This window comes from Salmo salar, chromosome ssa05 (genome assembly GCF_905237065.1).
Source record: "Salmo salar chromosome ssa05, Ssal_v3.1, whole genome shotgun sequence".
NCBI classification, from domain to species: domain Eukaryota; kingdom Metazoa; phylum Chordata; class Actinopteri; order Salmoniformes; family Salmonidae; genus Salmo; species Salmo salar.
This window is the reverse complement of record NC_059446.1, coordinates 25,676,894-25,736,041: the sequence shown is the minus strand read 5'-3', so window position 1 is coordinate 25,736,041 and position 59,148 is coordinate 25,676,894. Positions and strand designations below refer to the sequence as shown.

Genomic DNA, 59,148 nt, shown 5'->3' with positions numbered 1-59,148 from the left:
GCTTAAATTAAGCAAAGAGAAATGACAGTCCATCATTACTTTAAGACATGAAGGTAAGTCAATGCGGAAACTTTAAAGAACTTTGAAAGTTTCTTCAAGTGCAGTTGCAAAAACCATCAAGCACTATGATGAAACTGGCTCTCACGAGGACCGCCAGGAAAAGTAGACCCAGAGTTACCTCTGCTGCAGAGTACAAATTAATTAGAGTTAACTGCACCTCCGATTGCAGCCCAAATAAATGCTTCACAGAGTTCAAGTAACAGACACATCTCAACAGCTGGTTTGCGCTTAGTGGGACTATCATTTGTTTTTCAACAGGACAATGACCCAACACACCTCCAGGCTGTGTAAGGGCTATTTGACCAAGAAAGAGAGTGATGGAGTCCTGCATCAGATGACCTGGCCTCTACATTCAGACAACCTCAACCCATTTGAGATGGTTTGGGATGAGTTGGACTGCAGAGTGAAGGAAAAGCAGCCAACAAGTGCTCAGCATATATGGGAACTCCTTCAAGACTGTTGGAAAAGCATTCCAGGTGAAGCTGGTTGAGAGAATGCCAAGAGTGTGCAAAGCTGTCATCAAGGCAAAGGGTGGCTACTTTGAAGAATCTCAAATATAAAATATTTTGGTTAATACATGATTCCATATGTGTTATTTCATAGTTTTGATGTCTTCACGGTTATTCTACAATGTAGAACATAGTCAAAATGAAGAAAAACCCTTGAATGAGCAGGTTTGTCCATACTTTTAACTGGTACTGTACGTAAAAATATATATATTGAGTTTTTAAAAAAAAAAAATTTAAAACCTGTTTTTACTTTGTCATTATGTGGTATTGTTTGTAGATTGATAAGAGGTTTTGTCTGAAACGATTTCAGCAATTGTCTGAAACGTTTTCAGCAGTTTTAGAATAAGGCTGTAACGTAAGAAATGTGGAAAGAGTCAAAGGTGTCTGAATACTTTCCAAATGTACTGTAGATCATTGGTTATCCCCCTGTACAGTTTACTCTATTCTGATGTACACTCTCCAGGACCACGGCTGGACACAACTTTAAAACACGCAATGTAAGAACCCCGAAATAGCCACAACACTAGAGCAACAAGAACAGTGTTTACATAGAAAATAAAAGGTGCTTTGCAACTAGGTGGTTTTCAGTAACAAACATAATAATGACATTAATCAATGACTGATTATCTTATGAGAGAATTTATGTGGAAATATTGTCAAATCATCCTGTTTGGTTATAAATCTATAACGAGAGAAAGAAACAGATAAAACCAGTACTAAACAACCATTGTCTAAAGTATGTCTTATGAAAGAGATTATGCCACAATTTGTTTACTTAAAAGATGTTAATAAGTAATGATATATAAATATATATAACAGTAACACCATTTTTGTCTTAAGGTAAAATAGTGGCTCTGGGGTAAAGTTTCATTTGGGTACAGATCTAGGATCAGCTTCCCCTCATGCAATCCTAATCTTAACCATTAGTGGGGAAACGCTTAACTAAATGCTTAACTGACCCAAGATCAGTCTAAAGGCAACTTCTCCCTACACCAAAATAGTGAGGCAACAATCCGTCTTGCTGTTGCCTTTCCTTGTGCTTTTCTTGTCTGTTTAAACTAACTTCATGCAAACCTGTTGGTTAAGGACTTGTAAGTAAGCATTTCACTGTAAGGTTGTATTCAGTGCATGTGACAAATACACTTTGATTTGATTTGCAAAGAGAATACTTTTACAAAACAACCTGGCCAGGGGGTGCTGTGGAGTACATGGAGAAATGCTGGGATGTTGGCTGCTTGGTTGTACTGTGGGGTGGCGGTGGGGTCACTCGTAGAAGCGTGTTGTAGGGCCTAGCTTCAGTTTCTCACTCAGTTTCTGGATAAGAAAGGACAGCTCCTCTGTAGCCCGAGACTTGTCTTCCAGGAGTTCGTACCGTAGACTGGAGATGTCCTGCTTGATTTCTTTCAGCTCACCTGCAAAGTAACATGTAGAGAAATAATGTAATTTCTGTTCAAGTGGTTTGTATTGAAGAATTCAGTTTAAGTGTTCTCAAATGCAATATTCACTGCATGACAATGTTGAACTGATCTACTCTCCATAATCTTTTTAAGTGCACAATGCAGTTAGCATGGTTTATTTTGCTTCAAACGCCAATGAGAACCCTGTGGAATTTGACCAGTTTGCAGACCTCTTCCTACCCCTGAGAATTGTTTATTATTAGCATTGTGTAACAACACTGCAACAGATTCTCAAAGACAATTTCAAACAAGGTACGTCAGAGTAAAAGTTAAGATGCAAGATTACCTTCATTGACCTCATCGTTTTCTTTGTCCACTTGTGCTTTCAACACGTAGCGTTTTATGAGTCTTTTCATGATTTGCTGAATCAAGAAAGGAAAATGTCAAAAATGTAGGCCTATATGCTATATGTTAATGTGACATTTTGGCTAAACATGATATTTTAGACTGACGGAGAGGTCACCTTACCTGATAGCGAGTGGGTTGGTTCAGGATGCTGTTAAAACTGTGGGACTCTGCAATGCGCAGGTTGGACTGGGTGAAGAGATTGAGCTGCAAACACAGACATGCACAAACACACACACATTTGGATATTTTATTTGGATACTCAATCAACCGTTATGAAAATAATGACCAATGATTAACGTGTCTTTTTTTGTGTGATCAACTTTATATTTAGTTTTGTCAATTACATTTTTCAGATGGGGGGTTACAGGTACAAAAACAATAAAATAAATGCTTATAAAGATAACCCTGACCCATTCAAACCATTCCCCACTCAAACCCCATCCACCCCCATCCACCTGCCTGCAACCTCACTAGCTTTCTAGCCACCCACCCAGATAGCTAAGTCCGGCAGGCCAGATACCTAGGTGCGGGCAGCCAGATAGCTAGATCCAATATATTTGTCCAGGCCTCAATTGTTCCTTGACTAGCACCATTCAATCTCGCTGTTGATAAATCTACTGTTATAACTTATAATAGTAACTGTATCCACTGATTAAATGGGAGAGAGTGAGGTGATTGCCATCTTAGATTTTTTTTTGCAGCAGTACCCGCAAAACACCAGTCTCAACGTCAACAGTGAAGAGGCGACTCTGGGATGCTGGACATCTAGGCAGAGTTCCTCTGTCCAGTGTCTGTGTTCTGTTGCTCATCTTAATCTTTTTATTGGCCAGTCTGAGATATGGCTTTTTCTTTGCAACTCTGCCTAGATGGCCAACATCCCGGAGTTGCCTCTTCACTGTTGACGTTGAGACTGGTGTTTTGTGGGTGCTATTTAATGAAGCTGCCAGTTGAGGACTTGTGAGGCATCTGTTTCTCAAACTAGACACTCTCATGTACTTGTCCTTTTGCTCAGTTGTGCACCGGGGCTTCCCACTCCTCTTTCTATTCTGGTTAGAGCCAGTTTGCGCTGTTTTGTGAAGGGAGTAGTACACAGCTTTGTATGAGATCTTCAGTTTCTTGGCAATTTCTCACATGGAATAGCCTTCATTTCTCAGAACAGAATAGACTGACGAGTTTGAGAAGAAAGTTCTTTGTTTCTGGCCATTTTGAGCCTGTAATCGAACCCACAAATGCTGATGCTCCAGATACTCAACTAGTCTAAAGAAGGCCAGTTGTATTGCTTCTTTAATCAGAACAACAGTTTTCAGCGATGGTATCATTGCAAAATGGTTTTCTAATGATCAATTAGCCTTTTCAATGATAAACTTGGATTAGCTAACACAACGTGCCATTGGAACACAGGAGTGATGGTTGCTGAAAATGGGCCTCTGTACGCCTATGTAGATATTCAATTAAAAATCAGCCGTTTCCAGCTACAATAGTCAGTTATAACATTAACAATGTCTACACTGTATTTCGGATACATTTTATGTTATTTTAATGGTTAAACAATTTGCTTTTCTTTCAAAAACAAGGACACTAAGTGACCCCAAACTTTTGAACGGTAGTGTATATACAGTCGAAGTCGGAAGGTTACATTTCACTTAGGTTGGAGTCATTAAAACCCGTTTTTCAACCACTCCACAAATTTCTTGTTAACAAACTATAGTTTTGGCAAGTCGGTTAGGACATCTACTTTGTGCATGACACAATTCATTTTTCCAACAATTGTTTACAGACAGATTATTTCACTTATAATTCACTGTATCACAATTCCAGTGGGTGAGAAGTTTACATACACTAAATTGACTGTGCCTTTAAACAGCTTGGAAAATTCCAGAAAATGATGTCATGGCTTTAGAAGCTTCTGATAGGCTAATTGACATCATTTGAGTCAATTGGTGGAGTATATGTGGATGTATTTCAAGGCCTACCTTCAATCTCAGTGCCTCTTTGCTTGACATCATGGGAAAATCAAAAGAAATCAGCAAAGACCTCAGAAAAAAAAATGGTAGACCTCCACAAGTCTGGTTCATTCTTGGGAACAATTTCCAAATGCCTGAAGGTACCACATTCATCTGTATAAACACCATGGGACCACGCAGCCGTCATACCGCTCAGGAAGGAGAAGGTTCTGTCTCCTAGAGATGAACGTACTTTTGTGCGAAAAGTGCAAATCAGTCCCAGAGCAACAGCAAAGGACCTTGTGAAGATGCTGGAGGAAACAGGTACAAAAGTATCTATATCCACAGTAAAACAAGTCCTATATCGACATAACCTGAAAGGCCGCTCAGCAAGGAAGAAGTCACTGCTCCAAAACCGCCATAACAAAGCTAGACTACGGTTTGCAACTGCGTATGGGGACAAAGATCGGCTTGCAAGCCGAAGAACACCATCCCAACCGTGAAGCACGGGGGTGGCAGCACCATGTTGTGGGGGTGCTTTGCTGCAGGAGGGACTGGTGCACTTCACAAAATTGATGGCATCATGAGGGAGGAAAATTATGTGGATATATTGAAGCAACAACTAAAGACATCAGTCAGGAAGTTAAAGCTTGGTCACAAATGGGTCTTCCAAATGGACAATGACCCCAAGTATACTTCCAAAGTTGTGGCAAAATGGCTTAAGGACAACAAAGTCAAGGTATTGGAGTGGCCATCACAAAGCCCTGACCATAATCCTGTAGAAAATTTGTGGGCAGAACTGAAAAAGCTTGTGCGAGCAAGGAGGCCTACAAACCTGACTCAGTTACACCAGCTCTGTCAGGAGGAATGGGCCAAAATTCCCCCAACTTATTGTGGGAAGCTTGTGGAAGGCGACCTGAAACGTTTCACCCAAGTTAAACAATTTAAAGGCAATGCTACCAAAATACTAATTGAGTGTATGTAAACTTCTGACCCACTGGGAATGTGATGAAAGAAATAAAAGCTGAAATAAATCATTCTCTCTACTATTATTCTGACATTTCACATTCTTAAAATAAAGTGGTGATCCTAACTGACCTAAGACAGGGATTTTTTACTAGGAGTAAATGCCAGGAATTGTGAAAAACTGAGTTTAAATGTATTTGGCTAAGGTGTATGTAAACTTCCGACTTCAACTGTATCAATGGATTGGCGACTGCACTAGAGCAGTCTGCAGGACCCGGCCTCACCCTACTAGAATCTGGAGTCAAATGTCTACTGTTTGCTGATGATCTGGTGCTTCTGTCCCCAACCAAGCAGGGCCTACAGCAGCACCTAGATCTTCTGCACAGATTCTGTCAGAACTGGGCCCTGACAGTAAATCTCAGTAAAACAAAAATAATGGTGTTCCAAAAAAGGTCCAGTTGCCAGGACCACAAATACAAATTCCATATAGACACTGTTGCCCTAGAGCACACAAAAAAACGATACGTATCTCGGCCTAAACATCAGCGCCACAGGTAACTTCAACAAAGCTTGGAACGATCTGAGATACACAGAAAGAAGGGCCTTCTACACCATCAAAAGGAACAAACTTTGACATACCAATTAGGATCTGGCTAAAAATACTTGAATCAGTTATAGAACCCATTGCCCTTTATGGTTGTGAGGTCTGGGGTCCGCTCACCAACCAAGAATTCACAAAATGCGATAAACACCAAATTGAGACTCTGCATGCAGAATTCTGCCAAAAAATAACCTCCTTGTACAATGTAAAACAGCAAATAATGCATGCTGAGCAGAATTAGGCAAATACCCGCTAATTTCAAAATCCAGAAAAGAGACATTAAATTCTACAACCACCCAAAAGGAAGCGATTCCATAACAACCTTCCATAACAAAGCCATCACCTACAGAGGGATAAACCAGGCGAAGAGTCCCCTAAGCAAGCTGCTCCTGGGGCTCTGTTCAAAAACACAAACAGAGCCCCAGGACAACAACACAATTAGACCCAACCAAATCATGAGAAAACAAAAAGTTAATTACTTGACACAAAATTAAGGAAAGCTTTGACTAAGTACAGACTCAGTGAGCATAGCCCTGCTATTGAGAGAGGCCGCCGTAGGCAGACCTGGCTCTCAACAGAAGACAGGCTATGTGCACACTGCCCACAAAATGAGGCGGAAACTGAGATGCACTTCCTAACCTCCTGCCAAATGTATGACCATATTAGAGACACATATTTCCCTCAGATTATAACCACAAAGAATTTGAAAACAAATCCAATTTTGATAAACTCCCATATCTATTGGGTGAAATACCACAGTGTGACATCACAGCAGCAACATTTGTGACCTGTTGTCACACGATAAGGGCAACCAGTGAAGAACAAGCACCATTGTAAATACAACCCATATTTATGTTTATCTATTTTCCCTTTTGTACTTTAATTATTTGCACGCCCTTACAACACAGTTTACAGTATAGCCATAATACGACATTTGAAATGTCTCTATTCCTTTTTTACCTTTGTGAGTGTAATGTTTACTGTTCATTTTTTTATTGTTTATTTCACTTTCATTTATGATCTATTTCACTTGCTTTGGCAATGTAAATATGTTTCCAGGCCAATAGAGCCCATTGAATTGAATTGAATTAATTGAGAGAGAGAGAGAGAGAGAGAGAGAGAGAGAGAGAGAGAGAGAGAGAGAGACAGAGAGAGAGAGAGAGAGAGCTTGAGACAGAGAGAGAGAGAGAGAGAGAGAGAGAGCTTGAGACAGAGAGAAAGAGAGAGACCCCAGCCACATATGAATCATTTTGATACTATTATTGTGTGCCATGGGGGGGCCTGCTGATTGAACAGATGATATACTCCAATGATTATATTAGAGACAGGCATCAAACCTGTCTTAAAGGGGATTTCAACACTCCATACATATACATTGGATGTTATTATCTTTTAAGTAGGGCTTGGATAATATTCCATGTTCTCTTACTAGACTAGTACTCCAGACTCCAATGCATACAAGAGCCTTCTCTTTAGGTGGATAGCATTCATATTTATTTGCAATTTAAATATGGCGAGCCACAGACATAATGCAAAAGCCATTGATCCTCTCCAGGGTCATTAGAGGTGAGTGCAAATTATGACCATCCAGAGTCAGTACTGAGAAATCATGCAAGAATATACATTACATAATGTACAAATCATAACCCCCATGAACAGAGATCTCCGCATAAAATACTGTCTCTAGCTGGAGCGAACTTATGTGTATTTTTATAATCAAAACAATGCAGAGAGAGAAAGAGAGAGAAAGAGAGATTAATGCATGAATGAATTGACAAATGAATCAATAGATGATTTTATGAATGAATGAATCCATCCATCCATAAATACACCTATCTATCCATACCCTGGACTTCGAACTGTCCATTCCCAGCTCTACGTCCTTCTTCAGGCTTCGTCGTCGGCAATGCAGCATGCCAACTATCCACCTGATGAGGTGGTAGAAGGACTTGGGAGTTGGAACGATGCTGAAGGGAGGAGGCAGCGTCTTGCCGTTGTCAAAGTAGGACAGCCACAGTTTGGAGCGCGCAAACTTCCACTCCACGTCCGCGTCATCCTGAGAGATAAGTAGAGTTATTTCATTCTCTGAGTAAACACCCCCTGGAAGTCGAGAGATTGACTTAGTGAGACTAGCTCAGTAACTGTTACAAACACCATTATCCGAAACCTGTTTGAACTAATGATAACCTGTTCACTTCTGTCTTCTTCATGGGATGTTATGAATTTATTGTAATGTTTTTAAAATTGTATAACTGCCTTAATTTTGCCAGACCCCAGAAAGAGTAGCTGCTGGCTGGTGATCCATAATAAATACAAATACTTAATTTGCTGTTGGCCTAATCTATGAGAGACAACACTATTACCCTAATACTGCCATCAAAAGGTCACAAGCTATTGTTCTCTCTGATAGTGACATGAGGCGTCTGCTGTAATTTCCTTCTTGTATCTTGTGTTGCGGATTAACAAAGGAAATTCCCACAGTACATAACATGGATCATCTCCAAATAATTGATTAAAGCAATAATACATGAGGGGGTGTGATTCATTGTGGCTTTAGCACGGCTGTACTGTGTCATATGAGGCAAGTAGGAAATAGCAAAAAATATTCCCATAACACATAACAAGGATAATCTTGAAATGATTGATTTCAGAGCTATTCATAGCAGAGCCCCTGATGTTTCACAATTAGAGACAACAGAGCATAGTTGCTTAGGGCATACTGTGCTACATACAGCATTATATAAAAACCATAGCCACAACAAACAGATTACCCCAAAATACACTATGCCTATAATTATAACCAAATGAAATGGTGGGGTGTACAGATGCCACTGATTCATCCCCAGGGTGAAGTTTTCCCCTAGGTATAGATCTAGGATCTGCTTCCCGTCCCCCAATCCTAACCATTATTGGGGAAACTGACCCAAGATCAGCGTCTAGGCTGGGGTAACTTCACCCTACACGATTAACTCACCTCGATCTCTTGATAGGAGCTGTTGATCATGGCGATCAGCATGTTGAGCAACACCACCACCATGGTCACGTTGTAGATTCCGTAGAGGACGTAGCCGATGTTCTCAATGAACTTGTGGTTGTACTTGAGCACTACGGAGGACACCTCTGACAGCCCAAATATAGACCAGAACAGAGTCTTGAAGCTCTCCTCCACCCTGTGGTGACAAGGAAGGAAGGGGATTGTCACAGGACAAGCTGATTAGTTCTAGGTGTTTCTAGTTTGTGGCTGTGCCCTAGTGAGACCACAAACTACATTTGGCTTAGGCCCAAAGTGACAGGCGATAACAAAGTGCTACTTTTAAAAAAGTGATGTGATTAAGAAGTCACTTCCTGTGTAGCCTAACTTCTAAGGGCAGACATGTAGCTATATGATGTATGGGGAATGAACCAAATATCTTAGCATGTCTTGCTTAATACTATCCTGGGATATAGTCTTCTGGTTGTCAAAGTGACTTTGAGGAAAATTAACAACAAGATTGAAGGATAGCTTCATGGGAATTGTTGCATTGAAATTAATATTTTTCTTTTCAGGTGATGTCACTGTATTTGATATTTTGTGTTATATGAATTCCACAGATGTCCTTGGTAAGGGCAGAAATGACCATTGGGACTCTTGGCAATGTTACATGAGTGTGTGTGTGTTCCATTTGTAAGTGTGTGATCCATTTATGCCATGCCAGCTTGGCTAATAAAATACAATATGGACACCGAGACAATTGAGGAAAACAATAAACCATAACAATGGAAAGGATTTCATTTTCTCACTTTGGAAAGAGTAACCTTGGAGGGAATCCAGTCCAGTGTGAAATGAGTTATTTTTTCTGAGCTGCCACAATACCGTTTTGAGGCACTCTTAGAAAGGGAGACCAAGGTGGGCCATTTTCTACTTCATACTGCACTACACTGACTGAGTCGATAGACTGAATGAGCTAGCGCTTCTTGATTGGACTCAAAAGAGGAAGAAAAGAGCTCTCTACATGAATGGAGAGCGCATTTGTCGATGTTTAAATGTTTTATGAAGGTTCAGGGCAGTAGATAGGTTCTTACTTGATAAATGTGTATCTTATTCTCTAGTCTCATATTTTAGGAGTATATTCATTTCAGGGCCTTTGGGGACAAAACAGTAAGGTTGAATGTATACAAAGCCTCCCTACTGACTGTGTACAAAGCAGTTCCTGTCACTGACTCCAGACCTCATCAATTAACGTTCTCTTACACAAGTTGACCGAGACTGTCCCCATAAGTGTTTCCCCATACGTCTGTTCAATTAAGTGTCCTCATAAAGTGGTCAAAGTGTCTGCTATAATCACTCACGTGGTGAATGCCGGGTTGACCTTGGCACCCAAGTAGTAAGAATAGAGGATAAACATGCCGATCATGAACGCCAGGAAGACCATGATGAACAGGACCATGAACTTGAAGATGTCTTTGACCGTGCGGCCCAGGGAGATCTGGAGCGGTCCGAAGCTCTCGTTAGCCGGCAGGATGTAAGCGATGCGTGTGAAGCTCAGCACCACGGCGATGGCGTATAGTCCTTCTGAGATCAGCTGGGGGTCTGACGGCAGCCATTTGTCCCTCGCTACATGGAGGAAGGGGTAACAGTCAGTTGTTTTCTTATCACTCATAGCAACATGTACAATGTGTTTAATGCATGGCGCAATAGGATTGTTCTACACAATGGTTGGGTTAGACTTTTACAGACTCACTAGGTCTTTGCAGGCATTGAAATAACACAGCAAATGGTAATTACATAATAGTGCATCTACACAAGCACCAATAAACCTCCTAATTTCTCAGTAAATATCAGGTCAAACTAAATGAAACAGGACTATAAATTAAAGTGCTTGTCACACCCTGATCTGTTTCACCTGTCTTGTGCTTGTCTCCACCCCCCCACCAGGTGTCTCCCAATCCTCTGTGTATTTATACCTGCGTTTTCTGTTTGTCTGTTGCCAGTTCATCTTGTCCCGTCAAGTTGTGCCAGCGTCTTTCTCCAGTTACGACCTGTTTTGCCTGTCTTGACCCTGAGCCTGCCTGCCGTGTACTTCTGCCAACTGCTACCAGGATTACGAACCCCTGCCTGTCCTCGACCTGCCTTTGCCTGCCCCTGAGACTTGAACCATCTGCCTCACATATCTGCATCTGGGTCTCATCCTGAGTCATGATAGTACAAACTGGCCATGACTGACCCACCAGACTCGGACCAGCTCTGCAACACTGTTTCCTCACAAGGAGCCACCATTGGAAGACACAAGGAGTTACTACATAACCTTATGGAAGGATTCCACACCTTGGCGGAAAACCATGACCATGCCATCAGTGCATTGTTGGAACAATTCAGCGGACAATCTATTAGGCAGCAAGCCACAACGAAAACCTCCCAGACTCTCAGTAACCCCGCTCACCGGGGTGCATCTCCCCTGCCTACCCTGGCTTCCCGAGAACCCCACTTACCTCCTCCAGAGAGCTACGCTGGGGATCCCGAAACCTGCTGGGCGTTTCTCTCCCAGTGCTCCCTCATTTTCGAGCTGCAGCCCTCTTTGTTTCCGTCGGACCATTCAAAGATAGCATTTGCTTTAGTCTGGAGGATTTCATGGCAGAAGTAAGGAAGGTGTTTGATTCTCTGTTGTCAGTTAGAGAGGCGGTGTAAAGACTCCCGTAGTGTGGCAGACTATGCAGTAGACTTTCGCACTTTAGCCGCCGAGAGTGCCTGGAACCCGGAATCCCTGTTCGACACGTTCCTTCATGGATTATCAGAGGCAATTAAGGATGAGCTCGCAGCCCGGGAGCTGCCCTTGGACCTCGACAATCTCATAGCCTTGACCATAAGGACATTACATATCCACCTGTCCAGTAAAAGGCCCAGGCTCATCAGTAGGTATGAGTACGCCGGTGGGCCATACAGGGAGTCTCCCATCTCCCATTACTCATACTCCTCTCCATGTTATCCTGTTGTGGGGTGACCGGTCTAAATCTCTCCGGGTGCTCGTGGACTCTGGGGCTGACAAAAGCTTTATGGACACTACCCTGGTGTCGGAGCTGGGTATCTCCACACAACTTCTCTCCGTTCCCATGGACGCCAGAGCATTGGCCGGACGCTCTATTAGCAGTGTCACTCACAGTACATTCCTATCAACCTGTGTCAGGGAATCACAGTGAGTCCATGCAGTTCCTGCTCATTGAATCTCCTCATGCGCCCATGGTATTGGGATTGTCATGGCTCCAGAGGCACAACCCCCTGATCGACTGGGCTACAGGTTCAACCCTGGGTTGGAGCCCATTATGCCACGCTCATTGCCTCAAGGCTGCTGACCGGGTGTTTTTGGATTTCAAGTATCAGTTCACTACAGCCCCCATCTTAATCCATCCAGACCCGTCCCACCAGTTCGTGGTGGAGGTCAACGGCCCCACTTGGACGTTGGAGTGGGGCCGTCCTGTCCCAGTGTTCTGCCCAAGACCAAAAGCTGAATCCCTGCGCTTTCCTTTCCCATCGTCTTAAGGAAGAGAGAGAGGAACTATGACGTTGATCACCGGTCAAGATGGCGCTGGAGGAATGGAACGGAGACACTCACTAGAAGGGGCAGAACATCCATTTCTAGTTTGGACTGACCATAAGAATCTGGAATTTCTCCACACCGCCAAGCGCCTCACCTCAAGGCAGGTTCGTTGGGCTCTGTTCACTCGTTTCAATTTCACCATCTCCTACCACCCTGGGTCCAAGAATGTGAAGCCTGACGACCTCTCCTGCTTGCATAGCTCCACAGCTACACTGTCTGATCAAGAGACAATCCTCCCTACCTCCTGTCTAGCAGCAACACTCTTCTGGGGGGGGCGGTTAACCAGTTGTTAGTCCCGGATTCTGCCCGGTCCCGGTCCTGGAATGGGTTTCTTTCTCTAATCTAACCTGCTATCCTGGCTCCAGACGGACCCTGGCCTTCCTCCAACAACGTTTTTTGGTGGTCCACTATGGTTTCTGATGTCTCCGCACTCGTCGTTGTATGCATGTTGTGTGCTCAGAATAAGACTGTGGCAAGCTCCGGCCGGCCTCCTTCAACCACTCCCTGTTCGTCATCGCCCCTGGTCCCATATATCCCTGGACTTCATCACTGGTCTCCTATCCTTATGGTGGTGGATAGGTTTTCCAAAGCCACCCATTTCATCCCCCTTTCCCAAGTTACCCTCAGCCAAGGAGACGGCCCAACTCATAGTACAGTACATCTTCCGAATTCATGGACTTCCAGTCAACATAGTCTCTGATCGTGGTCCTCGGTTCTCATCCTGATTCTGGAAAGCGATCAGCACCCTCATTGGGTCATCGGCCAGCCTGTCCTCCGGGTTTCATCCTCAGTCTAACGGCCATTTGGATTGTGTCAATCAGGACCTGGAGATGACTCTTTGGTGCCTAGTCTCGGCCAAACCCACCACCTGGAGCCAACAACTAATGTGGGTGGAGTACGCCCGGAACACCCTTCCCTGCTCGGCCACTGGTCTCTTGCCCTTCGAGTGCTCCATGGGTTATCAGCCCCCTCTCTTTCCTGAGCAAGAGTAAGAGGTCAACATACCCTCGGCCCAGATGTTCTTCTACCGCTGTCGGCTTGCCTGGAAGAGAGCACAGTTCCCCGTACCCCGGCTCCCCGCTATCGTCTCTGGCAGAGGATATTGCTGTCTACACGGGATCTGCCCCTCCGGATCGAGTCCCGCAAACTTTCCCCCTGTTTCATCGGCCCTTTCCCAATCTCTAAAATCCTTGGCCCCTCTGTTGTTCATCTTCTGTTGCCCTGCACCCCCGTATCCATCCTACATTTCATAAAAACCTGTGTCTCACTGTCCTTTGTCTTCCGTGTTTTTTCCTCATTCTGGTTTTTGTTCTAGTCTTCCCGGTTACAACCTGAGCCTGCCTGCCATCTACGTCTGCAGACTATTAACAGGATTACGAACCCCTGCCTGTCCTCAACCTGCCTTTTTCCTGCTCCTGTCTATTCAATAAATCTTTCAGACTTGCCTCACGTGTCTGCATATGGGTCTCATCTTGAGTCATGATAATGCTACTACTATTTGCATAGGCCGCTTATGCTCTCAATGTCATATTAAAAACAGGCTTTTATGTGATTTTAAATGCCGGCCTTTTGTTGACCTTTTGCATGTTCTAACGAAATGTTAGAGTTTGTACAGTGTACCAGGTGGATAATGTTGCACTTAAAGTAATTCTGTACTGTACGTGTGTGTCACCATGCACCATTAGACAATTACAGCTTACTATGAATGGTGATAGTCCTGCGTTAATTCTCAAATGATTATTGAGATTAGTGTGCCTGCAGTGTTGCCTTAAGTGTAATCATCTATAACACCTAACATTATAACATCACCGTTTACATGTCTTGCAGGGCATGTGGTAAGGTATTTTGAGTGTGTGGTGGTATTTGTAGATGTGTGAAAGATGTCTACTTGTCTTAACTGTATCATGGGTGTATTCATTCTGCATCCTGACATGAGGAACAAAATTGATACAGAGGCTCTTCTCTCACCGTAGGTGAAGTATTTGACCTCTGGGGGTAGGGTCACTAGGGAGAGATCGGTAGCGTGGATCTTTTCGTTGACGTACTGCTGGGCTCTGGTGGCCTGGAGGAAGGCGAAGAACCGGGCAGTGAAAGCGGCGATGAAGATTGAGAGCATGCCGAAGTCCAGAACGTTCCACAGCTGCTGGATGTACTCCCTTGGTCCCTCAGTCCACAGTTCCTTACACTCAGACCACATCATCCCTGTGGAAGGCAACAAAGATGTGGATTGTGTTCATTAGGCACCAAACAGATTAAAATGTTCTGAAACTGAGCGAAACATCCCTGCAGAGGAAACAGCAACAAGAGGACATGGTTTGTGTTTTTTAGTTACGAAACTAAAGGCAAAGAGGGACTTGTCCAATAAGAAACACACATTTTTGTTTGCTGTTGCAAAACATTTTGCTATGTCGTGCCCTAATGAACATGACCATAGTGTCATTGAATCGGCTGGCAATAGTGAAACTGAAGTGTGTTGATTCAGTAACCATCTAATGTCTAACTAATGAAACCACCTTCAGGGCCTGAAAATTGGTTAGTTTGTTTATTAAATCAACTGTCTGAATCTAGCTGTACCTTTGAAGCCATTTATTGAATCACTACAGATTAAAACCTCTAACATAGCTTTTAATTTATTCAGAAGATGGAACATAGTTATAGTCTCTGCATCGATTCGTTAACTCAATCTGTCAAAGAGGGAGAGAAAAAGGATGAAATGTTCCCTCCTGAGAGACCATTGACAGTGCATTTAGATGATTGGTGAATGAAGGTCAGAGGACCTCTTGGGTCATCGCTTCCTGGTTTCTGCCCTTTACGACCAAATGGGATGCATCTGCAATGGCGTCAAACTCGACCAGGCTCGATATGACGGTCATGTTCATTAGGGCACGCAACGGAAACCAATTTTAAAACATTTTGTAGCAGAAAACGTTGCTCTCTGTTTCAGTTTACTTTGTTCCATTTGATTCCAAGGTTGGGTTCATTTGATGCCAAATGATGCCAAATGAATGCCAAATGCCAAATGAACTCAACCCTGGAAACCTCCCCATCCTGAGAACAGAATGGAGACTGCTGTGTAGAGCAGGGGAAGGAGAGGGTCCATTTGCAGATGTGTCAATGTAATTGGTATTTCAATCTTGCGGGAGCCGCAGCGGGACTGAAGGCTGCTCCTCACCAAAATCTCATCTGATTTTCCCCTCCCCAGAGAGTTACCCTATTCTCTTTCTCGCAAGTACGCACTGTCAACTGCTTGTTCAAGTTTAGGTCAATATGGCTGCTAAACATTAAGTAAAACTGACCAGGGAAGCTATGGAAAGTGAACTTAAACCTTTCATTTTTAATAAAAAAAAACAACAAAATACTGTCTGTAACTATACAATATACTGCACATCAGTGTTTAAATGTGAAAAGCCCAAAATAGTTTCCCTGACTATTGTGCCATACAGCTGCTGTGTTTTAAATGCTAGGTTCTTCAGAGCACATTGAAAATAGATTACTGTTCTAAATAGAGCACAATACACAAAACAATATATGTTTCTTTTCATGTGAATCTAACCAGGAAAGTCCACTCAGTGACACTTAAATCTAACCAGGATAGTCCACTCAGTGACACTTGAATTTAAGCAGGATAGTCCTCTCAGTGCCACTTAAATCTAACCAGGATAGTCCACTCAGTGACACTTAAATCTAACCAGGATAGTCCACTCAGTGACACTTGAATTTAAGCAGGATAGTCCACTCAGTGACACTTAAATCTAACCAGGATAGTCCACTCAGTGACATTTAAATCTAACCAGGATAGTCCACTCAGTGACACTTGAATTTAAGCAGGATAGTCCACTCAGTGACACTTAAATCTAACCAGGATAGTCCACTCAGTGACACTTGAATCTAACCAGGACAGTCCACTCAGTGACACTTGAATCTAACCAGGACAGTCCACTCAGTGACACTTGAATCTAACCAGGACAGTCCACTCAGTGACACTTGAATCTGACCAGGATAGTCCACTCAGTGACACTTAAATCTAACCAGGATAGTCCACTCAGTGACACTTGAATTTAAGCAGGATAGTCCACTCAGTGACACTTAAATCTAACCAGGATAGTCCACTCAGTGACACTTGAATTTAAGCAGGATAGTCCACTCAGTGACACTTGAATCTAACCAGGATAGTCCACTCAGTGACACTTGAATCTAAGCAGGACATGAAACATGACTCTGATGTATGTCCTTGCCTCTGATGCATGTCCACACCTTTCCAAGCCCTTCTGGTGCCGTCAATCCTCCACAGTACCATAACATGTTAAACAAATAAATCCTCTCTCACCTGTGACCCAGACCATGATGAGGATCTCAGTCCAGCTGAATTCAGTGGTCTTGACCCGGTAGATCTGCATGGGGTGGTCAGTGACTGTCACGTTTGGCATGGTGCTGATGCCCTCGAAGCGGTCCGATGCGTTGAACAACAGCAGGCACAGGAAGATGATGAAGGAGGCAGCATGGGCCACAAACTTCATAAAGGGGCTGCGCAAAGCATTGCCCAGCTACAGAAAATAAGAAGGATCACATTTGCACCTCAGTCATTTAGCAGATGCTCTCATCCATAGTGACTTACAATCAGTGCATTCAACTTAGGTAGGTAAAACAACCACATCATAGCAAGTAAAACCTTCAGGTGAGATCGGTGGGATGCACAGGGGCATTCAGTCAATAAGAAGTCTCTGGAGTAACTATGCTGCAACCACCTCAACCTATACTACAAAGCAGGATAGTTAGCCAGCTAACTTGAAAGATAAGCTTGAAATGGGCTTGGTTTAATTTTCTCAACTACAAAAAACACATATGTACGTTTAGCTTTCTTAATGAACCAGACAATCAACAGTTATTTCTGTTTGTTTATCAAAGTTATCTGGCTAACTCCTTGAACCTGCTTTGTAATATACCTGTCAGATGAAATTAGTTGGTTGTGAAGTATGGAGAAAACTATGCTACGGTCACCTCAACCTGCTTGAAATTAGTTTATTGTGAAGTCTGGAGTAACTTCACAACAAACACAAATCAATTCAGTTTAGGTGGTCCTATCAATTGACTTAAACTTTCTTTGGTTTCGTTCATGATCTATACAACTGAAAAGCTACTACTAGTCCTAATCCTAACCAATCAATTGGCCAAAGCATTTCTGAAAAACAAATCCAAGTGTTCTCAAGGTGCCACCTCTAAATAAACATGATGCCAGCAATAGTAATGATGCCAACAACCCAAACTGGCATTGTGCCCGCACCACTAACCCATTACCATGCCCAGCTGTTGCTCTGCTTCTCTCCATTCCTCTTATAGCCCTCAATGATTAAAACACACATTGTTAGTCTTTATGAGATGGTAAACAACATCCCTAAAGATAGAAAATGTAACACTTACATTTAATTGGAGCGTTGCGAGAGACTCTCTTTATACTACTGAAACTTAAGACTTTTCAATAAACCACCTGGGTAGGGCAGGGTAAAAGAATATAAACAAACAAGCATACTACACCCTATTTATTTACCCTCACACTCCTAGACTATTTATTTACCCTCACACTCCTAGACTATTTATTTACCCTCACACTCCTAGACTATTTATTTACCCTCACACTCCTAGACTATTTATTTACCCTCACACTCCTAGACTTTTTATTTACCCTCACACTCCTAGACTATTTATTTACCCTCATACTCCTAGACTTTTTATTTACCATCACACCCCTAGACTACTTACCCTCGCACCCCTAGATGTATTTACCTTCACACGCCTAGACTTATTTACCCTCACACACCTAGACTTATTTACTTTAATCACAGGTGGCTGTAAACGTCTGTTTTACTTTTCAATGGGAGGTTTGGGTAATGGGACCATATATATGTAATTCTATGGGCTAGAAGCAATACTCTTCATATACTCTGGTTTGATTTGAGATAAATGAAGGGAACACAATTGGTGAATTTTGTCCCAACACAGCCTCTGTATTTCACTTTGAACTCTACAGCCTGGTTATGCTCCAGTTGATCTACCTGAGAGGTTCTGAGTGGCAGGAATGATGGCGGTGGGTGGCCTTGCATGCCAGACTTCTATCTATACTCTTTTGGCAGACATTACATGTCACATTGCAAAACAATCATCAATCAATGAAATTAAATCGATCACATTTATTTTCTAAAGCCCTTTTATATCAGTAGTTGTCACAAAGTGCAATACAGATTCCCAGCCTAAAACCCCAAAGAGCACTGTGCAGAGTGGAACCAGGCTCCGAGGGGTGGCCAGTCCTCTTTTGGCTGTGTTGGGTGGAGATTATAGTGGGGAAACTGCCAGGTCCGTTTGCGATATTTCAACAAAGACGTTACGTCAAACAACGAACACCTCTGACATCATTGTACATAATTTCCCGCAAGATAGAACAGCAGAGTATGTACTGTGAGTTTTTTCTCCACGATGCTGGAGGCGCATTTTCTCAAAATAAAAACAATAACAAATGTGCCAGCTACAAGGCCAGATCGTTCTTCAAGACGTCCAAACGTTCATAGATGACCAGCAGGGTCAAATAATAACCAGAGTGGTTAAAGAGGGTGCAACAGTTCAACATCTCAGCGTGCACGTGCATAGTCAGCGGGTATGTCAGTGGACGTGGTACTCTTACCCGACTGCAAGGGGCGAACCAGTAACCCACAGCTAGCAAGGGCAGACCCAGGGCCACAGCCACCACCACCAGGCACTTCACAGCAATGGTCTGCTCCCTCAGGCCCGACAGGTTCTCATACCAGATCGTCAGCAGCTGCTGCTGGCAGTTGGGGTGGGCCACAAACTGTGGGGGAGGAGAGAGAAAACAGGAAATGAGATGTAATGTTTAAGTTAATGCAATCGGGAAGCAGCCTGGGGAAGCAAGGATGAGCTATATACTGTCTTTATAATAGAGCTAATAAAATGGGAAAGCAGTCTAGGGAAGCAAAGAGGCTGAGTGGCAGACCTGGTTCATCCTCTACACTGCCACTCCGTTTAGTCTGGACAATGAGGATGAAAACCCAGTTCTGAATCTATTCTGTAGGCACCAGGTGGACACCAGATAAAAGGGGACTGCTGAGTGGAGGCACCAGTCATTGGTTGGTCATTTGCATTTTAAGTGGGCCTATAGTGTGTGTCTATGTGTGTGTGTGTGTGTGTGTGTGTGTGTGTGTGTGTGTGTGTGTGTGTGTGAGAGAGAGAGAGAGAGAGTGAGAGACTCTCATTTAATCACATTAACAGGCTTGATCAAATCTGGGGAAATACATTACACTCTCATCAGCGGTGGCTGCTGTGGGAAGATTTGGGTAGGTGGTGTTCCCCGTCTGAGTAATGGAAGTTTTCAATCAAACGCTACTGAGCCATTAATGAACTGAACAGTTCTCTCTGTGGGTTTTCTTGACACCGTCTGCCAGCCCAGTCAATCCATAAAGACCAAATACTACAAGATATGAACATTAACCAGTATCAAGGGGATGTAAAACGTTTGAGTTCCCATGTTCATTCTAATATGGGAACAAACAGACATGCAATTCCAATTGAAGAAAAAAAATAATGGACAGGAGTGGTGGCCATTTCCTGGGATTTAAATGGGATTGACCCTCAAACTGTTGCTCCCAGGTACTTCGAGAATAACTTTGAGATACAGACAAAATTAATTCTGGGCCAGAGAGAGGTGCATTGCCACCTGTAGCAAGAAACAAGCTCCATCCTCAAGTGTGCAATGCGTTCTGAATGGAACCCACTAGGTTAATGAATAACAAACCTCTGTGCCTTTGGGTTTTTAATGTCATGGTTGTGCTACATCGGCTCCCCCTTTTTGCTACAAGGCTAGCAATGACTGAATTGGAAAATATGGCCAATTAATTATTCTGTTGAATGAGGAATCGAGGCGAAGCCAGAACGGCTATGAATAAGGAGCAGTGAGTTTATTATTATCGATTCTTTGGAGAGGGAGAGCCGTGTGGCATTGGGATGATTTGTCAGTGTACAACAAATCCTGGGACAAGAACGAGATGCAAAAGAGTTGAGGGGAACATTAACCTGCCAGTAACAGGCTAAGGACATTTTAAAACACTTCATGTGAGAAAACCTGGGCAAAATTCAATAGGTAGAAACTCAATGTCTGTCAGGGGTAGCAAGCTGCAGTAGGTGTTCAAAAGCTCTAATGGTGGTTTGGGTCATCCTGAAAGATGTCACTCTGCCTTACAGTTTTTCAAAAGCTTTTAAAAGCTATTTATCATGATGGAACGGTATTTTCTACTATTTTATATGGTGCCAACAAAAGATTCAACTTGCTATGCAACTTCCTTATGATTTAATTCATTTTATGCATTATCTAACCTTTCGAATCCCATTTTACAAGCTAACTGTAATGGCATGTTTTTTGTTTCAGTTGTCTGAAGTACCAACTAAAGATTCAACTTGCTGTACAACTCCATTTTCAGTTAATCCTTTTATTTTTTTATGATTCATTTAACCTTGTGAGTCACACTGACACGCAAATCTGTTTTTCAAGGGTGCCCTGGGCAACAGGCAGCAACATAATCATACATACAAATAAACTATAATGACAATATAACAACCAGGGTTGGGGAGTAACGGATTACATGTAATCAGTTACATGTAAGGGATTACAAAAAAAAAAGGTAAATGTAATCCGTTACGTTACCAGCAAAAATATTGTAATCAGATTACAGATACTTTTGAAAAACTAGATGATTACTTAGAGGATTACTTTTAAATACAGAAAGGATGTTAAACACTTCTCTGTTTTCTCAATGACATTCAAATCAGCATTGAAAAAAGGTGCACGTTTAAGTTTGTTCCACCTGAGCGAGTCTGGCCACAAGTCAGAGACCAGTATGATGACACACCAAATGTGTTTGATGGATCGTGTGAAAAGAGCCGGAATAGGCTTTTGTAGGCTACAGTCCAAGCTATGTCTTCCAATGGTGCACCTGCTGTCGCCATTCAAAGATTATCCAATTTGAATAAACGCTAAGGTTTAGGATGACAGCAGTGTCTACGGCGATACGGATATCACTTATTATTGATATCTACCAAAGCGCATTGATGTGAATCACACTGCTGCTCTCTCACTTAGCCATTTGCGCCTTACGGATTGTGGTTGTTGTGGATGGCTGTTCACAGATCTTAATGTGTATTTGAACCTAATAATGGTTGAATTCAAAAAGTTTAAGCTTCCTATCATACATTGTTTCTGAAAACAGTGGACAGCGAGTGAAAAATGCGCTCCTGCAACATCTAACTGACACATGCTCAAACTCGCACACTTCTGATAGACTTACAAGGGGCCATCTGTAGTTGCTACATCCATTTCTGGATTCATAAATGATATATATTTATGTAAAGACATAATTTAACCGTATTATTATGTGTAGTAGAAAGCGATGGGTTAGAAGAAGCCTACATAACCAACCCATAAAGTAAAATGGAACATCCATATATGGCCAGCTATGTAAACTTTAACATTGATTTAGCCTGCAATAGATGTCGTTCAATTGGTAACATACAATTTGTCTTCTTCTAATGCCTCTTAAGGGGAAAGTAATCTAAAAGTAACTGAATGTAATCAGATTATGTTACTGAGTTTGGGTAATCCAAAAGTTACGTTATAGATTACAGTTTTGGACAGGTAACTAGTAACTGTAATGGATTACATTTAGAAAGTAACCTACCCAAGCCTGACAACAACAAACATAAAACCGCAAGTCACAGTGATGACACCAAACACTCAGCATCATTAACATAGCAAGTGCACACAGAGCCGGATGATATATTGACTTTAGTTAGCCATTTATATTCAACTATCTGAACTATTTGGAAAAGTTGCAATTAAAAAAAATTGGCACTGGTCTTTCCACTTTAACCAATTATATGCATTAACTCTAGATAACTATTTGTTTTGAAGCCACCGCGCAGCCATCTTGGTACTCCTACTCCAGTGTAATTTTTTTTATTTTGGACGATATAGAAATGCATTTATTAATGTCTACATTTGTTTTCCTTATATTCCTTAAAATATATATATTTTTAGAGAGTAATAATGTTACTGTGATACATACAATTTTGTCCTTGAAAGATTATATTGAAAGACTGTAGAATTCCATTAATTCCTATGGAGGACTGCTCCTACTGGGGAGTACCAACATGCCTGCCTGTTGGCTTCAAAGCCTTTCACTGGCCATTACATAGCATAAGCAATCCAGGGTTTATACACATTGTTTGATTTTAAATGCGCCCACTAGAGGGCAATGCCGCCCCTATTTCGATGTAATTTTTGTTAAGGTTCCACCTCCGAAGAATGATGCAGGCTACATATACATATTCACGAATTGGGGGAGGGAAATAATGTTGTAATGACTTCCACCTCTAGTGATCGAGAAACATCAACAAACAGGCAATTGAGAGCTGTCAGTGTTGCTAGGTAGCATGCTAACCTTAGCTAGCCATCTTATTAACCTTATCTAGCTAGCTAACGTTATCTGTTGTTGCTGTCTTTTTTCAAACTACACTGTATTCAAAAGATTAGCCAGCTGGCTAAGCTGGTTCTACTGGAGTTGTCATTAGCATAATAGGGAAAACTTCACCACAGACGGAAAACAGTATCTTTGACTTCACCATCTATTGTTATCTCCAAAGTTTTGGCATCTTCCATAAGAGACATGTGTTTTTCTACATTATAATGGATATGGTGAAACTGGCAGGCTTCAGCTGCGGTACAGCAAAGCCAAGTCAGCCATGCTCATGGTTCTCACAGGGGAAGTGAAATGATAGGCTACAATTACTTTGCTCATGATGCATGTCGCAAATGACATGTAACAACACCCTGAGTGCATCAGACACAAAACACCAATACAAATGTTACAACAGAACAGCAAAATAGATAAACAAGTTCCTTGAACGTTATTTTGCAGGTGCCTGTTCATTTAAGCAATAAGGCACGAGGGGGTGTGTTATATGGCCAATATACCACAGCTAAGAGGTGTTCGTATGCACAATGCAACGCGGAGTGCCTGGATACAGCCCTTAGCCGTGGTATATCGGTTGTATATTGGTCATATACCACAAACCCCCGAGGTGCCTTATTGCTATTTTGGTTATCAATGTAATTAGAGCAGTAAAAATAAATGTTTTGTCAAACCAGTGGTACATGGTCGGATATACCACGGCTGTCAGCCAATCAGCATTCAGGGCTCAAACTATCCAGTTTATAATATAGGATAGACGCTGGCTGCACCAATCAAAGCAATGAAGCATGTAGTGAAGCATTCATGTTGGGGCGACGGGGGAGCATGATGCAAAGTGCAATCATGTCACGCAATTATACCATTTATGAAATATATATATATATATATATATATATATATATATATATATATATATTATTATTAATAATTTATTTATTTTAATACAGACTAGCTAAAAAAAGTAGGTTGAAATGTATAAATGATCCATGTTAAATTTCTGTAAAAAAAAGTAGAGGTGAAAAAACATAGGTTTGCACCCCCTATTTTAATTTGCTCCACGTGTTGGTTACGGCGAAAAGCTGTTTGGTTCATTTGAGACTCGCAAAGGGGAAGGACTTTGCAGGTGTTTCTGATGAATAAACAATGCCATACTGGTGAATGGTAACGTTAAAATAAAACCCAGCCCTGGAAAGAAATGTAGACTGAAAAGTATTAGCCGTCATATCATAAGGGAAACATACGGCATTGTCCCCACTTCGGATTTCCCACTTCAAGCCCAAATATATCATACTCAGTGGTGGAAAAAGTACCCAATTGTCATACTTCAGTAAAAGTAAAGATACCTTAATTGAAAATGACTGAAGTAAAAGTGAAAGTCACCAGTAAAATTCTACTTGAGTAAATGTAAAAAAAGATTAGGTTTTAAATATACTTAAGTATCAAAAGTGAATGTAATTGCTAAAATATACTTAAGTATCAAAAGTAAAAGTATAAATAATTTCACATTCCTGTCACGCCTACTCCCACTCCCTCTCTCCGGCTCTCGACGTCGCCGGTCTACTGCACCCTATTCAGTAGATGACTGCGTGAGGAGGTCCAGATGCAATTGGTGTGCTGGGACAACAACCTTTCCTTAGACGTGTTCATCGCGATGGCCATCCATCTGGACAACCTTCTTCGGAAGCGTCGGCACCTCACTCTCTCCTCGCCCTCCTCCTTTGTCCGTTCTGAGGCAGATCCTGAACCCATGGAGGTAGGGGCCACACACCTCTCCATGGCAGAGCAGCGTCGCCGGAGACAGCTGGGGCTGTGTCCAGATTGCGGCCAGGAGGGGCACCAGCTTCAGCCATGTCTGGTGCCTTCCAACACAGGGTGCGGAGAGGCGGCCCCGTGATCACCCATCTCCCAAGGTAGGCGAGTTGAGTATTGCATCATCGTCGTTTTCTGCCAAACCCTTCCTAGGTTCCACGTCAGTTGAGAGTCTTGTAAGTGCCCTCCAACCTATCATTCCGTCCCCCAATATCATTGGCCCCGTGTTTTGGGACGTATATGTGGACATCCGCCAGGCTCTGGAGAGGGAACCCTCGCCTGCTACCTGCCCTCTTGAGCACATCTACGCCCCCACAGGGTAAGAGACTGACTGTTGACCTGGGCGCACAACTCCCTCACCGCTGGACACCCAGGTAACACCTGCACCATTAAATCCATCTCTGAAAAGTACTGATGGTCCACCTTCGCGCAGGACGTCGCCCTCTTTGTCAACTCATGCTTCGTATGTGCCCAAACCAAATATCCTCGGCACGCTCCAGCAGGGAAACTCCTTCCCATGCCTCAGCGGCTTTGGTCCCATCTGTCCATAGATTTTTTGACTGATCTCCCTCCGTCTGATGGTTTCACCACTATTATGGTTGCTGTGGACAGATTCTCTAAATCCTACCATTTTATCCCTCTCTCTGGTCTCCCTACCACCCTCCAGGTTGCTTAGGCACTCTTCCAGCAGGTCTTCAGGCACTATGGCCTTCCAGTCTCCGACCGTGGCCCCCAATTCACGTCGCGATTATGAAGAGCTTTCTTGGAGAAGATGGGGGCCACGGCCAGCCTCACATCCGAGTACCGGCCTCAGTCCAACAGGCAGGTGGAGAGGACCAACCAGAGGAAGGGGAGGTTCCTTAGGAGTCACTGCCAGGACCGGCAAGGGGTGTGGGGCTGGTTCCTTCCCTGGGCTGGGTACGCCCAGAACTCAATTTGTCACTCCTCCACTGGGCAGACTCCCTTCTAGTGCGTCCTGGGATATCAGCCGGCCCTGGCCCCATGGACCCTGAGCCAGACCGAAGCCCCTGTGGTGGACGAGTGGTTCTGGCGCGCAGAGGAAGTTTGGAACGCTGCCCACGTGAGGCTAAAGCATGCCGTCCGCCGCCAGAAGGAGCATGCGGACCACCACCGAAGTGAGGCTCCAGTGTTCCATCATGGTGATCGCGTCTGGCTCTGGAAAAATGAATGGAGTAAAAATAACATTATTTTCTTTAGGAATGTAGTGGAGTAAAAGTAAGAGTTGTCAAAAATATAAATAGTAAAGTAAAGTACAGATACCCCCACCTCCCTGACCAAGACCCTTCTCCCCCGATTGTCCGGGCGGACAGTTCTAGGCAGAGTCTTGGTGTTTCCAAACTTTTTCCATTTAAGAATGATGGAGGCCACTGTGTTCTTGGGGACCTTCAATGCTGCAGAAATGTTTTGGTAACCTTCCCCAGATCTGTGCCTCGATGCAATCCTGTCTCGGAGCTCTTTGGACAATTCCTTCAACATCATGGCTTGGTTTTTGCTCTGACATGCACTATCAATTGTGGGACCTTATTTAGACAGGTTTGTGCTTTTCCAAATCTTGTCCAATCAATTGAATTTACCACAGGTGGACTCCAATTAAGTTGTTGAAACATCAAGGATGATCAATGGAAACAGGGTGCACCTGAGCTCAATTTCATGTCTCATAGCAAAAGGTCTGAATACTTATATAAATGTAAGTTTTTTATTTTCAATAAATCTGCAAAAATGTCTAAAAATGTGTTTTTGCTTTGTCATGATGGGGTCTTGTGTGTAGACTGCTCAGGATTTTGATTTTTTTTAATCAATTTTAGAATAAGGCTGTAACAAAATGTGGAAAAAGTCAACATTATTAATACTTCCCGAAGGCACTGTAAATACTATACACCACTGATCATACTTTGACTAAAACAATGACTTATTGACTTCAATTGTTGTGCACCATCATGGGTAAGCTCTGTGCATCGTCTATAAATTGCAAAACAGTGAATTTCCGCTTATGGGCTTTTAACATATGGAGCAAATGGTCATTTGGTAAATAAATATACTGACTAGTCAAAAAACAGCTTCACCTTAACATCAGTAAGGAGCTGATTGTGGACTATAGGAGAAAGAGAGGAGAGCAAGCCCCCATCCACATTGACGGGGAAGTTGTGGAGCGGGTCGAGAGCTTCAAGTTAATTTGCGTCTACATCACTAAGGACTTAACATGGTTCACACACACCCGCACAGTCGTGAAGAAAGCAGTGTCCCTTCCCTCTCAAGAGGCTGAAAAATTTGTCATGGCCCCTTGGACCCTCAAAAAGTTCTACAGCAGCACCATCGAGAGCATCTCGACTGGCTGCATCACTGCTTGCTATGGCAATTGCACCGCCCTCAACCGCAAAGCGCTACAGAGGGTGGTGCGGACGGCCCAGAACATCACTAGGACCGAGCTCCCTGTCATCCAGGACCTCTATATCAGGCGTCAGAGGAAGGCCCAATAAATTGGCAAAGACTTCAACCATCCAAGCAATAGACTGTTCACTTTGCTACTGTCCAGCAAACGGTACGGCATCGGCTCTCGGACCAACAGGCTCAGAGATAGCTTCTACCTCCAAGCAATAAGACAGCTAAATAGTTAAATAAATGGTTACCCGGACTATCTGCATTGACACTATGTTACACTGACTATGCACACTCACAAGACTGTATATACAGTGAGGGAAAAAAGTATTTCATCCCCTGTTGATTTTGTACGTTTGCCCACTGACAAAGAAATGATCAGTCTATAATTTTAATGGTAGGTTTATTTGAACAGTGAGAGACAGAATAACAACAACAACATCCAGAAAAACACATGTCAAAAATGTTATAAATTGATGTGCATTTTAATGAGGGAAATAAGTATTTGACCCCTCTGCAAAACATGACTTAGTACTTGGTGGCAAAACCCTTGTTGGCAATCACAAAGGTCAGACGTTTATTGTAGTTGGCCACCAGGTTTGCACACATCTCAGGAGGGATTTTGTCCCACTCCTCTTTGCAGATCTTCTCCAAGTCATTAAGGTTTCGAGGCTGACGTTTGGCAACTCGAACCTTCAGCTCCCTCCACAGATTTTCAATGGGATTAAGGTCTGGAGACTGGCTAGGCCACTCCAGGACCTTAATGTGCTTCTTCTTGAGCCACTCATTTGTTGCCTTGGCCGTGTGTTTTGGGTCATTGTCATGCTGGAATACCCATCCACGACCCATTTTCAATGCCTTGGCTGAGGGAAGGAGGTTCTCACCCAAGATTTGACGGTACATGGCCCCGTCCATCGTCCCTTTGATGCGGTGAAGTTGTCCTGTCCCCTTAGCAGAAAAACACCCACAAAACAATGTTTCCACCTCCATGTTTGACGGTGGGGATGGTGTTCATGGGGTCATAGGCAGCATTCCTCCTCCTCCAAACACAGCGAGTTGAGTTGATGCCAAAAAAAGCTAAATTTTGGTCTCATCTGACCACAACACTTTCACCCAGTTGTCCTCTGAATCATTCAGATGTTCATTGGCAAACTTCAGACGGGCATGTATATGTGCTTTCTTGAGCAGAGGGACCTTGCGGGCGCTGCAGGATTTCAGTCCTTCACGGCGTAGTGTGTTACCAATTGTTTTCTTGGTGACTATGGTCCCAGATGCCTTGAGATCATTGACAATATCCTCCTGTGTAGTTCTGGGCTGATTCCCCACCGTTCTCATGATCATTGCAACTCTACGAGGTGAGATCTTGCATGGAGTCCCAGGCCGAGGGAGATTGACAGTTCTTTTGTGTTTTTCCACTTGCGAATAATCGCACCAACTGTTGTCACCTTCTCACCAAGCTGCTTGACGATGGTCTTGTAGCCCATTCCAGCCTTGTGTAGGTCTACAATCTTGTCCCTGACATCCTTGGGGAGCTCTTTGGTCTTGGCCATGGTGGAGAGTTTGGAATCTGATTGATTGATTGCTTCTGTGGACAGGTGTCTTTTATACAGGTAACAAACTGAGATTAGGAGCATTCCCTTTAAGAGTTTGCTCCTAATCTCAGCTCGCTACCTGTATAAAAGACACCTGGGGGCCAGAAATCTTTTTGATTGAGAGGGGGTCAAATACTTATTTCCCTCATTAAAATGCAAATAGATTTATACAATTTTTGACATGTGTTTTTCTGGATTTTTGTTGTTATTCTATCTCTCGCTGTTCAAATAAACCTACCATTAAAATGATAGACTGATAATTTCTTTGTCAGTGGGCAAACGTACTTTTTTCCCCTCACTGTACACTCACTCACACACACTACACTGACACAAAAGATTGTTGTAGAACTGTTGTATTCGGTGTGACAAATATGTGACAAATACAAATAAAATGTCATTTGATTAAGCCCAAAATCACAGTGGCGGTGCAAAGGCATCTGTCACAGAGATTAGTAATACATCATCTGTTGTCTGCAACAACATTTTGCTGGATAAAATAGATCTTTATGTGTTCAGTCAATCAGGGCATTCTACCTATGGTCATGGCACAGCTAGGTCACATCCCGGGGAGGTCAATCATGGTATTCTACCTATGGTCATGGCACAGCTAGGTCACATCCCGGGGAGGTCAATCATGGTATTCTACCTATGGTCATGGCACAGCTAGGTCACATCCTGGGGAGGTCAATCATGGTATTCTACCTATGGTCATGGCACAGCTAGGTCACATCCTGGGGAGGTCAATCATGGCATTCTATCTGTGGTCATGGCACAGCTAGGTCACATCCTGGGGAGGTCAATCATGGTATTCTACCTATGGTCATGGCACAGCTAGGTCACATCCCGGGGAGGTCAATCATGGCATTCTATCTGTGGTCATGGCACAGCTAGGTCACATCCTGGGGAGGTCAATCATGGTATTCTACCTATGGTCATGGCACAGCTAGGTCACATCCTGGGGAGGTCAATCATGGCATTCTATCTGTGGTCATGGCACAGCTAGGTCACATCCTGGGGAGGTCAATCATGGTATTCTATCTCTGGTCATGGCACAGCTAGGTCACATCCTGGGGAGATGGATCCAGATGACTCAATGTTCCTGAGGGGAAACGTGGCACACACAATCAGGATTCCCCTCCATGTGTTACCCCTTAGAGTGTGAAGAGCGCCAGCTCCAGTTTGCATCTCTGCTGCAGATTAGGAAAATGTCATTTGGGGGCTTGCGAAATAGTAAAGCGCTCCCTCAGGCTGGATCCATTGACAATAGGGAGAGAGGATGTTGCTTGCAAATGTATTTCTCAAGTGGCAGCCTGAGGCTGAGATATACTGTAAATGCACTACACTGCTTATGGGATTTGGCACTACCTCAAATGCCTCCTTATCATTCTGATGTGGTGTTAAGAATTCCACCTGGTTGCTTAAAGAGATTCTCTGGTACTTTTGTATGCTTTTTAGCCAGTAGTTCTTAAAGTAGCATATTATGTCACATACACTATATACACAAAAGTATGTAGACACCCCTTCAAATTAGTGGATTCGGCCATTTCAGCCACACCCGTTGCTGTCATGTGTATAAAATCGAGCACACAGCCATCCAATCTCCACAGACAAACATTGGCAGTAGAATGGCCTAACTGAAGAGCTCAATAACTTTCAATGTGGCACCGTCATAGGTTGCGACCATTCCAACAAGTCAGTTATTCAAATTCATGCACTGCTAGAGCTGTAAATGCTGTTATTGTGAAGTGGAAACATCTAGGAGCAACAACGGCTCAGTCGCGAAGTTGTAGGCCACACAAACTCACAGAATGGGACCCATCGAGTGCTGATGTGTGTGCCCCATAAAAATCCTCTGTCCTCAGTTGAAACACTAACTACCAAGTTCCAAACTGCCTCTGGAAGCAACGTCAACACAAAAAGTGTGCGTCGGGAGCTTCATGAAATGGGTTTCCATTGCCGAGCAGCTGCACACAAGTCTAGGACCAACATGCGCAATGCCAAGGATCGGCTGGAGTGGTGTAAAGCTCACCACCATTGGACTCTAGAGCAGTGGAAACGCATTCTCTAGAGTGATGCTTCACCAACAAGCAGTCCAACGGACAAATCTGGGTTTGGCGGATCCCGGGAGAACCCTACCTGCCCCAATGCATAGTGCCTGTAAAGTTAATGTTAAAGTTAACTGTAAAGTTAATGGTCTGGGGCTGTTTTTCATGGTTCGGGATAGGCCCATTAGTCCCAGTAAAGACAAATATTAACGCTCCAGCATAGAATGACATTTTAGACGATTCTGTGCTTCCAACTTTGTGGCAACAGTTGGGAAAGGCCCTTTCCTGTTTCAGCATGACAATGACCCTTGCACAAAGCGAGGTCCATACAGAAATGGTTTGTTGAGATCGGTGTGGAAGAACTTGACTGGCCTGCAGAGAGCCCTGACCTCAACCCCATCTCAACCCCCATGGGATGAATTGGAACGCCGACTGCAAGCCAGGCCTAATCACTCAACATCAGTGCTCGACCTCGCTAATGCTGGTGGCTGAATAGATGCAAGTTCCCACAGCAATGTTCCAACATCTAGTGGAAAGCCTTCCCAGAAGAGTGGAGGCTGTTCTAGCAGCAAAGGGGGGGACCACCTCCATAGTAATGTCCATGATTTTGGAATTAGATGTTCAACGAGCAGGTGTCTACATTCTTTTGGTCATGTAGAGTATGTGCAGATATGTGCACCACGTGATTGTGCTCACTCGCTCAGCTGTGTGTGCATCTTGCTAGCTGTCACTCAAATGGCAAGGAGCTGAAGCTCATTGGCTAGAACTCGAATTGCTACGGGGCTGGCCCACGTGGGGGAAAATGTAGGGAAAATGGCTTAGCACAGCTTCCAGAAAAAGAGTCACTTTTAAACTAGGGATTTTGTGGCTAATTTAGGGAAGACATTAATTCTGCTCATATATTATGCATGTATGAACTACACACTGACACATCCAGCTCAAAGTGTGAGGTTTAAAAATACTTAGTAGTTGCCAAAGTTCTGGAGCAAGTCTTTAATAAATGGTGCTTTCTTGGCCAGGGCCCTTATGTACCAAGCCTTTCAGAGTAGGAGTGCTGATTCACGGTCAGTTTTGAATAAGATTACATGATACGATGATGCTGTGAGTCGAGAAGCAGGTGCAACGTTTAATAAATCAACAAACATGAAACGAGACAGCGTAACAGTGGCAATATAGCATAAGCACAGGTACGATACCGACTGAGGAATGAACGTAAGGGAGGGACAGATAAAGGGGAGGTAATGATGAAGGTAATGGAGTACAGGTGTGAATCATAATGATCTGCAGGTAATGATGGATGCCAGGTGTGCGTAATGATGAATCCCAGGACCGGTGGTTAGTACTCCGGCAACGTCTATGCCGGAGGGGAGGAGCAGGAGTAGACGTGACACATGGACAGGGGGGCCTGATCCTAGATCAGCACTCTTACTGTGAGACACTTGAACCATATGGCACTAGGCTTACTTGAATAGTAAATGTCAATCTCAATGGGACTTCCCCGGTTTAATAAAGGATACAAAACAATAATATAAAAAATCCCTCAACCGTATTAATGTGTTATTATCCTTTTCTTCTTCTTAAAACAACAGTACAGGGCCAAATCAGATTGAGGCCTCCTCTGAGTTTCATACCATGACATCTGAACCATCACCTGGTGGCAAGGAGACAACATCCTTTACCATGGTGGAGGAGGAGACAACGTCCTTTACCATGGTGGAGGAGGACACAACATCCTTTACCATGGTGGAGGAGGAGACAACGCCCTTTACCATGGGAGGAAGAGACAACGTCCTTTACCATGGTGGAGGAGGAGACAACGCCCTTTACCATGGTGGAGGAGGAGACAACGCCCTTTACCAAGGTGGAGGAGGAGACAACGCCCTTTACCAAGGTGGAGGAGGAGACAACGCCCTTTACCAAGGTGGAGGAGGAGACAACGCCCTTTAACAAGGTGGAGGAGGAGACAACGTCCTTTACCATGGCGGAAGAGGAAACAACACCCTTTACCATGGCGGAGGAGGAAACATCACCCTTTACCATGGTGGAGGAGGAGACAACACCCTTTACCAAGGTGGAGGAGGAGACCGTCCTTTACCATGGTGGAGGAGGAGACAACGTCCTTTACCATGGTGGAGGAGGAGACAACGTCCTTTACCATGGTGGAGGAGGAGACAACGTCCTTACCATGGTGGAGGAGGAGACAACGTCCTTACCATGGTGGAGGAGGAGACAACGTCCTTACCATGGTGGAGGAGGAGACAACGTCCTTACCATGGTGGAGGAAGAGACAACGTCCTTACCATGGTGGAGGAGGAGACAACATCTTTACCATGGTGGAGGAGGAGACAACATCTTTACCATGGTGGAGGAGGAGACAACATCCTTTACCATGGTGGAGGAGGAGACAACATCCTTTACCATGGTGGAGGAGGAGACAACATCCTTTACCATGGTGGAGGAGGAGACAACATCCTTTACCATGGTGGAGGAGGAGACAACATCCTTTACCATGGTGGAGGAGGAGACAACATCCTTTACCATGGTGGAGGAGGAGACAACGTCCTTTGCCATGGTGGAGGAGGAGACAACGCCCTTTACCATGGTGGAGGAGACAACATCTTTACCATGGTGGAGGAGACAACGTCCTTTATCATGGTCGAGGAGACAACGTCCTTTACCATGGTGGAGGAGGAGACAACATCCTTTACCATGGAGGAGGAGACAACATCTTTACCATGGTGGAGAAGACAATGTCCTTTACCATGGTGGAGGAGACAACGTCCTTTACCATGGTGGAGGAGACAACGTCCTTTACCATGGTGGAGGAGACAACGTCCTTTACCATGGTGGAGAAGACAACGTCCTTTACCATGGTGGAGAAGACAACGTCCTTTACCATGGTGGAGAAGACAACGTCTCCTTTACCATGGTGGAGAAGACAACGTCTCCTTTACCATGGTGGAGGAGAAGACAACGTCTCCTTTACCATGGTGGAGGAGAAGACAACATCTCCTTTACCATGGTGGAGGAGAAGACAACATCTCCTTTACCATGGTGGAGGAGAAGACAACATCTCCTTTACCATGGTGGAGGAGAAGACAACGTCCTTTACCATGGTGGAGGAGGAGACAACGTCCTTTACCATGGTGGAGGAGGAGACAACGTCCTTTACCATGGTGGAGGAGGAGACAACGTCCTTTACCATGGTGGAGGAGGAGACAACGTCCTTTACCATGGTGGAGGAGGAGACAACGTCCTTTACCATGGTGGAGGAGGAGACAACGTCCTTACCATGGTGGAGGAGGAGACAACGTCCTTACCATGGTGGAGGAGGAGACAACGTCCTTACCATGGTGGAGGAGGAGACAACGTCCTTACCATGGTGGAGGAAGAGACAACGTCCTTACCATGGTGGAGGAGGAGACAACATCTTTACCATGGTGGAGGAGGAGACAACATCTTTACCATGGTGGAGGAGGAGACAACATCTTTACCATGGTGGAGGAGGAGACAACATCCTTTACCATGGTGGAGGAGGAGACAACATCCTTTACCATGGTGGAGGAGGAGACAACATCCTTTACCATGGTGGAGGAGGAGACAACATCCTTTACCATGGTGGAGGAGGAGACAACATCCTTTACCATGGTGGAGGAGGAGACAACATCCTTTACCATGGTGGAGGAGGAGACAACATCCTTTACCATGGTGGAGGAGGAGACAACATCCTTTACCATGGTGGAGGAGGAGACAACACCCTTTACCATGGTGGAGGAGGAGACAACATCCTTTACCATGGTGGAGGAGGAGACAACATCCTTTACCATGGTGGAGGAGACAACGTCCTTTACCATGGTGGAGGAAGAGACAACGTCCTTACCATGGTGGAGGAGGAGACAACGTCCTTACCATGGTGGAGGAGGAGACAACGTCTTTACCATGGTGGAGGAGGAGACAACATCTTTACCATGGTGGAGGAGGAGACAACATCCTTTCCCATGGTGGAGGAGGAGACAACATCCTTTACCATGGTGGAGGAGGAGACAACATCCTTTACCATGGTGGAGGAGGAGACAACATCCTTTACCATGGTGGAGGAGGAGACAACATCCTTTACCATGGTGGAGGAGGAGACAACATCCTTTACCATGGTGGAGGAGGAGACAACATCCTTTACCATGGTGGAGGAGGAGACAACGTCCTTTACCATGGTGGAGGAGGAGACAACATCCTTTACCATGGTGGAGGAGGAGACAACACCCTTTACCATGGTGGAGGAAACAACGTCCTTTACCATGGTGGAGGAGGAGACAACATCCTTTACCATGGTGGAGGAGACAATGTCCTTTACCATGGTGGAGGAGGAGACAACACCCTTTACCATGGTGGAGGAGGAGACAACACCCTTTACCAAGGTGGAGGAGGAGACCGTCCTTTACCATGGTGGAGGAGGAGAGAACACCCTTTACCATGGTGGAGGAGGAGACAACGTCCTTTACCATGGTGGAGGAGGAGACAACGTCCTTTACCATGGTGGAGGAGGAGACAACGTCCTTTACCATGGTGGAGGAGGAGACAACGTTCTTTACCATGGTGGAGGAGGAGACAACGTCCTTTACCATGGTGGAGGAGGAGACAACGTCCTTTGCCATGGTGGAGGAGGAGACATCGTCCTTTACCATGGTGGAGGAGGAGACAACATCCTTTACCATGGTGGAGGAGACAACGTCCTTTACCATGGTGGAGGAGGAGACAACATCCTTTACCATGGTGGAGGAGGAGACAACATCCTTTACCATGGTGGAGGAGGAGACCATGTCCTTTACCATGGTGGAGGAGGAGACCATGTCCTTTACCATGGTGGAGGAGACAACGTCCTTTACCATGGTGGAGGAGGAGACAACGTCCTTTACCATGGTCGAGGAGGAGACAACGTCCTTTACCATGGTCGAGGAGGAGACAACACCCTTTACCATGGTGGAGGAGGATGCCAATTAATCAATCACGTTAATGTCGGTTTCAATTCCATCATGCATTTATATGTCAATGAACCTCACACATTATGGCAAGAAGAAGGCCTTAGTGAGGTATTAGTTATTGTCAAAATCTAATCTTTTAAAATTGCAGTGTATGAGGGCCCCTTTATGCAGGGAGTGCAGCACTTTTATCCATGCCATTTAACTGTTAGCTTGATTAACATCACATCACCGGACGACCTTGAGCGCAGGAAATCCCACAGAGTAGGCAAAGCTCACCCAGTCCTAGGATTAATAATACTGTACTAAGAAGTTTGCTGGCTGGCTGGCAGCATACATGGCTGCCTCCATTTCAGGGTAATTTTGCTGCACTAAAAAGCTGACTGACTGACTGGCTGGCTGGCACATAACATACATGTGACTGGCTCAGTTGGCTGGCACATAATCTACACGTGATTGGCTGGCTGGCTGACTGGCACGTAACATACATGTGACTGGCTTGGCTGGCTGGCTGGTTGGTTGGCACATAATATACATGTGATTGGCTGGCTGGCTGGCTGGCTTACTGGCACATACCATACATGTGACTGGCTGACTGGCATATAACATACATGTGACTGGCTGGCTGACTGACTGGCACATAACACACATGTGATTGGCAGCACAATGGTTTCCACTACAACATAAAGTCGTTCTGGCAAAAAAAAACTAAAGCAAGCAGCATTGAAGCAACGAAAATGTCTGACTGTTGCAAAAAGTGTAGTGCCAAAATGTTGATGCTAAATGGATGGATACTGTAGATAGTGTCACAAAAGAAGCCCTGTTGAGTTGGAAGGGGTGATCACAGGTGAATATTGTAGGCAGGGCCAGTGAAGAGGGGTAGAAGAGGTATGGATGCAGGTCTGGTTTTTGTTTGCTTCACTTCTACAGGACACCCTGGACATGTTCAGCATTCAACCAATAAGAGATCACCAGTCAGAGAGAGTTTACATGGGAACAGTTAATGCCTGTTGAAGTATTGAGAAGTCAACTACAGGTCTAGGCCTCAGGATAGATAAAGGAAACTGTTAGCTACTTACCTTTTTCACCTCGTACTTGATGGCCAGTTTGACCCTGCTCAGGAGAGAGCGAAGGCCCTGCCCCGACTCCTTCTCAGCAGTAATATCTCCATTCAAAATGGCTTCCACTTCCTCCGTGTCCCGACAGAGGTCCAGCACTCCCACTACAAAGTCCTTACACTGCATAGACAGCTTGCGATAGTCATTCTGGACAGAGAGAAAAACAGGTTAGAGTCAAGTCAGCTACTGGAGACAGGGAAAGGCAAACTCGTTGGCGTAAATCTCAATTACAAAGGTAACGTGACACGAACAGAATATAAACTTAGTGATATTTTTTCAGCAAACATTATGTTATAGAAGATATACAGTAATAGTGAGAAAAAAATACTTATGTTTCTCTGAAAACACTTTTAGCATTTCTGAATAAGTAATGGCTCCAATAGTAGTGACCCAATGGGGATATCTGTGTGTAATGATCTCGACATTAGTGGTGACCCAATGGGGATATCTGTGTGTAATGATCTCGACATTAGTGGTGACCCTATGGGGATATCTGTGTGTAACGATCTCGACATTAGTGGTGACCCAATGGGGATATCTGTGTGTAACGATCTCGACATTAGTGGTGACCCAATGGGGATATCTGTGTGTAACGATCTCGACATTAGTGGTGACCCAATGGGGATATCTGTGTGTAATGATCTCGACATTAGCTGAACTCAAGAAAGGGTTGTATATCCACATGACATACAATTGTATTATTAAGTAGGGAAATCTGAAATAAATTTACATCTTAATACTGTGCAGGATAATAAAATGAATAATAAGGATTACAATAGCTCGGAAATGAATCTCCAAAAAATAAAACGTTCATAGAAATGTGGTGTTAATGCTACAATGTGAAATGCATTTCAACCCAAGCCCTATTTTCACAGGATTACTGTCACTATAGGAGGAGGTAAGGTAATGGAATTGTTATCTGAGTGCATCCGTAATTTTATTCTCATGGAAGCAATTACATTGGTAATTTCAGGATTCCTTAAATAGGCCTACATAATACTAGTCTAGTCCTTTGCGAAAAGACATCTCAGTGTTTTGATAAAATGACCGTGCTTGCCAGGTCACAAGATTGACTGTATTCAGCACAGTATTATAAAAGTATTTAATGTCATTTTCTCCCTATTTATAGAAAGTATACATTTGATATTTACGATACTGGCCTCAGTATTATTTAAGCTGTTAATTGAACTTATGGTCAACCATCCCTAGCTCAGATCACTCTACTTGTTGGAAAGCAATCCAACATGAATGTAATATATACTTTGTCTACAAGGGATGAGGAGGCCATGCATGTTTCATTGGTATAATTCAAATATCAAGATGAAGCAGTTTTGCAAATTAGGGGACCCAAATGATATGTTTACACAAATGATACATAAACAGTTATACATACTGACAATGCATTTGAAATGCATGCAGTCACATGATGAAACAGTAGTCTGAAATTCTTTTGGTACAGCTGACTTTGTCCTTATAGCACACTGCCAAGCTGTAGCCTGTCCCTTTTACCTATGGTCATACTTACATATTGAATAACTTCAGAGTCACCACGTTTACTCACATTGTTGTTTAAACCTTGCTCTAAGAACACAATTAAAGACGCATTAAGCGAAAAGGCTTATCTTTTGCTTTTAAATGTGTTGTTTATCCTTATACTGAGAGTATTTAGTCTGGATTCAATTTCCAAGGAACACCTAGACTTTGCTCAGCATGCATCTGTCACTCTGTTCATGTCTAGTGCTTTATTCTTTCTAATTGTGATGGATTGTCATAAACCATCTGTTCAAAGATGCTTTTAAATACTGTGTTTGACAAGCCCAAACCCTACATTTTCAGTCACTCATAACTGAACATTGTGATCCAACTCTCAAGTGAAGCATTGCACCGTGTGAGCAATTTACTGCCTTTCATTCACTAGAACATGTTCCGATATACTTCTATCATCTCACTGCATCTCTCACAGAGGGAGTCAAAAGGACAACTCAGAGAACAGATTGAAGAAAACAGGTATAAGGACAAAACATAATAAGCCCTGTATGAGGGCCCATATTGAGAGCTATGTGATGTGTTCTCTACGGAAATAGCTTTTCAGTTTCTTCTGTGTTAAGTGTTTTGTATCAGACAAACCTGAAAATCCCAGCAGGAGAAAGTTTTGATTTATGAGACAGGGTCAAACAAGCGTCCTCTTCTAAAATGTTAATTTACAAACACATTCAGTGTAGCTTGTTGCATCATACCAAGCTCGAAATGGTTGTTAATGTGTCATAGGTTTAACAGCATGAAACACTCTAGTAAATGTGGGTAACTTAATAACAAGCTTTTGTGGCAATATAGTTCAGTGAACTCATTTTTACTATCAATTCAAATGAGACAAAAAAATTCAAAAATCTATTAAAGGAGAGGGCAGGTTTGTTTTTTGAAACCCCACTGGTTTCCCTCTCTCCCATTAACAGCTCTGGAATTCACATCTGTCACAATGTTTATCTGCAGGCTGTGGCTAAACTGCAACTGTTGTCCCAAGTGGCGCAGCGGTCTAAGGCACTGCATCTCAGCGCAAGAGCTGTCACTATAGTCCCTGGTTTGAATCCAGGCTGTATGACAGCCGGCTGTGATTGGGAGTCTCATAGGGCGGTGCACAATTGGCCCAGCGTCGTCCGGGTTTGACCGAGGTAGGCCACCTATGTAAATAACAATTTGTTCTTAACTGACTTGCCTGGTTAAATAAAAAAATATAATAATGCACAATCTGACAGTCAGCCAGATATGCTAAAAGACAGATGACCCTTTAAGTAACAGCAAGTCATTAGCAGGTGTGCGGCTAGGCACTTTTTTAATCAATCTCAATGAATTTATGTAGTTAAACATATTTACCAGAGAGAAGCAATTGTGCTGCGTGGTCTCTTTTTTATGGCTCTTTTTATCCTGGTGGCGACAGCAGCATAACACACATAAAGGTTGAAGATTCATTACATTACACAACATCGGTTTTAAATAAAAACATGAGGCTGAAATTAATGGAGTTGTTAATTAAGCAGAATCAACAGATTGCTATTGTACACGACTTTACCTGATAAGAATCCTCAATTTAGTTAGTACTATTCCATGTCAGAATTCCAAAGCATTCAAAACGATCAAACATTACACCTTCAAACTAAATGCAGAAAAACAAACAGGGTTACGGCTTCAAGCTAAATAAAGAAAAACAAACATGGTTAAGCCCTCAAGCTAAATAAAGAAAAACAAACATGGTTACGCCTTAAAACTAAATGCAGAAAAAAACAACAGTCAGCAAGCAGTTAGCTTCTGAGTAGGAGAAGGTTAGCAAATTCTGTGAAATTTCCCCAAATTCATAGGATTTCTGTAAAACCTAAGAATTCAGAAATAGATTTCTGAAAAACCTGCGCATTTGGGAAAGTTTCAGAAAGTTTGCAGCCCTGAGTGCAGTATTGTCCTACCTTGAACTCCTTCTCGATGTTGGCCAACTTGGTCAGTTCGTTACTGAGCTCCAACGCGGTGAGCACTGGATCCTCGCTAGACAGTGACAGGTAAGCCGGGCTGGCCAGGCCCCGGTAGGCATTGATGCGTGAGCGTGAGTGGCTGAAAGCGTCTTTGCCCTGTTTCTCGGCACATTCTACACACTTGCAGAAGTAGTCGTGCGGCCGCTCGATGCGCGCGCCCTTCAGCAGCAGCATGTGCACCACCTCGTACTTCTGGCAGTGCGCAGATAGAATGATGGGGGTGATGTCGGGCGAGAAGCGCGTGCCATCCTCATCGTACGAGTAGAAGTCGTCGTCCTGCAGCTCACACGGACTCCGTGTCAGTCGCTCGCTGGCCTGGAAGGATGGATGGGCCAAGATGGTTTCCACTATCCTGACGTAGCCTTTCGAGATAGCCAGGAGCAGGGCATCACCGATGCGCGCCAGGTTATCCCTCCTCAGGAGCAGTTCCGTCACCTCCAGGTGCTCGTTGCCCACCGCCAGCTGCAATGCGTTCTGGCCCATGTAGTCCACGCAGTTGACATTGAGCGTGGTGGAGTCCTCCAGCATCTTGCGGACCACAGGGATGTTGCCGTACTCTGCTGCGTCCAAAAAGCGCTCTTCCTCGGCGGTCATGCTGGTGGTGCGGTTGTTGAACATGAAGGCCGGCCCGCGCATCTGCGGTCGACGACCCTTCTCCCGCGCTGCGGTCATCCGCCGGTGGGCGGGGAGCTCGAGTTCCGCCGCCGCTTTCCTTGCAGAGATGGAGAAAACGACATCATGGTTACTTCCTCTGTGAAGAGCTCTGACTTTTGCAAACATACTTACCACCAAGTTGTATTGACTAACAGCTATAAAGAACATTACCCATCCAGGACAATAAAGATGACCTACTCTACCAGTCAAAACCAGTCAACTATAAATTAACTCAACTTCAGTTGTAGGCCTGTTTTACAAAGTCTACAAAACCACCCTTCACCAATCAAAGAGACCAGTGCTATAAGCGCAGAGATTGCAAGGCATGCTTGCATTTTGAATAATGTTGCGTTCTGGCATAAGGGCTTATCTAGGGCATCATGTTTGGTGTCTGCACAGTTTGTTGTTCCTTGACCCATAGCCACGTCATCCCACCACCCCATGCCATCCCTACGTTCACAACAGAGTGGAGAGTGGCAGCAGTGTATTCATTAGAGCCCAGCACCAAGCCACCCCAGCAGTCTCAGTGAAAAGTGCAGTGACAGAGTGCCCCACAGACTGTGGAAGAAATCCTTCTGGCGTTAATAGCATTTTAATGAAACACAACAGATGCCTGGGTGATACAACTACAGGTTGCACTAACATATCATGGGTTTCTGTGCCAGGTTTCAAACCGAGCAACTGCTCCTGCCAGAGATGAGAGCCATAGCCATAAAGCACATGTTGGAATACTTGTTTTTGATAGTGGATTAATAATACCCAGGGTATTTGGGAAGTATTTGACAAGAATTGGTAATTGAGTAATAGTAGTTGGTGTAATGCGTCTGTGTGTAGCTGGTGAGATGAGTCAGGCGCAGGACAGCAGATATGAGTAATGAAAGCAATTTACTCAATAAATTCACAATACACGTAGTATAAATACAAGGCCACACAATACGGACCACAATACAATAAACAATTACTCACAAACAAACATGGGGGAACAGAGGGTTATTAAATAATGAACAAGTAATTGGGGAATTGAAACCAGGTGTGTAAGACAAAGACAAAACAAATGGAAATGAAAGGTGGAGCGGCGATGGCTAGAAGGCCGGTGACGTCGACTGCTGAACGCCGCCCAAACAAGAAGAGGGACCGACTTCGGTGGAAGTCGTGACAGTTGGTCCATAAAATTGGAATGAACTTGACATTTATTATTTAACCAGCCCACCTCAATTGACCAAATAATGCTTGATATGAAAATACACATTTATCAAATGAAATTAGTAGACAATTAATAGACAATTCCACTAATTCAATTCAGTTCCATTCCCTCTCCCTTCATAGCCGACCAATTCAACTCAAGTCCAGTTTTGATTAAAAACATCAAACCCAATTTCAAGTAAATTACAGCTGCTATTACTACTTCTCTATAGATAAGAGCACTGTCATTCCACTGTCCTTGGTTGACAGATGGGTAATGCTAGTCAGTTTGGCACACAAGGTAGGCTCCCTATCTCCCCTTCCCCATACCTCTTCTGAAGGAATAGTACTGAAACTCATTTCCACCATTTCTCCTCTAAACACAGAAAGGAAATGTCAAACATTGTATAAACTATTTCATCTTCATCAGAATCCTCCTCAAGCAGGGCATCTTATTTGAGCGGGGTCTCAACAAGAGACCTGTTACACTTTTATTTTACTTGAAGAAGTGTGTCACCTGAAGGTAAAGTATGTCACCTTAAAGTTAGTGTGTCACCTTAATTAAGGTAAAGTATGTCACCTTAAAGTTAGTGTGTCACCTTAATTAAGTTAAAGTATGTCACCTTAAAGTTAGTGTTTCTCCTTAATTAAGGTAAAGTATGTCATCTTAAAGTTAGTGTGCCACCTTAAGGTAAAGTCTGTAATCTTAAAGTTGATTAACGTGCAATGAGATGACATATACCTGCATTATTCAGTGGTCTGTTATGAATGTTCTAAGGAAGGAAGTAGAAGGGAATAAATACAATACACTGACCAGGTGAATCCAGGTGAAAGCTATGATTCCTTATCGATGACACTTGTTAAATACACTTCAATCAGTGTAGATGAAGGGGAGGAGACAGGTTAAATAAGGATTTTTAAGCCTTGAGACAATTGAGACATGGATTGTGTGTGTGCCATTCAGAGGGTGAATGGGCAAAACAAAATATTTTTGTGCCTTTGAATGGGGTATGGTACTAGGTGACAGGTGCACCGGTTTGTGTCAAGAACTGCACAGCTGCTGGGTTTTTCACGCTCAACAGTTTCCCGTGTGTATCAAGAATGGTCCACCACCCAAAGGATATCCAGCCAAATTGATACAACTGTGGGAAGCATTGGAGTCAATATGGGCCAGTATCCCTGTGGAACGCTTTCGGAACCTAGGAGAGTCCATGCCCCAACGACTTGAGACTTTTCTGAGGGTAAAGGGGGGGTGGGGTGGGGGGGTGGCATGCTACTTTGCAGTATGCTACGTTTAGTCCCTCAACACCCATTGGTTTGCTGACATGCAGGATCTATAGCTTGTCCGGCTTGATAATTATCCATGAAAGGAAGTTAATTTGTAATTTGGGTGACTATCCGTTATAATCAAACCGGCATCAAATTAAGTTAGACAAAAAACAAATGAAGTGCCAGCATACTGTACAATACATGGGAAAACACAGCGTAAATCAATAGAGAGAAACAAGTGATGGGAATTCAATTAACCCTGCATTGGTGACCTTTGTCAATAGCCATGAAAAAGCAATCAATGTAATGCCTCGCTTCCCATATCAAACCACACAGGCTCATTTGTTCATATTTGTTTGATGAGTAATGCCAGGCAAGGAAAATTCATCAAAGGAGAAACATTTTTATTTGAATAAATTAAAGAGAAAAGTGAACTCAGCTTGTGAAATAGGCTACCAATGAGAATGTACTGTGAACAAAAATGTATTCCTTGGTTAACTATTCTATTCAAAAATAAAATAAAAAGGGTTAATTAAATAACATCACTTAGGGACGTCACTCGGAGCAACATTTCTCCTCCCATAATGGTCCTTGAGATTTGCCCTTGAGCAGGAAATTCATTTTACAGGCATGAACAGCTGAAGACCCTTAGGACTTGCTACCCCAATGACTTGCTGGCAGGCTTGAGGGGACACTGCATCCTCCATATATAGCCAAATGCTTCAGACACCCAGGGGATCACCTAGAATTAAAATGACTATTTCCCCTTTGCCTCGATAGAACAACGGCTGCCAGAAATTGATTGGGTTAATAGGCTAACTTAGCATCTTAATTAGAGTAAGAATAGGGTTAGATTTCCACTCTGACATTAGTTTTCTTCCACATTGGAGAATATTGGAGAATCATGCATTCAAATAATTCCCTGCGATAGACAAGCAGCGTATCCAGGGGTTGTACTTGGGCGGCAGGTAGTCTAGCGGTTAGAGTGTTGGGTCAGTAACCAGAAGGTTGCTAGTTTGAATCCCAGAAGAATCTGTCACTTCTGCCCTTGAGCAAGGCACTTAACCCTAATTGCTCTGAGTCACTGTCAATAACGTCTGATCACCTGGCTGTTACCCCACTCTCCACGGGTGTCTCCTGGGAAGTGGGATATGCAAAAAACACATTTCCATTTCACACCTCACACTTGTACAGATTACCCACTTGTACATGCAGTGAAACAGGACAAATATAGGCACCCCTATTTGTCTTGTACATCAAGCTGCCTCACGATACAGAAACAGGAGATAGCCAGAACGGCTCATAGGGCAGAAGCCTAGGACAAGGCTTACTTACGCTTTCAAATATTACAATACAATTATTTACTCCAAAGGGACATCTCTTACATTTTAATACATTTCCAGAGAATACAACATTAAGGAGAATTGTGTTCAAATTTTACACATAATTACCCTTATGGCTAACTCTTATAAGCATTACCCTTATGGATAATGCTTATAGACATTACCCTTATGGCTAATTCTTATAAGCATTACCCTTATGGCTAATGCTTATAGACATTACCCTTATGTCTAATTCTTATAAGCATTACCCTTATGGCTAATGCTTATAGACATTACCCTTATGTCTAATTCTTATAAGCATTACCCTTATGGCTAATGGTTATAGACATTACCCTTATGGCTAATGCTTATAGACATTACCCTTATGGCTAATTCTTATAAGCATTACCCTTATGGCTAATTCTTATAAGCATTACCCTTATGGCTAATGCTTATAGACATTAGCGTTATGGCTAATGCTTATAGACATTGCCCTTATGGGTAATTCTTATAAACATTACCCTTATGGCTAATTCTTATAAGCATTACCCTTATGGCTAATGCTTATAGACATTCCCCTTATGGCTAATTCTTATGGACATTCCCCTTATGGCTAATTCTTATAGACATTCCCCTTATGGCTAACTCTTATAGACATTCTCCTTATGGCTAACTCTTATAGACATTACCTTTATGGCTAACTCTTATAGGCATTACCTTTATGGCTAACTCTTATAGGCATTACCTTTATGGCTAACTCTTATAGATATTCCCCTTATGGCTCATTCTTATAGATATTCCCCTTATGGCTCATTCTTATAGACATTACCCTAGCAATGTACTGTAATCATGTAGCTCACCAGACTTTAGGTTAACAAAATAGAGGAGGAGAAGAATCTAGTAATAGACAGGACATAATAGTGTGGAATGCATTCCCAGTGCATCCATTTGAGGCAGAGGCTAAGTGGCAGCAAAAATTGACTTGAGGGTGTAAGTCCAAAAGTCCTATGCGAATAGGGTCCACATTGGTGGTTATTGGTCCATTAGCAATAATGGTGGTGCAATAGTAGACATATGTTCACAACCCTTGACCCGAAATTTGGCAGGCATGCAAGTGGTAAGGCAGACAGTAGCTCAACCAAGAGGTATATGCCAGTTTGGTCTGATGGTAGTGCTATAATGCAAGCAAACGCATTCTCCTTTATCCTACTCCAAGCTGTAGTGTGGGTTTGGGGAAGTACTGACCAGCTCTATTCATCACAAGCTAGCGAGTAGCCAGTCAGATGCTATCTAAATGAAATCCATTTTCTCAACACAAAGACTCCTGGCCTGGCTGGTTAGCTGCACAAAATATAGATTCCAAAATGAATTTCAAGCCCAAACTGGAAAAAAAATAATGCTTAAAAAGCCCAATTCAGCCATTTTTATTCAATATCAAATCCTTTCTGGGTAATAATGAAGTACCTTACTGTAATAGTTCCATTAAAACTGAATTTGGACTGCAATGGGCCTTAAATAAAATGTCTAATTATCAATAGCCCCTGAGCACCAGTCAATACTGTTCACTCCTTATTTAGCTAGTTACTGAGAACTGCTCAATGTTTAATGTCCTCAGAAAGGAAAGAAGCTAGACACTGAAGCTCTTATCCGATTCACTACTTCAAAACATGCCACCGTCTCCATAGAAAGTATCGATTGGACAACGTTACAATCAAATGTGCTGGAACCTACACACTTTATCTTCTCAGATACACATGCTAGATTAGAGAGGCCACACAAAACCACAATGAACTGACAGGAACCCATTTTATCCTGGTTGAATCAATAGACTCTCCAAATGTGGAATTGGAACCTCGGTCTAATGATGGATGATACTTCTAAACTCTGTCCAACCAAAGCCTCTTCCTCCCAAACTCTCCGCCCACTCATCCCAGGACAACACTTTCCCATTAAGCAGGTTAATGACAGGCTATATAAAACAACCACATCTGTGGGCTGTGACTGTGAGTAACCTAACAGCACTGTGGGGATAATACACTGCTCAAAAAAATAAAGGGAACACTAAAATAACATATCCTAGATCTGAATGAATGAAATAATCTTATTAAATACTTTTTTCTTTACATAGTTGAATGTGCTGACAACAAAATCACACAAAAAGAATCAATGGAAATCCAATTTATCAACCCATGGAGGTCTGGATTTGGAGTCACACTCAAAATTAAAGTGGAAAACCACACTACAGGCTGATCCAACTTTGATGTAATGTCCTTAAAACAAGTAAAAATGAGGCTCAGTAGTGTGTGTGGGCTCCACGTGCCTGTATGACCTCCCTACAACGCCTGGGCATGCTCCTGATGAGGTGGCGGATGGTCTCCTGAGGGATCTCCTCCCAGACCTGGACTAAAGCATCCGCCAACTCCTGGACAGTCTGTGGTGCAACGTGGCGTTGGTGGATGGAGCGAGACATGATGTCCCAGATGTGCTCAATTGGATTCAGGTCTGGGGAACGGGCGGGCCAGTCCATAGCATCAATGCCTTCCTCTTGCAGGAACTGCTGACACACTCCAGCCACATGAGGTCTAGCATTGTCTTGCATTAGGAGGAACCCAGGGCCAACCGCACCAGCATATGGTCTCACAAGGGGTCTGAGGATCTCATCTCGGTACCTAATGGCAGTCAGGCTACCTCTGGCGAGCACATGGAGTGCTGTGCGGCCCCCCAAAGAAATGCCACCCCACACCATGACTGACCCACCGCCAAACCGGTCATGCTGGAGGATGTTGCATGCAGCAGAACGTTCTCCACGGCGTCTCCAGACTCTGTCACGTCTGTCACATGTGCTCAGTGTGAACCTGCTTTCATCTGTGAAGAGCACATTGCGCCAGTGGCGAATTTGCCAATCTTGGGGTTCTCTGGCAAATGCCAAACGTCCTGCACGGTGTTGGGCTGTAAGCACAACCCCCACCTGTGGACATCGGGCCCTCATACCACCCTCATGGAGTCTGTTTCTGACAGTTTGAGCAGACACATGCACATTTGTGGCCTGCTGGAGGTCATTTTGCAGGGCTCTGGCAGTGCTCCTCCTGCTCCTCCTTGCACAAAGGCGGAGGTAGCGGTCCTGCTGCTGGGTTGTTGCCCTCCTACGGCCTCCTCCACGTCTCCTGATGTACTGGCCTGTCTCCTGGTAGCGCCTCCATGCTCTGGACACTACGCTGACAGACATAGCAAACCTTCTTGCCACAGCTCGCATTGATGTGCCATCCTGGATGAGCTGCACTACCTGAGCCACTTGTGTGGGTTGTAGACTCCGTCTCATGCTACCACTAGAGTGAAAGCACTGCCAGCATTCAAAAGTGACCAAAACATCAGCCAGGAAGCATAGGAACTGAGAAGTGGTCTGTGGTCACCACCTGCAGAACCACTCCTTTATTGGGGGTGTCTTGCTAATTGCCTATTATTTCCACCTGTTGTCTATTCCATTTGCACAACAGCATGAGAAATGTATTGTCAATCAGTGTTGCTTCCTAAGTGGACAGTTTGATTTCACAGAAGTGTGATTGACTTGGAGTTACATTGTGTTGTTTAAGTGTTCCCTTTATTTTTTTGAGCAGTATACAAATACTTCTTCTCCTTCTCATAACAATTCTATACTATAGATGGGCCTGTACACACAAAGAGTCTCAGAGTAGGTGTGCTGATCTACTGTAGGATCAGTGTTGCCATTTAGATCTTAATGAATAAGATGATATGGATGGACAGGGAGGACTTCATCCTAGATACAGCACTCATACTCTGAGATGCGTTGTGAATACAGGCCTTGATCTTTATAAGCCATGCATACTCCTCCTCAGCAATATTTATCCTTCTTGCCCTTCCCCGAGCTGACAAGGTAAAAATCTGTCATTCTGCCCCTGAGCAAGGCAGTTAACCCACTGTTCCCTGGGCGCCGAAGACGTAGATGTTGATTAAGGGAGCCCCCCGCACCTCTCTGATTCAGAGGGGTTGGGTTAAATGCAGAAGACACATTTCAATTGAAGGCCTTCTCCCCCTTTCCCTTTCCCTTTCTAACTCGCACTCCTCCTGTCTCCTTTCTCCCCTTCACTTTCCTATCTGATTAATAAAACCACAAAAAAATACCAAATTCACACTTATATTAATAGAAACACCATTATTTACCATAGCTGATCTTCACAAGCTTTTCATCCACCAGCACACATCATCCTCCTCATCCACCACCACACATCCTCCTCCTCATCCACCACCATACATCATCCTCCTCCTCCTCCTCATCCACACCATACATCCTCCTCATCCACCACCACACATCCTCCTCCTCATCCACCACCATTCGTCATCCTCCTCCTCATCCACCACCACACATCATCCTCCTCATCCACCACCACACATCCTCCTCCTCATCCACCACCATTCATCATCCTCCTCCTCATCCACCACCATACATCATCCTCATCCACCACCATACATCATCCTCATCCACCACCATACATCATCCTCCTCCTCCTCATCCACCACCATACATCCTCCTCATCCACCACCACACATCCTCCTCCTCATCCACCACCATACATCATCCTCCTCCTCCTCCTCCTCCTCATCCACACCATACATCATCCTCATCCACCATCATACATCATCCTCCTCCTCCACCTTAGCCCTAATTGTGGCTGCAGACATTTTTCATGACTTTCTGGAGTTCCCCCACACTCGGTTACAGGCTGCACTCCAGGTGAACAGTTGTTTACCATCAAATCAGAATCAAACTGCCAAAGCAGTCAGTCACACAGTCAAAAGGTAAAAGTCAGGATTCTACCCATTCCGCTTCTGATACTGCCAAGACGACAGGATGGCGGGCCATTTCAACTGATCCAGGACAGCAAGAGAAAGCACCATCCAACAACATGAAAATGTCCTGGCTCCTGCTGGTACAGTAGCCCAAACAGAACAAGCGATCTAGTACATTTGAACCCGAGCAATACACTGACATGAAAGAGGAAGAGCATCGTACACCATGTTACTTTTGTCAAGTTAGGGATTTGGCCACAGCCGGTGATAACACTGACTGGGCAGAGCCGGACACACTGCCTTAGAAAGTGCCTGGACCCGAAAAAAGTCATTGAGTCACAGCTTCAGCCCCTCCTAATTATACAACACAAAGGCTTCAATTACTAGGAAGTACTGTTGTCCAAGCCAGAATGGCCCATAGAGCAGGAGCCTGTCTCCTGAGGCAGCTTAATGTACAAGACATGTACACCCCCTGGACAGGACAAAAGTCTATTGCAGGGCTTTATTATTGTACTGATTACTATTGTATGCCTGCCATACACTATTTCCATGCCACTCTAGAGGATGTTAGTACAGGTAAAACAGGTACAAGTGTCATAATAACAATTAACAGTGCAGAGGATATTGTGATAATCTGCAATTGGACTTCCAGTGACATTCGGTCACATGATCAGGACTCAAGGAACTCATTTCGCTCACATCTGTTAATTACATTCATTAGCAAATCACTGATGCTGTAGCTTGTCTGACATGTCTTCATAAGAAAGAGTATGACAGGTCAGAATTTTGACAATTTTGTCAGGAAAGGGCACTGGAAAAAACTACCAAAATAATTTGGTTTGACAATACAGTTGCTTTGCACTGTAATTAGAACCCCAATCCAATGTGTAAAAACATTTGCAGTAGGACATGGTCTTCAGGTTTTGTTTATGTCTTTCTTAAAGAACATACGATAAAGGTAGCTCTTGGAAGGGCAATAGGAAGAATTTCACTGCCTGGAGGAATTCATGACCTTTACTTCCTGGGTGGTCAAGACTTTCTTATGCTCTGTCAGTGGGAATCTTTTGCTGAAAATACTGTGCCTCTCCAACTATTCTACACATGCAAGGCACTATTGAGTTGCCATAATGGGTGGACCACTAAAACGATCCCATGGACTGAAGAAATATATATCTATTCTACTCATTCGAATTGGCATCACACAAGACCTGAGCTATTACTTTACCCAACACAGCAGACCTGAGCTATTACTTTACCCAACACAGCAGACCTGAGCTATTACTTTACCCAACACAGCAGACCTGAGCTATTACTTTACCCAACACAGCAGACCTGAGCTATTACTTTACCCAACACAGCATACCTGAGCTATTACTTTACCCAACACAGCAGACCTGAGCTATTACTTTACCCAACACAGCAGACCTGAGCTATTACTTTACCCAACACAGCAGACCTGAGCTATTACTTTACCCAACACAGCAGACCTGAGCTATTACTTTACCCAACACAGCAGGGATGTGGGACTGTCTACTGTTTGACAGGTTCATTTTAAAGTACTTCGACTGACTTTTCAAATTTTAAATATACATCTCAGCTTCGTCTGTTAGGATGATGTTAAACACTGCACTACTTACCATAAGCTCTGTGCTACATTTAATGTATTAGCCCAAAGCAAGTACCACCAGGATAAGATAGTTTAAAGCAGAGCAATCAATCATATTAGCCCACTTTACATCACCATGTGTGACACATGATAACATGTTAATTAATGGGTAAGATATGGAGAACCTCTGAAGACTGGAGTGGATTTATACACACATGCACATAGCAGAGTGTATTAGATTGACCTACTCCTGCCTAGATGATCACCTCTGATGTATGGCCATAACAAAATAGAGTAGAGAGCTAGTGCCTGCAAATGAGCGATGCCTGCAAATGAGCGAAACATTGATATCATCAGTGTTGACAATAGATAGATGAGGCCTAAGAAATCAAACTGTCTCAGAGTCATTGTACCTTCTCAAATGTGATCTGTGTGTGTGGAATGGATAAAGTAAATGGGTATTCTTAAGTAAATGGGATTTGAAAACAGGAAAGGCACATAATACAACCTGATTCATGCGAGTTATGTAGTAGCCTGCATATGAACGTCTGCTGTTTCAGCATTTTTACATCGCTGAGTGAGTCTCAACATGATACAAAAAGTAAGAGAAATGTCGGCTACCTGTAGGTTTATGCATTATCCAACCAAAAAGAGTGAAAAGCAGCATCATGATCTCTTGTCTGTACTCTCTCTCTATGACCACGGACTGAATTATCCACAAGGTGGCGCAAGTATTGTCACAAACACTGGCAATGTCCAAAGATGCAGCTAAATTTTATATGAATAAAATTCTAATTTTGGTATGGCCCAAAACAACATCATTGCACTAGGCTGCCAGTTGAAGGCTTCGTATTGGATGACTTTATATGCCATATCAGTGCAACAGATATGAATAAACTTGATTTTAAAAAAATACATGAGAAATTAGGATTTTTAATCGGACCAAAGGCAGAAAGAAAACAGTCCCTTTAAAGTAGCATGTGTCTTAAAATAATGATTCATTCAATATCAACAGTTTTATGGAAAGTTTTTAACCCACACAAATATTCAGAAGCATATCTAAATTCACCTGCCCACTTTATTTAGCCTCCAATGAGTTCTACAGCCTAAGTGGCGCCGATAATAGGTTTGTCTACTCACATATTATAAGCATAATATCCAGACGAATCCCGGATTGTTTGGACGGATTTTAGGTAATGTACATCCACACAGCCGTTTTCCTCTTTCCAACACTGTTCATCCTCCTCTTCGGAGAACGATACTCTCTCGTGATACTTTCTGCCCTTCGTTGACATATGGCCAGTAGTCACTTTCTGCACACTCTTCTGCTGTCTCCTTTTTTGCGGCAAAGCTTCGAAGTCAGCACGTACGTTTGGGTTTAGGAATGGAGCCGGACGCACGCTTGCGTTCCCCGCAGGTAGCCTACGGTTGGCTATTTCCCCGGGCCGGTGTACAACAGTGGGGCTAGTTTGCATAAGTGAACTGGAAGGGATGTTGTAGTGGCCCGCCCATTCCCGTCAAATGAAAGCTCATCAAGAACTGTCTTCATAATTACCACTGCCACCACCACCACTAGACTACATAAGAGGGGAAGTGCTTGCCTTGAGGAAATCACCCAAACCTTGGAACTGAACGATGTTTGCTTGCTTTCCATTATTGCTTTATTTGGATTATAAATCACAGAGCCAGGTGAGTGAATACTAGTGCAGCACTCTTACAGCAATCTTATCTGCTTGAATAACTTCTCGAGTGGTTTGAATTGCTTATGAAAGTATGAATGCATTTAAACCTATTAGGCTAATGCTAGCTACATACTGTATAATGGCCAATATGTGCTACAACACATCAAAATGTCCATGCAGTTGTGAATACAGAATTCTCAAAAATGAGGTGACACCATATATCCCCCAAGGTACCATTACATGAATTAACCATTTGGCATACTGTACATGAAATATGCACAAAGTAAACACTAGATGTAAGACCCAATTACTGGCCACTTTTGTATCTCTCTCTCAACCAGACCCCAACCTGTACTCACATTGATCTCAAGTGTGTGTGTGTATGTGTGCTTGTGCGTGTATCGGAGAGGTTTTTATGTGAATATCAGACCATAACTTTACACCAAAGGTATACATTGACTGTACAAAACATTAGAAACACACAGAAACTGTTGAGCGTGAAAAACCCAGCAGCGTTGCAGTTCTTGACTCAAACCGGTGTGCCTGGCACCTACTACCATACCCCGTTCAAATGCACTTAAATCTTTTGTCTTGCCCATTCACCCTCTGAATGGCACACATACACAATCCAAGTCTCAATTGTCTCAAGGCCTAAAAATCCTTCTTTAACTAGTCTCCTCCCCTTCATCTACACTGATTGAAGTGGATTTAACAAGTGACATCAATAAGGGATCATATCTTTCACCTGGATTCACCTGGTCAGTCTATGTCATGGAAAGAGCAGGTGTTTCTAATGTTATTTACACCCAGTGTATATTTTCTGAGAAAAAAAAGTAAGGGTGAAAGAAAAGTCTTTATATGGCACTGTAAAACTGAACATGACAGGGATGTGGGAAATGATTGGGTTAAATGACAGTGCCGGTCTGTTCAGATCCAGGGGCCAGCCCCAATCCATTTCAGCACCATGGACAGCTCTGTTCACCACATTCGACCATTTCAGAACCCTGGACAGCTTCACTCACCAGTTTGATCATTTCAGAACCCTGGACAGCTCCTCTCACCACGTTGGTCATTTCAGAACCCTGGACAGCTCCACTCACCTTATCGAGACATTTCAGACCCTGGACAGCTTCGTTCACCACATTTCAGTACATTCTGCCCACCACAGCAGCATGCTCACCAAGGACAGCACTGCAGCATTGATCACTCAGCACACCTGTACACCTGAGCAGCATTTGTCTGCCCATTCAGACCATATGGTACAAAGAGACCATAGCTATTTATTTTACTCCAATTGAACCCCAAGGGGCAACAAGTGTCTGTCTTGGGAAACATCAACTTTTCCAGTTTTACAGCATAGTGCAGATGGTACCACTGCTAAAAGATTTTGGGGATTCAAATCAATGTACTGGGTTTGAAATAATATGCAACCGCATGCCCCATTGATATACCAATGCCAGGTAATCAGTTGGAGAGCTCCAACTCCCAGATCAACCTCTATGTTGTGTCTTCTGATGAGGACAAAGAACTCAACAGGGCACCGGAGGAATCCAGGTAGTTGCAGGGCAGGAATAGGAAGATCGACATCCTGTCCTCCCTGGCAGAGAGGATTTGTATTTATTTATTTTATTTCACCTTTATTTAATCAGGTAGGCCAGTTGAGAACAAGTTCTCATTTACAACTGCGACCTGGCCAAGAGAAAGCAAAGCAGTGCGACAAAAACAACAACACAGAGTTACACATGATTTAGGGTATTCCTGGCATCTCGTACATCAGCACAAGCAGAGGACTCACTGTGGGCACACATTTGGCACAATGCCAAGTTGGCATTCTCATTCAAATCTTTCAACCCATGCTGCCAACTGGATGGAAGTTTGTGGACAACATGAATGGACGTATCAGATGGTGATTTGGGTACCGGAAGACTGGAGACTAGCTATAGGTTCAGACAGATGATGATGTTGTAGGGCATCACTTAGCTCACTGCAGTTTGTGGAAAGCATTTCCTGTCTACCCTCAGCTTTCATTTCCTGTGGGGCGGCTGGTAAAAATGCACCAGCAATAATTATCTATCAATCATATGAGCAATAGTAGCCTAAATCAAAATATCACTTCTCACATGTACGGTCATATATGCTCCTTAGGTCCCCAGTGTGTGTGATAACTCAAGGTTTGTCCAGACCATGTGAACACTAGAAAACTGATGTTGCCAACCAACCAATTAGCAGGCTGTCCTTTGGGTTTTAGTTACCATTAACATGATTAGCACATGTCCCTCTGTGCTCACTCTAGCAATAGGGGCTGTAAGCCAATAAACAGAGAGACCGCCTGCAGCATAACCAGACCTCTATTGAGTGATGACCCGAGGCAATTGAATGGTACAGCTACTCTATCAATACCCATCGCTGTGTGTGCCCCACATGGCACAAGAAGCTCTGTGCATCTGTCCTTGAAGTGCGGAAGATGTCTCAGTCAGAAAGAACAATCTGTATTTGGGCTCCACAACGTGGTGGGAGTGCTTGGTCTTCAACCATTGAAGACTCGTGCTCGATATGACAGAGTTGGTGGAGTTTTTATGGCCTCAAAAGAAGTTCTCATGGAGAACAGGTGAACTGTAGAGACTGGTGCAAAGCAGGAGCCAAATTTGTAGCAGAAAGTTCAAAGGTGGCGAGTGATATCAAAATGAGCTTGAATGAGACTGACAAATCCTAAATCAAGTGTCAACTCCATCCGTTCAGATGAGTCAACGCAGTGCCTATTTCACCATTGGCTGGAATTGCTTGATGAGAGTTTATACTGCCAGTGTGACGCATTGGGTTTCTAACCCTGGTCTCCTTTATACCACAAGACTATGTTAGCCTGCTGAGCTAAAGCCTAAACATTAGTTTGGTTAGCTAATGCAAGTCTTCAGGTCTCAAACAAGGTCAATCATCAAACAAGCCTGGTTCACTAAAGAAGAAGAAAAACAAGAATAAGAAGAATACTGTCAATCATCTTGCAGAGAAGGCTAATTTGTATTTTTGCTCACAACCACCTCTGTTACACAAACAGGCGATGCGATTGGTCGATACAACTTGATCATTTCCAAATCATTATCCACTCTGTGGCATGGCCCAGGCAGATTCACGAAAGCCATCGGCTTTCACCTGGCAGCTTCAAACAGGTTAGAACAGCTCTTAATAAGGTCTTCCTAATGGTTTATTGAAAGGACTAAAGGTCTTAAGAAGTTTTAGGCATAACTTTTATTCTTACCCATAAAAGTAGGAATACATTTTCTCAGTGCTCAGCACTTTCCTACTCTGAGATGTGTTACACATACGGGACAGGAGAGAGTGAGGCGTGACCGGACTCTGTAGCTGGAATTAGATTTCTCCAGTTGTCTTGTAGCTAGCTGAGTTTAAAAAAAATTGCCCATTGGTGAAAACCTATTGGCTGCATGTGGTGCTGACCTCCAGATAACTTCTAGGTACACCAATCATATTTGTAATTCTGTTTGGGAGATGGAGACAGATAATTGGATTATTCATCTGAAAAGCTGTTATGATATACACTACTGTTCAAAAGTTTGGGGTCACTTAGAAATGTCCTTGTTTTTGAAAGAAAAGCATGTGCTTTTCTTTCAAAAACAAGGACATTTCTAAGTGACCCCAAACTTTTGAATGGTAGTGTATGTACTAAATTAGTACATTGGGAAATGTGTTGCATGCCAAGTATTGTACCGTTTGGGCTACAAACTAAGATGACCCCACTATGGAAAGGGGAGACTCTCACGAAGCCTAGTCAATGTGTTGAGTGTGGTATAACGGCTGAATAGGTTGTGAGACATGGGTGGTATTATAAACTGGTAAAATCTTACAGCATTGACTTTCACCTAAGGTCTTACTCCCCCGCCCGTCCTTTGAAATTGAAAGTCTGTCACTGTACAGTGAGTTATGACAACCATTTATGTTTTCTGTGAACGGAGAGAGTGAAAAATGAGTGTAACTATTAACTGGTACATGTTTATGGTATTGACTTCTCAAGGTCCCCCCCCCCATATTGCCTAATCTCTAGGTCCAATAACTATGCCCATGGCATTTGTTACTGTCAGAAAGTGTCAGTGTAACTGCTTGTGGGCATTTTACATTGTCCACACACAGACGAACGCACACTCACATACACACACTACTCCCCCATAGGGCTCTGGTCAAAAGTAGTGCACTATAAAGGGGAAAGGGGTGCCATTTGGTACACCGGCAGAGCCTCAGACCGCAGCTGTAGATTATACCACGTGGGCTGTGTTATTCATGTAAATAGGTTCATTAATGGCTTGTCCTCTGTCTGTTGCAGTCCTGTCTTCTAAGGCTCTGGGAGCAATACTCTATGCTTAGTGCTTACATTATACTATGATAGCAAGGTGGTCAGTGAAGCAACACATTGGCTCTGACGTGACTAAGCTTAACACCATGGTCAATTCCTTTTTTGAATTTGGTCATTTTCAGGAAGTGAATTGATATTGTCTTCACAGAACATAATGGGCTATTTTCAATTCAGGAAGTGAATTTCGATTAGAATTGGCTCCAACCATGAAGTTGGTTATCTACCGGTATGACTAGCATTTAGCCTAGTCAATTTGAAAGTATTTGTGTTACTGAGCTACACTCTATGGTTACTATAGATAGTTTGTGGTGAGTTTAGAAATAAAGTTCTGTAATAAAGTTGTAAGGATCTGGGTGTAGCTGGTGCAGAGGAGTCAGGCGCAGGACAGCAGAGATGAGTAACAAAAGGAACTTTACTCAAAATATCCAAATACATGAAGTCATACCAAGCCCACAAACATCGGACCGAACTTACAAAAAACAATCACGCACAAAAACCATGGGGAAAACAGAGGGTTAAATAATGAACATGTAATTGGGGAGTTGAAACCAGGTGTGTAAAACAAAGACAAAACAAATGAAAAATGAAAAGTGGATCGGCGATGGCTAGAAGGCCGGTGACGTCGACCGCCGAACGCCACCCGAACAAGAAGAGGGACCGACTTCGGCGGATGTTGTGACACATTTTTTTTCACAGGACTTCCGTGAAAGCTTATTCCAAATTAAACCAACACCCCGACTTCTCTGTCATGGTTCAAACCAGTGACAGTTGGTTCAGGTTGTTTCAACCACATTCATCTCTATACTACGCCTGTGGGTCCAGCCAGCCTCACAGTTTCCCGCGCTGCTGAGCTCGGGACAGACACAGCAGTAGGCTATTTCCATCAAGTATTTCAGCCCCTTTTCAGGTTTCCTGACTTTTCAATTGACAAAAATGGCCAATTTGTGAGCAAGACACATCAATGAATTCAGGCGACAAGAGTGTCGGCCTAATGACAATCGCCGAATGTTTTGTAACAGATGTCTCTTTTCCTTCATCCAATGTCAGGTGCACAGTGCACTGTTTGGATGCTGGAATTATTTGAGTGGACGAAAGTGTGCAGGTAGACTACTTTTGACTGGTTGTGTTCATGCCACATTAAAAGGTAATACACGTTTACCATTAAAATACATGTCTTTACTATTAGGCCCATTAAAACAAAGTAGGCCCATAAAAAATAGGAAGTCCCGTGAAAAAAAATAGAGACCCCCCTGAATGTCATGGTAAAATTCACACACTGGGGGTAGTGATGAGAGCACAGGGATGGATAGTTAATCATCATGCATAGTCCATGCACAGAACAGAACAGAACAGAGATATCCAGCTAACCAGTTCTGGAGACACACGCAAATAGGTTCTCCAGACTTCCATTTGCCTGAGTAATGGTACTTTTACTTTCAGATAATGATATTCCTGGGTCTAGTTCCATACTGTATGTTCTCTGATTGGTTAGAGTGTGTGTTGTCAAGTTTGATAAGTCGGATCCCTCTATCTGGCTGAATCAGAGCTGATAGTTAGAGAGGGAGATGGGCAGTCTCAGATGTTTGAAGCCCTGTATATTTTAAAGTGTGTGTGTGTGTGTGTGTGGCTACCTCATTACAGATGCAAAGACACCCAGTCACAGATTTAATAAGCCTGAAAGCTAAGGGGTGGTTCTGACAAAAATCTCAATTAAATTATGCAAATTGTCCAACGCAAGACCTTTGATATCATAACGTAGTAATACCATAAACATGGTAAGTTCTTGAGCTGAGGGAATTCTACTACTGCATGCAGGTAACTGCCAAAATA

The 59,148-nt window shown here is 43.5% G+C and overlaps 1 protein-coding gene across 1 annotated transcript; it reads right to left on the bottom strand.

The window, feature by feature from the left end:
* Nucleotides 1-817: 817 nt before the first annotated feature.
* LOC106604551 (short transient receptor potential channel 3) lies at nucleotides 818-52,869 on the bottom strand. Its single transcript, XM_045718010.1, has 12 exons — nucleotides 52,417-52,869; nucleotides 40,375-41,149; nucleotides 36,881-37,066; nucleotides 19,130-19,294; nucleotides 16,784-17,000; nucleotides 14,425-14,658; nucleotides 10,214-10,478; nucleotides 8,859-9,054; nucleotides 7,731-7,940; nucleotides 2,495-2,578; nucleotides 2,313-2,388; nucleotides 818-1,981 (listed from the first exon to the last, which is right to left on the bottom strand). The coding sequence occupies exons 1-12, from the start codon at nucleotides 52,749-52,751 to the stop codon at nucleotides 1,833-1,835; spliced, it is 2,892 nt and encodes a 963-aa protein (XP_045573966.1). The 5' UTR covers nucleotides 52,752-52,869; the 3' UTR covers nucleotides 818-1,832.
* Between the last annotated feature and the right edge of the window lie 6,279 nt (nucleotides 52,870-59,148).

Bases quoted from the DNA above. Each gene is read 5' to 3' on its own strand.
- LOC106604551 (XM_045718010.1), bottom strand. From the start codon at position 52,751: ATGCAAACTAGCCCCACTGTTGTACACCGGCCCGGGGAAATAGCCAAC. The intron at 10,479-14,424 runs GTGAGAGAAGAG...TCCTCCATGTAG, and splicing joins GGTCAAATACTTCACCTACG to CGAGGGACAAATGGCTGCCG. The intron at 1,982-2,312 runs GTAATCTTGCAT...GTTACTTTGCAG, and splicing joins AAACGATGAGGTCAATGAAG to GTGAGCTGAAAGAAATCAAG.